The sequence below is a fragment of the Sus scrofa genome, chromosome 2 (genome assembly GCF_000003025.6).
Source record: "Sus scrofa isolate TJ Tabasco breed Duroc chromosome 2, Sscrofa11.1, whole genome shotgun sequence".
Classification (NCBI taxonomy): domain Eukaryota; kingdom Metazoa; phylum Chordata; class Mammalia; order Artiodactyla; family Suidae; genus Sus; species Sus scrofa.
In genome coordinates this window covers 54,629,033-54,701,121 of record NC_010444.4, presented here as the reverse complement: position 1 = coordinate 54,701,121, position 72,089 = coordinate 54,629,033, and the positions used below count along the sequence as shown (strand labels likewise).

Sequence of the window (72,089 nt, the reverse complement as noted above, 5' to 3'; positions counted from 1 at the left end):
ACTAGAAATGGAATTGAATATGAAATAAAAACACCCCCTACAAATAAAAGTCCAGGACCAGATGGCTTCATAGGAGAATTCCACAAAGCATAAAAAGAAGAACTTATATCCATCCCTCTTAAAATTTTACAAAATTTTGAAGAAACACTCTCAGACACTCTATGAAGCCACCATCATCCTAATACCAAAACCAATGTTATTACCAAAAAATAAAACTATAGGCCAATATATTTGATAAATATAGATGCAAAAATTCTCAAAAAAATTTAGCCAACCAAATCCAACAACATATAAAAAAGATCATAGACCATGAGCAAAAGTGATCCATTCCAGGTTCAAAAGATGGTTCAACACATGCAAATCAGCATTATACACCATATTAGCAAAAGAAAATCAAAAAGCCCATGATCATTTAAACAGATGTAGATAAAGCATTTGGCAAAGTCCAAAATCCATTCATGATAAAAACTCTTACCAAAGTGGTTATAGAGGGAACATACTTTAACATAATCAAAGCCATTTATGACAAACCCATAGCAAATATAGTACTCAATGGAGACAAGCTGAAAGCCTTCCCACTAAAATCTGGAACAAGACAATGATGCCCACTCTCACCACTTTCATTCAACATGGTAGTGGAAATCCAGGCCACAGCAATAAGAAAAACAAAAGAAACAAAAGGCATCCAAATAGAAAGAGAAGAGATAAAACTGTCACTGTATGCAGATGACATGATACTCTATTTAGAAAACCCTAAGGACTCCACACATACACTACTTTAACTGATCAAAGATCAGTTAAAAAAATTCAGCAAAAAATTCAGCAAAGTAGCAGGATACAAAATTAACATTCAGAAATTGATTGCATTTCAGTATGCTAACAATGGAATATTAGAAAAGGAATATAAAAATTCAGTACCTTTTAAAATTGCACACAAAATATTAAATACCTGGGAATAAACCTGACCAGGGATGCAAAAGACTTCTAATCTGAGAAATATAAAACATTAAACCAGGACATTAAGAGGATTCAAAGAAATGTAAAGATATTCCATGTTCCTGGGTTGGAAGAATTAACATCATATAGATGGCCATACTACATAAAACAATCTACAAAGTCACTGCAATCCCTATCAAATTACCAATGACATTTTTCAGAGAACTAGAACAAACAATCCAAAAATTTATATGGTACCATAAATAACCCAAAATTGCCAAAGCAATTCTTAGGAACAAAAACCAAGCAGCAGGCATAACTTTCACAGTCCTCATGCAATATTACAAATCTATAGTAATCAAGAGAGCATGGTACTGGTACCAAAACAGACATACAGACCAATAAAATGGAATAGAGCACCCAGAAATAAAACCATACACCTATAGTCAATTAATCTTTGACAAAGGAGGCAATAATATTAAATGGGAAAAAGCATTTTCAGCAAGTGGTGCTGGGAAAGCTGGACAGTTGCATCTAAGTCCATGAAAATGGAACAAACCCTCACAGCACTCACAAAAATAAACTCAAAATGGCTTAAAGACTTAGACATAAAAAAGGCACCTATCAAATTCCTAGAAGAGAACATAGGCAAAACATTTTCTGACATCAACCATACAAATGTTTTATTAGGTGAGACTCCCAAGGCAACAGAAATAAAAGCAAAAATAAACCAAAGGGATTTAATCAAACTGACAAGATTTTGCAGAGCAATGGAAACTATATATATATATATTTTAAAAAGACAACTTATGGAATGGGATAAAATAGGTTCTAACAATGCAACTGACAAGAGCTTAATTTCTAAAATGTACAAACAACATAAACAACTCAACAGAAAAAAAAAAAACAATCAAACTGAATTTTGGGAAAAAGACTTGAATAGACATTTCTCCAAAGAAGATGTACAGATGGCCAACACACTCATGAAAAAATTCTCAACATCACTAATAGTTAGAGAATTGCAACTCAAAACTTCTATGAGTTTCATACTTGTCAGAATGGCCATCATTAATAAGTCCACAAATAAGTGCTGGAGAGGGTGTGGAGAAAAGGGAACTCTCCTACTCTGTTGGTGGGAATGCAAATTGGGATACAACCTCTATGGAAAACAGTATGGAGGTACTTCAGAAAACTAAATATAGAACTAAAATATGACCTAGCAATCACACTCTTGGGCATAAATCCAGAAAAACTTTCCTTGGAAAAGATACATGGACCCCTATGTTCATAGCAACACTATTCAAATAGCCAAGACATACAAACAACCTAAATGTCCATTAACAGATGGTGCATTATGAAGATGTAGTATAGATACACAATGGAATATTACTCAGCCATATAAAAGAACAAAATAATACTATTTGCAGCAATATGGATGGAACTAGAGACTCTCATGCTAAGTGAATTAAGTTAGAAAGAGAGAGACAACTACCATATGATATCTCATAACTGGAATTTAATATATGGCACAAATGAACATTTTCAGAGAAAAATTCATGGACTTGGTTGCCAAGTGTAAATAGGAGCTGGCAGGATGGACTGGCAATTTGGGGTAAATAGATGCAAACTATTGCGTTTGAAGTAGATAAGAAGTGAGATCTTGCTATATAGCACAGGGAACTATATCTGGTCACTTGTGATGTAACATGATGGAGGATAATGTGAGAAAAATATTGTATATATAGATGTGTGTGCGTGTGTGTGTGTGTGTGTGAGTGAGTGACTGGGTCTCTTTGCTGTACAGTAGAAAATTGACAAACACTGTAAACCAACTATAATAGAAAAAAATAAAATTAATTTAAAAAAAGAAACAAAGAGGGTCCATGTATATGACTATAGCAGTCTCAGTGCTTGATTTCAGCAGACTTATACAAATGGATATGTGCTGATGGCTATGTGAATATAGTGCCTGAGGAATACTTGGGCCAACTATCCTCATAGTTGGAGTGGTCATGAGTGCAGTGCCAATGATACTGTACTTTGTGAGTCCTCACAACAGGTGACAGTTGATAACTGCATGCACTTCCCAGTGGACAACTCCTCCAGAGAGAGAGTCATTGGAAGCTGTCAATAGAAGCACTCCAGTCCCACCCACCACACACCACATATTAAAAATGGATCTAAGGGCCTCTTTTATAGCAAGTGGGGAGAAAACCTTGCCCCTGACAGGGCTGTGATAACCACAGAGCAAAGGGGAAGCCCTGCTCAACATCTACTGAAGGCTCTGATGACTACAATACCAAACATAATTGCTTTCAATATAATAATGTCCAGCACACACTGAAAAAAAACATGATAGTCATCCATACTAAAAATAGCCAAATTATTAGACTCATGTAGGCAAAACAGGGATGCTCCCACATATAAAAGCTCATGAAAACCACAGCCAATAACTGTTCCTTCTATATCCTTAGGGTCAGAGAAATACAAGTAAAATTAAGAAGCATTGGAAAACCATGCCCAATAGAAAAATAAAGAGGATTCTACTGGAAGAACAATGAAACAGACCTCTCCAGTATTAGACCCTATGTTCAAAAATTAGGTAATAATAATAATAACAAATGAATTAAGAAAGGGTATAAATAGAAATGCAGATTAATACACAAAGTAACCAGAAATTATAAAGAGAATTTAATTAAAATTAGCCAGTAGGCACATAAAAAATGTTCAACATCACTAATTATTAGAGAATTACAAATCAAAACCACCTAACAACAATCATAATGATTATAATTAACAAGTCAAAAAGCAAGAAATGCTAGAGAGGGTGTGGAGAAAAGAGAAAAGTCCTTCACTGCTAGTGGGATTGAAAATTGGTACAACAGTATGGAGGGACCTCAGTAAACTAAATATAGAACAACCATATGGTCCAAGCAATACCTCTTCTGGACGTGTACCCCTATGTTCAGTGCAGCCCACAATTAGCAATAGCTAGGTCATGGAAACCACCTAAATGTCCTATGACAGGTAAATGGATTAAGATGTGGTACATACATAAAATGGAATACTAATCAGTCACAAAAAAGACAAAATAATGACATTTGAAGCAACATGAATTCACCTAGAGATTCTCATACTAAGTGAAGTAAGTCAGAAAGGGAAAGACAAACAGTATGGGATATCACTTATATATGAAATTTAAAATATGGCACAAATGATTCTATCTATAAAACAGAATAGATCACGGCCATGGAGAGCAGACTTTTGGTTGTCAGGGGAGGTGTGGGAGGGAGTGGAATGGAGGGGAGTTTGGGGTTAGTAGATGCAAACTGTTACATTTGAAATGCATAAGAAATGGGGTCCTACTCCAATGTACAGGGAAAATGTCCAGTCTCTTGGGTTGAAATGTGATGGAAGATATTATAAAAATTTTAGAAAAATCATTTGCTGAGAAAAAGTTGAGCTAAAGGCAATAGCAACATGAATAATACAGAAAAATGAATATGTTATCTTGAAGACAGAATAACGGGGAATAGAACAGAAGACAGACAAATTAAAAAAGCGAAATGAATATATGAGAACTATGGGACAACATAATACATGCCAATCCATGCACAATAAAAATCCCAGCGAGAGAAAAGATAAAAGGGGATCAACATTTACTTCAAGAAGTTATGGGAGTTCCCGTCATGGCTCAAGTTTAACGAATCCGACTAGGAACCATGAGGTTGCAGGTTCAATACCTTACCTTGCTCAGTAGGTTAAGGATCTGGCATTGCTGTGAGCTGTGGTGTAGGCTGCAGACGTGGCTCGGATCCCATGTTCCTGTGGCTCTGGCATAGGCTGGTGACTACAGCTCTGATTCGACCCCTAGCCTGGGAACCTCTATATGGCATAGGAGTAGCCCAAGAAGTGGCAAAAAGCCAAAAAATTACTACTAGTCGAAGTTTCCACCTCACTTATTCATTCTTCTTCCTCTTATATTCTGTTCTTGCGTCTTTCTAGTGAAGTTTAAAATTTCAGTTATTTTATTTTTCATCTTTTCTTGTTTAAACTTTAAGTTTTCTATTTCTTTGTTCGGTCTTTCTTGGAATTTATCTGTATTTGCCTCCAGTTTTTTCCAACATCTTGGATCACCTTTACCATTATTACCCTCAAATTTTTACAAGGAAGTTGCTTAAATCAAATCAATATAGCTATCTTCTGTTTTGTTTTGTTTTGTTTTGTTTTCTTGTTCCTTATTCTGGCCCAGATTTCTCAGCTGTTTCATTTTGTCTAGCTTTCTGTGTGGTCTTATTTTTTCAGGCTAGAGGACTGTAGCCTCTCTTTATTCTGGTGTCTCCCTCCTTGTGGGTGAATTTGAATTAGGGGCTGGTGGTAGGCTTTCTGTTTGGAGTTACTGGTGCTTGACCACTGGTAGGTGGAGCTGAGTCTTGTACATTTGTGGGTGGGACTTTGCCTCCAGGTGTTTCAGAAGTTGCATATTCCTAGGAAGACTTTAGGCAGCCTGTGTGTTAATGATTGTGGCTGTTTTCCCATCCTTTTTGTTTGTTTGTTTGTTTGTTTTGCCTTGGGATTCTCAGCCCTGATGAGTTGGGCAAGATTTTCCAAAATGGCAGCTTCCAGTAGAGCTCACTGATTATTCCTGGGACCTCTGCATCCAAGTAGGAGATTTTAACACCCCACTGACTTCAATGGAAAATCTTTACCTGTAGAAAATCCAAAAGGTAATAGAGATCATAAATGACATGATGTAATATTTAGATTTAATTTATATTTTCACACTATTATATAAAAAACCCAGACTACTTCCTTTTCAATGCATATGGGAAATTCTCTGTGATAGCCCATGTACTAGGGCTATCACACCAAAAAAAAAAATACAAAAAAAATATTTAATAGAATGGAAATTATTTCAAGCATATTTTCTAATCACAATGTTATGAAACTAGATATCAAACATGGGGGGATAAATGGAAAGAGAACAAACTCTTGGAGACAAAACAACATGCTACTAAAAAAATAGTCCAAAAATAATTTCAAAGAAATCATAAAATACCTCAACACTAACAAAACTGAAGACAAATCTTACAAGAACTATGAGATACAACAAAAGGAGTTCTAAGATAGATGATTATAGTGATTCAGAACTTCCTTAAGAAACAGGAAAAATCCCAAATAAACAACATAATCTATCACCTAAAATATTATAAAAATATAAAGAAAACTCAAAGCTAGCAGAAGCAAGGAAATATTAAAAATTCCAAAGGAAATAAATAAAATAATATAAAAAGATTAGAGTAGACCAAAAAAACCTGTTTTTTTTGAAAATATAAATAATACTAATAAATTTTTTAGCCAGGTTCATGAAGAAGAAAAGTGAGACCACCTAAATTAAAAAAATAAGAATTATAGGAAGAAATAGCAATTGATACCAAATAAATACAAAAAAATCATAAAATAATACTATGAACATTTATATACCAGCACATTTTATGACCTAGAAGAAATGGACAAGTCTCTAGGAACCTGCAGAGTGCAATAATTTAGTTAAGAAAAAACATAATTTGAACAGACCAATTACTATAAGTGAAATTGAATCAATTACTCTAAGTGAAATTAAAAACATAAAAACAAACACAAACAGCTCCTGAAAAGTCCAGGAACAGAGGTATTCACATACAATTCTACCAAACATGCTAAAACAATCTTATACTGATTATTTTCAAACTCTTCCAAAAGACTGAAAAGGAGGGAACACTCTCAGAGTCTTGCTATGAAACCACAATTACCCTTTTACCAAAACTAGAAAAAAAAGACCCTACAAAAAAGAAAATTACAGGACAATATCCTTGAGGAATATAGATAAAAAAGTTTCATGAAAATATTAGCAAACCCAATCCCCAAACATGTAAAAGTGATTATACACCATGATAAATTTGAATTCATCCCAATTTCATAAGGACAGGTCATCATAATGCAAATCACTCAATTGATACACTCCATCAGCTTAAGCAAAGAAAAAAATAAACATGTCAAAAGATTTATAAAAACATTTGATAAAATTTAGTATTCATTTTTTATAAGACCTCTTCCCAAAGTGAGTATAGAAGGAACATATCTCAACACACAAAAAGATATTTGTGACAACATTACAGCCAATATAATACTCACCAGTGAAAAGCTGAAACCCATTCTGCTAAAATACAAAACAAAGCAAGGATAACCACTCTCACCACTTCTATTCAATGGGACTTGTACTCCTAGCCACATCATTTAAACAACAGGCGAAAACCAAAAATGTGTTCACTTTGGAAGAGAATAGGTAAAACTGTCATTATATGCAAACAATATCATACTCTGTAGAAAACCCTAACAACTATACGCACATCTACTAAAAGATAAATTAATTCAGCAAAATAACAAGATAAAAGATTAATAAACAGAAATCGGTTGCTTTCTGTTTATGTGACAATGAAATATCAGAAAAGGAAAGTAAAAAACTTTCTCTTTTAAAAGCTTATCAACACAGAATGGGAGAAAATCTTTGCAAATGAATCAATTGACAAGGGATTAATCTCCAAAATTTATAAACACCTTCTCTAGCTCAATACCAAAAAAACAAACAACCCCATCAAAAAATGGACAGAAAATCTAAACAGACAATTCTCCAAAGAAGACATACAGATGGCCAAAAAACACATGAAAAGATGTTCCATATCACTCATTATTAGAGAAATGTAAATCAAAACCACAATGAGGTACCACCTTACACCAGCCAGAATGGCCATCATCAAAAAGTCTACACACAATAAGTGCTGGAGAGGGTGTGGAGAAAAAGGAACACTATTACATTGTTGGTAGGATTGTAAATTGGTACAACCACTGTGGAAAACATAATGGAGTTTCCTCAGAAAACTAAACATAGAACTACCATTTTATCCAGCAATCCCAGAACTCCTGGGCATCTATCCAGAGAAAAGTATGACTCAAAAGACATATGTACTCTGATGTTCATTGCAGCACTATTTGCAATAGCCAAGACATAGAAACAACCTAAATTTCCATTGACAGAGGAGTGGATCAAGATGAAGTGGTACATATATGCAATGGAATATTACTCAGCCATTAAAAGAATGAAATACTGGCATTTCTAGCAACATCATGCTAAGTGAAGTCAGCCATACACTGAGACACCAACATCAAATGCTTTCACTGACATGTGGCATCTGAAAAAAGGACAGACTGAATTTCTTTGCAGAACAGATACTGACTCACTGACTTTGAAAAACTTATGGTCTCCAAAGGAGACATTTTGGCGAGTGGAGGATGTGCTGGTGTTGTGGGATGGAAATCCTATAAAATTGGATTGTGATGATCATTGTACAACTACATATGTAATATATTCATTGAGTAATAAAAAAAGCTTATCAAAAATAAAATCCATAGGAATAAGCCTGAGCAAAAGGACTTATAAAGTTTGATGAAGGAAATGAAGGTGGTTCAAATTAACAGAAATATATTACATGCTCTTGGATTGGAATAATTAATATTTTTAAAATAAGCATCCCCCCCAAGCTATCTACATATTAAATATTATACCTATCAAATTATGCATCACATTTTTCGCAGAACTTGACAAATACTCCTAAAATTTATGTGGAACAATAGGAGACCCAGAAATCCCAAAGCAATTTCTCTAAAACGAAACAAAACAAAACAAAACAAAAGCAGCCAAGGCATAACCTTTCTAAACTTCAAACAATACTACAAAGCTACAGTAATCAAAACAGTGCAGTATTACCAGAAAAGAGACATGTGCATCAATGCAAACTAATAGAGAGCCCATAATTAAGCCCAAAGACAAATGATCAATTGATCTTTGTCAAATAAGGCAAGAATATACAATAGAAAAATACATTCACTTATGCAAGTGATATTGGGAAACTGGACAGTTCCATGTAAATTAATTAAGTTAGAACTCTTCCTTACAATGCACAAAAATAAACTCAAAATGTCTTGAATACTTAAATATAAGACATGACATTATAAAACTCCTAGAAGAAAAATAGGAAAATATTCTAAGACATAAAATGTAGGAATATTTTCTTAGGTCTGTTTCCTAAGGGAAAGTAAATAAGAATGAACAAACAAAACCAAATAGAATTTACTCAAGGTCATAATCATTTGACCAGAAAAGAAAACCATAAACAACATGAAAAGACATCAGACAGAATGGGGGGAAACATTTTCCAATGCTGTGACTATCAAAGGCTCAATTTCCAAAATTTATGAGTTGCTTAAAAAAACTCAATATCAAAGCAAATAAAAAAATAAAAAATCCAGTCAAAAATTGGGAAGAATACCTAAATAGGATTTTCTCCAAAGACATTTAAATGGCCAATAGGCACATTAAAAAATGTTCAACAATGCTAATTTTTAGAGAAATACAAATCAAAATTACCATACCATATTACTTCACCATAGTCACAATGGTTATAATAAGATAGTCTACAAATAATAAATTCTGGAGATGGTGTAGATAAAAGGAAACTTTCCTACACTGCTGGTGGAGTTATAAATTTGTGCAACCACTATGGAAAAGAGCATGGAGGTTCCTCAAAAAAAAGAACTAACGTAAAACCCAGCAATACTACTCCTGCGCATATATTCAGAGAAAACTCTAAATTAAACAAGATATATGCATTTCAATATTCATATCAGCACTTCTTAAAAGCCAAGACATGGAAGCAAACTAAATACCCATCAACAAAGGAACGTGAAAAGAAGATGTGGTATGTATGTATGTATATAGGAATACTAATCATCCATAAAAAGAATGAAATACTTATATTGGTATACCACTCATCTGTAAAAATAATGAAATAATACCATTAATCACAACACAGATGGAACTAGAGATTTTCATACAAAGTGAAGTAAGTTAAAAGAAAAATACATGATATTATTTTATATAATATATTGTAAATATGTAATATATAAAATGTTACAAATGAACTTATATATAAAACAGAAATATATTTATGTAGAAGATAAAATTATGGTTTTCAAAGAGAAAAAGACTTGTGCAAGAGGGGAGTTCCCATCATGGCTCAGGAGAAACAATTCTGACTAGTATTCATGAGGGTGTGGTTTCAATCCCTGGCCTCACTCAGTGGGTCAGGGATCTGGCACTGCTGTGAGCTGTGCTGTTGGTCACAGATGTGGCTCAGATCCTTTGTTGCTGTGGCTGAGGCATAAGTTGGCAGCATAGCTCTGATTTAACCCCAGCCCAAGAATTTCTATATGCTGCAGGTGTGGCCTTAAAAAACAAAACAAACCAAAACAAAACTTAAAACATGGCAAGAGATAAAATAGGAGTTGGGGTTAGCCAAACTACTCTATATAAAACAGATTAACATCCAGGTTCTACTGTATAGCATAGCAAACTATATTCAGTATCCTGTGATAAACCATATTGGAAGATAATATGAAAAATTATAAACATGCACACATAAATACATCACATTGATCTACACCAGAAACTAACAACACAACATTTAAATATACTTTAAGCAAAAAGACTACTTTTATTAGATTATAGTTGATTTATAGCTTTGTGTCAATTTCTGCTGTACAGCATAGCAACCAATTTATATATATATATATATATGTATATATATATATATATATATATACATTATATTTCTCATACTCTGTTAGATCATACTCTCTTATATCCAAGAAGTTGGATATAGTTTTCTGTGCTGTACAATAAGACCTTATTTCTCATCCATTCTAAATGTGACACCTTCTATCTACCAAAACCCAAATCCCCATGTCCATCCCACTTCCTCCCCCCTCCCTCTTGGCAACAAGACTCTATGTCCACGAGTCTGTTTTTGTTTTGTAGATAGATTAATTTGTGCCATATTTTAGATCCACATAAAAGTGATGTATATGGTATTTGTCTTTCACTTCCTGACTTACTTAGTATGAGAATCTCTATTTGCATCTGTGTTGCTGTGAATGGCATTATTGAATTCTTTTTAATAGCTGAATAGTACTCCTTTGTATATGTAAACCACATATTCTTAATCCATTCACCTGCTGATGAACATTTAAGTTGTTTTCATGACTTAGATATTGTGACTAGTGCTGCAATGTACGTAGGGGTTCAGGTTCATGTAGTTTTTGAATAAAACTTTGACTGGATATGTGCTCAGGAGTGGGATTGCTGAATGATATCATAGTCCTATATTTAATTTTATGAGGTACTTCCATGCTGTTTTCCATAGGGATTATGCAAATTTACATTCTCCCCAGAAATGAGTTTTCCCTTTTCTCCACATTTTTCCAGCATTTATTTGTAGACACATTAATGGTGAACATTCTGACTTGGGTGTGTTGGTACCTCATTACAATTTTATTTTATTTATTTATTTATTTATTAATTTTTATTTTTTTCTATTTCTTGGGCTGCTCCTGTGGCATATGGAGATTCCCAGGCTAGGGGTTGAATCAGAGCTGTAGCCACCGGCCTACACCAGAGCCACAGCAACGCGGGATCCGAGCCACGTCTGCAACCTACACCACAGCTCACAGCAACGCTGGATCGTTAACCCACTGAGCAAGGGCAGGGACCGAACCCGCAACCTCATGGTTCCTAGTCGGATTCATTAACCACTGTGCCATGACGGGAACTCCCTCATTACAATTTTAATCTGCATTTCTCTAATAATTAGTGATGCAGAGAATTTTTTCATTTGCCTACATCCTATTTGTATGACTATGACTCTTTGGAGACATGACTATTTACGTTTTCTGGCCAGTTTTCAATTGCATTGTTTTTTGTTATTGCTATTGTCTTTTTTTTTAATGGTTTATTTTTCTATGCATACAATTTTGAGTTTAATGTTTTCTTTAATTAATGAATTTTATTACTTTTATCGGTGTGCAACAATCATCACAACCAAATTTCACAGCATGCCCATCACAAAACTTCAGTGCATCCCCCAACCCCACAACTGTCTCCTTTGGAAACCATAAGTTTTTCAGTCTGTGAGTCAGTTCTGCAAAGTTCATTGTGTCCTTTATTTTAAATAACACATGCAAGTGATAGTATTTGATGTTGGTGTCTCATTGTCTGACTCACTTCACTTAGCATCATAATTTCTAAGTCCATACATGTTGATAAAAATGCCAGTATTTTCGTTTCTTTTAATGGCTGAGTAATATTCCATTGTGTATATGCACCATGTCTTCTTTATCCATCCCTCTGTTGATGGACATTTAGGTTTTTTCCATATCTTTGCTATTGCAAATAGTGCTGCAATGGACATCAGAGTACATATGTCTTTTGAGTCATGCTTTTCTCTGGATAGATGCCCAGTAGAGAGATTCCTGGATCAAATGGTAGTTCTATTTTTAGTTTTCTGAGGAATCTTCATACTGTTTTCCACAGTTGTTCCATCAATTTACATTCCCATCAACAGTGTAATAGGGTTTCTTTTTCTCATACCCTCTTCAGAACTTATTGTAGAATTTTTGTAACATCAAATTATAGAATTTTTGATGATGGCCATTCTGGCTGGTGTAAGGTGGTACCTCATTATGGTTTTGGTTTGCATTTCTCTAATAATGAGTGGTGTGGAACATCTTTTCATGTGTTTTTTGGCCATCTGGATGTCTTCTTTGGAGAATTGTCTGTTTAGATTTTCAGCCCTTTTTTTGATGGGGTTGTTTGTTTTTTTGGTATTGAGCTGTAGGAGGTGTTTATAAATTTTGGAGATTAATCCCTTGTCAGTTGATTCATTTGTGAAAATATTCTCCCATTCTGGGGGTTGTCTTTTTGTTTTGTTTAGGGTTTCCTTTGCTGTACAAAAACTTTTAAGTTTAATTATGTCCCATTTGTTTATTTTTATTTTTACTGTCTTTACTCTAAGAGGTGGATCTGAGAAGATGTTGCTGTCGTTTATGTTGGAGAGTTATTGGCCTATGTTTTCCTCTAAGAGTTTTAAATTATATGGCCTTATATCTAGGTCTTTAATCCATTTTGAGCTTATTTTTGTGTATGGTGTTAGGAAGTGTTCTAATTTCATTCTTTTACATGTGGCTGTCATTTTTCCCAGCACCACTTATTGAACAAGCTCTCTTTTCTCCATTGTATATTCTTGCCTCCTTTGCCATAGATTAGTTGACTGTAGGTGTGTGGGTTTAATTCTGGGCTTTCTATCCTGTACCAATTATCTAAATTTCTGTTTTTGTGCCAGTACCATATGGTTGTGATGACTGTTGCTTTGTAGGATAGTCTGAAGTCTGGGAGCCTGATTCCTCCAGCTCCATTTTTCTTTTTCAGGATGTCTTTGGCTATTCTGGGTCTTTTGCGTTTCCAAACAAACTTTAAAATATTTTGTTTGTGTTCTGTGAAAAATATCCTTGGCAGTTTGATAGGGATTGCATTGAATCTATAGATTGCCTTGGGTAGTATAGTCATCTTAATAATATTAACTCTTCCAATCTAAGAACATGGTATATCTTTCCATCTATTTGTGTCATCTTTGATTTCTTTCATCAGCATCTTATAGTTTTCAGAGTACAGGTCTTTTGTCTCTTTAGGTAGGTTGATTCCTAGGTATATTATGATTTTGGAAGCAATGGTAAATGGGATTGCTTCCCTAATCTCTCTTTCTGATCTTTCATTGTTAGTATATAGAAATGAAGTCAATTTCTGTATAATAATTTTGTATCCTGTGACTTTGCCAAAATCATTGATGAGCTCTAACCTCCTATATCAAAACTTCAGGGAAACTGCAAGCCAAAAATCTGCAATTGATACACAGACAAATAAAGAATTTAACTCAAATACTACAATAAAGATAGTCATCAAACCACAGGAGGAGAGAACAAGAAAAGAAGGGAAGAATAAAGAGCAACAAAAACAAATCCAAAACAGTTAATAAAATGGCAATAAGAACATGCATATCAATAATTACCTTAAATGTTATGGACTAAAAGCCCCAACCAAAAGACATAGGCTGGCTCAATGGATACAAAAACAAGACCTATATATATATATATATATATATATATATGCTGTCTTCAAGAGACCCACTTCATTTATAGGGACACATACAAATTGAAAGTGGTAGGATGCAAGAAAATATTTCATGCAAAAGGGAATCAAAAGAAAGCTGGAGTAGCAATACTCATATCAGAGAAAATAGACCTTAAAATGAAGAATATTTTAAGAGACAAGGAAGGACACTACATAATGATCAAAGGATGAGTCCAAGAAGAAGATATAACAATTTGAATTATCTATGCACCCAAAATATGATCACCACAATATTTATGGCAGCTGCTAACAACCTTAAAAGGAGAAACTGACAATAACACAAAATAGTGGGGGAATTTAACACCCCAGTTATACAAATGGACAGATCATCCAGACAGAAAATCAATAAGGAAACACAGGCCCTAAATGAAGCATTAGATCAAATGGATTTAATAGATATTTATAGGACATTTTGTCCAAAAGCAACAGAATACACATTCTTCTCAAGTGCACCTGGAACATTCTCTAAGATGGACAACAAATCAAGCGTTGGTAACGTTAAGAAAAATTAAATCATATCAAGCATCTTTTCCAACCACAATGCCATATGACTAGAAGTCAACAAGAAAAAAATGCAAAAAACACAAACACGTGGAGACTAAATAACATACAACTAAACAAAAAATGGATCACTGAAGAAATCAAAGAGGAAATTTAAAAATTCCTAGAAGCAAATGACAACAAAGATATGACACTCCAAAACCTATGGGATGCAGCAAAAGCTGTTCTAAGAGGAAAATTTATAGCAATACAAACCTACTTCAGGAAACAAGAAAAAGCTCAAATCAACAAGCTAACTTTACATCTAAAGCAGCTAGAAAGAGAAGAACAGACAACACCTAAAGTTCATAGAAGAAATGAAATCATAAAGATCAGAGCAGAAATTGATGAAATAGAAATGAAGAAAACCATAGAAAGATCAATGAAAAGAAAATCTGGTTCTTTGAAAAGATCAACAAAATTTATAATCACTTACCCAGACATCTCAAGAAAAAAAGAGAGGACTCAAGTCAATAAAGTAAATGAAAAAGTAGAAGTAACAAGCACATCACAGAAATGCAAAGGATCATGAGATAGTACTGTATGTAACTATATACCAATAAAATGGAAGCCTTAGAAGAAATGGACAAATTCTTAGAAAAGTACCATCTTCCAAGACTAAAACAAGATGAAATAGGAAAAAAAAAATGAATGGACCACTCACAAGTACTGAAATTGAAATTGTTATTAAAAAACTTCCAACCAACAAAAGTCTAGGACCAGATGGCTTTACAGGAAAATTCTGTCAAATATTTAGAGAAGAGATAACACATATCCTTCTGAAACTATTCCAAAAAATTGCAGAGGAAGTGACACTCCAAAACTCACTCTATGAGGCCAACATCACCCTGATACCAAAACCAAACAAGAATACTACAAAAATACAAAACTACAGGCCAATTTCGCTGATGAATATGGATGCAGAAATCCTCAACAAAATACCAGCAAACTGAAGCCAAAAATACATTGAAAGGATTGTACATCATGATCAAGTGGGATTTATCGCAGGGATGCAAGTGTTCTTCAATATCCACATATCCATCACTGTGATACACCACATTAACATACTGAAGAATAAAAACCATATGATCCTCTCAATCGATGCAGAAAAAGCCTTTGACAAAATCCAACACCGATTTCTGATAAAAACCCTTCAAAAAGAAGGAACCTACCTCAACATAATAAAGGCCATATATAATAAACCTACAGCTAACATAATTCTCAATGGTGAAAAGCTGAAAGAATTCCCACTGAGATAGGAGGAAGACAAGGATGTCTGCTCTGGCCACTACTACCCAGCATAGTTTTGGAAGTCCTAGCTGCATCAATCAAGAAGTAAAAGAAATAAAAGGATTCCAAATTGGAAAGGAGGAAGTAAAACTATCACTATTTGCAAATGGCATGATACTATACCTAGAGAATCCTAAATATTCTACCAGAAAACTGTTAATTATTTTTCTGAGTTTAATTAGTTCCCATTGGTTCATTTTTATTTTTATTGTTCTTATTCTAGGACATAAACAAGAGGATGCTGTGATTAATGACATAGAATGTTCTGTGTTTTCCTGTAAGAGATTTATAGTATCTGGCCGTACATTTGGTCATTTAATCCACTTTGAGAGTTTTTTTTTTTTTTTTTTTTTGGTATGGTGTTAGAGAATGTTTTAATTTCATTCTTTTACATATAGCTGTCCAATTTTCCCAGCACTGCTTATTGAAAGGACGATCTTTCCTCCACTGTCCGTTCTTGGCTCTTTATCATAGATTAGTTGACAGTAGGTTCTCGGGTTAATTTCTGGGCTTTCTCTCCTGTTCCATTGAACTGTATTTCTGTTTTTGTGCCAGGAATATACTGTTTTGATGACTGTTCCTTTGTAGTATAGTCTGATGTCAGCGAGAATGATTCCTCCAATTCTATTTTTCTTTTACAATATTTTCCTTGATTTTTAGGGACTTTTGTGTTCCCATATACATATTCATATATTTTGTTGTAGTTCTGAGAATAATATCATTGCTAATTTGATAGAGATTTCACTAAATAGGTAGGTTGCCTTGGCTAGTATAGTCATTTTGACAATATAGATTCTTCCAATCCAAGAGCATGGTATATTTTTCAATCTTTTTTGTCATCTTTGACTTTTTCCATTAGTGTCTTAGAGCTTTCAGAGTACTAGTCTTTTGTCTCTCCAGGTAGATTTATTCTAGTTATATTATTCTTTTTGATGTGATAGTAAATGGTATTGTTTTTCTAATTTTTATTTGTGATCTTTCATTGTTAATATATAGACATGCTATCAATTTCTGTGTCCTGGTAGCATATTTAGGATTTTTTTATAGTATATAGTATAATGTCATTTGTGAGGATGATAGTTTTAGGGCTGTGTTTTCAATTTGGGTTCCTTTTATTTCTTCTCTAATTGCCATGCCTAGGTTTTACAAAAGTATGATAAGTAAAAGTGGTGACAGTGGACATCCTGTGTTGTTCCTGATCTTAGCAGACATGTTTTGCATTTTTCACCATTAAGAATAATGTTAGTTGTGTGTTTATGATATATACCTTTTATTATGTTGGGCTGGGTTCTCTCTATACCCACTTTATGGAGAGTTTTTATCAGAAATGGGTGCTAAATTTTATCAAAAATATTCAGATGGTAATATTCAGTTTGTGGATGAGGTGTATTATACTGATTCACTTGCAGATACGGAAGAATCCTTGCATCTATGGGATAAGCCTCACTTTATCATGGTGTATGATCTTTTTAATATATAGTTGGATTCAGTTTGATAACAGTTCTTGAAGATATTTGCATCTAGGTTCATCAGTGATATTGGCCTGTAATAGTGTGTGTGTGTGTGTGTGTGTGTGTGTGTGTGTGTGTGTGTGTGGTATCTCGTTCAGTTTTGGTATCAGAGAAATGGTGGCCTCATAAAATGAGCTGTGAATTGTTCATTCTGAAATTCTTTGGCTAGTTTTCAGAAGAAGAGTTAACTCTTTTCTGAATGTTTAATAGAATTTCCCTGTGTAGCCATCAGGTACTGGACTTTTGTTTTAAGTAAGTTTTTTTTTTATCATATTTTCAATTTCAGCACTTGTGATTGGTCTATTCATATTTTCTAATTTTTTCTTGGTTCAGTCTTGGTAGTTTGTAAGAATCTGCCATTTCTTTTAGGTTGGCCATTTTATTGGCAAATAGTTGTACATAGTAATGTCTTAGGATCCTTTGTATTTCTGTGATGTCAATTGTAACTTCTTTTTCATTTCTAATTGTATTGATTTGAACCCCCAAAATTTATCCATTTTTTGGTCTTTTCAATGAACCAACTTTTGACATTTACCTTCTCTACTGTTTTATATCTATTTTATTTATTTCTTCTTTGATATTTCTGATTTTTTTCTTCTACAAGTTTTAGGCTTTGTCTGTTCTTTCACTAGATGTTTTATTTGGATGGTTGGGTTATTTAATTGAGCTTTTTCTTATTTCCTGAGATAAGTTTAAATTGTTATAAACTTACCTCCTTGAATGTTTTTGATGTCTTCTACAGGTTTATTTTTTAATTTTTATTTTATTTTATTTTATTTTATTTTATTTTATTTTATTGTCTTTTTAGGGCTATACTTGCAGCATATGGAAGTTCCCAGACTAGGGGTCAAATTAGAGATGCAGCTGCTCTCCTGTGCCACAGCCACATAAATGTGGGATACAAAACACATCTTTGACCTACACCACAGCTCATGACAATGGCAGGGATTGAACCCACATCCTCATGGATACTAGTCAGGTTTGTTAACACTGAGCCACATGAGCGCTCCCCATAGGTTTTGGATCAATGTAAATACATTGTCATTTGTTTCTAGGTATATTTTGATTTACTCTTTGATTTCTTCAGTGTTATATTTGTTGTTTAGGAGCATGTCATTCAGCTTCCAGGAGTTTGTGTTTTTTGCTAATTTTTTTCTTGTAGTTGATTTCTGGTCTCATAATATTTTGGCTAGAGAAAATGTTGGAAACTATTTCCTTTTTTCTCATTTTTAAAAATTACAGTTGATTTATAATGTTCCTTCAATTTCTGTTATACAGCAAAGTGATCTAGCCACACACACATATACGTTCTATTTTTTTAATACTATCTTCCATCATGTTCTAACCAAAGAGGTTGGGAGTATTTCACCTATTTAAAATTTATTTAGACTTGATCTGTGGCTCAAGTTGTGATCTATCATGTAGAATATTCCATCTTCACTTGAGAAGAATGTATATTCTGCTGCTGTGGGATGGGATGCTCTATAAATATCAGTTACATCTATCTGGTCTTGTGTATCATTTAAGGCCTGTGTATGCATGTTGATTTTCTGTTTGGATGATTTGGAAGTGGGGCACTAAAGCTCCCCACTATTATTTTTTTTTGTCTTTTTTTCTTTTCTAGGGCTGCTCCCATGGCATATCGATGTTCCCAGGGTAGGGGTCCAATCAGAGCTGTAGCTGCTGGCCTATGCCAGAGCCACAGAAACGCAGAATCTGAGCTGCATCTGCAACCTGCACCATAGCTCAAGGCAATGCCAGATCCTTAACCCACTGAGCAAGGCCAGGGATTGAACCTGCAACCTCACAGTTCCTAGTCAGATTTTTTAACCACTGAGCCACAACGGGAACTCCAGTCCCCCACTATTATTGTGTTGCTGTCATAATCCTCCATTAATGGCTCTTAGCAGTTGCCTCATTATATATTGTGTTGCTCCTATGTTGGATGCATATATGTTTAAAATTTTGATATCTTCTTCTTGGATTGATCTTTTGATCATTATGTAGTGTGTTTCTTTGTCTCTTGTGACCTTTGTTATCTTAAAGTATATTTTGTCTGATATGAGTATTGCAACTCCAGTTTTTCTTCTTTTCTTTTGCATGGAATAACTTCTTCCATCCCCTCACTTTAAGTCTGTGTGTTTACTTAGGTCTGAATTGGGTCTTTTGAAAGCAGCATATATATGGAAATTTTTTTTGTATCTATTCATCAATCTGTATATTTTGGTTCAGAATTTAATCTGTTTACATTCAATGTCATTATGGATACATACATATTTATTGTCATTTTCTTAATTGTTTTGGATTGTTTCTTTGGGTCTTTCTTCTTTCCTTCCTCTTTTGTTTTATTCTCTTGTGATTTGCTGACTATCTTTAGTGTTATATTTGGATTGCATCTTCTTTATCTCTGTGTCTATTATAAGGGATACCATAGCTATTTCCTATCCACTAGTGGGGGAAGCCCAGTCCTAGAACTATAGCTGGACCACTGATGGGCATAACCAGGCTGATGCTGGCCTACTGGTGGGTGGGTAGGGGCCTCCTAAGGTAGACTGTGAAGCTTAGGTTGTCCTAGGTCTGTTTTCTATCCACTGGTGGGTGAGTCTGGTTCTTAGATTGAAGGAGGCTTAGTGGTATGTAGGTCTGGGATCCAGAGTATTCTGGGGATGGTGCCTGCCTACTGGTGGGTGCAAAGGTGTCAAAAAATCTCTGGCTGCAAGGCCCAGGTTAGCCCAGTTCTAGTGACCATGTACTGGTGTGAGGTGATGTTTCTGGACCAGGTCATGGGCCATCTGTTGGACAGATCTGTGTCTAGATGTAACTCTTGGTTCAGAGGGTCTTAAGGCAGCATGTCTTCTGTTAGTTGGAGCTCAGTTAATTGCCTGACAGGAGGTATACCAGTACTGGTGCTTTCAGGATGGTGGGCGAGGGTAGCACTAAAAATTTAAACAAAGGGTTCCAAAATTTTCTTTGCCAGCATCAGTGTCCATTGGGTAGAATAAGTGCCCCAAAATAGCTGATGCTAGTGTCTATCCTCAAGGCGGGTTCCAGTTGCCTTCTGCCACTATGGGAGATTATTAAGGATCAGCATTTAAGCTAGATCCAGGCTTCTTTCAAATCACTGCTTCTGCTCTAGGTCCTAGAACATGTCAGATTTTTCATACCCCCTTTAAATGTAGAGTCTCTTTTCCATAGGTTTCTAGGTCTTCTTAAAATTAGCACTGCTGGCCTTCAAAGTTAAATATTCTGAGGGCTCGTCTTCCTGGGGCAGGACCACCACCAGTCTGTGGTGCCCAATAAGAGGCTCAGACCCTTACTTTGCTACTTTAGTAGAACCTTTGCAATTGTAATTATTCTCCAGTTTGTGGGTCATCCAGTCAGCAATAAGTGTTTTGGCTACACCATTACTCTGCTCTTCCTCCCCATCTTCTTGTGGTCCCTTCTTTATATCTTTAGTTGTGGGAAGTCATTTATCATTTGTTCTGGTCTTTTACATAAATAATTGTCCTATAAATAGCTGTAACTTTGTTATGCCCCTGAGAGAAAGTGAGCTCTGGGTCTTCATAGTCCACCTTTTTTTGTAACTCTGGTTCCTTCTTTCTTATTTTGCTCTCTTCCTTTGTGACTTGAACTGTATCCTTATCATGATGTTTGTATTCTTCTTTATTTTTCTGTGTTTGTATATATTACAGATTTCTGGTTTATAGTTACCATGTGGCATATATAACTATAGATATATAGCTATAACTAACTAATTCTCTATCTATCTATAGATATCTATGTATGTATATATATATATATACACACACACTCTGTTGAGTCTATATCTTTATATATATATATATATATATGTATATATATATATATATATACACATACACTCTACTTAGTATTTCCTTTAGTCTCTAATTAGATTTTTCTTTTCCTAGTTTTTATATTTCTACTTGCAGCCTTTTCTTTTCTGCTTAGAGAAGACCTGTAACATTTCTTGTAATGCCAGTTTAATGGTACTTGTCTGTAAAATTCTATCTTTCAAGTCTGAATAACATATTTGTTAGGTGTAACATCCTTAGTTATAGTTTTTATTTTTTATCACTCAAATACATTGTGATGAGCCATTCTGACCACTGAAGCTTCTATTGTAAAGTCAGTGGAGTGTCTTATGGGAGTTACCCTTTATGTAACTAATTGTTTTTTCCTTATTGCTGGTAATATTCTCTATTTTTATTGCCATTTTAATTATAATGCATCTTGGTGAGGGTCTCTTAGAGTTGATCTTTCTGGAGACACTCTTTGCTTTTTGGGCCTGTATATCTGTATCTTTTACAAGACTGAAAGTTTTCACCTTTTTTCTCTATCCTTTCTCTCTCTCTCTCTCCTCCTTCTGGAGTCTTGTAATGTGAATGTTAGTATACCAGATGTTGTCCTAGTAATTTTGGATTTTGTTTGTTCTTATTTTTCTAGTTACTTTAGATATAAGTTTAAGTTGTTTATTTGGGATTCTTTTGTTTTCTGAGGTGAGTTACATTTCTACAAAATTCTCAAAACTGCTTTAGCTATGTCCCATAGGGTTCGGATCATAATTATTCATTGTCATTTTTCTCTAGGGATTTTCTGAGTTCCTCTTTGATTTCTTCAGTGATCCATTGTTGTTTAGTAGCATACCATTTGCCTTCTATGTGTTGGTGTTTTTTGAGGTTTTTTTTCTTGTGATTGCTTTCCAGTCTCATGGTGTGGTGTTTAGAAAAAATGCTTGGTATTATTTCAATTGCTTAAATGTACTGAAGCTTGATTTGTTACCCAAGATGTGATCTATCCTGGATAATATTCTATGTGCACTTGAGAAGAATGTGTATTCTGCTGTTTTCAGATGCAATCATTATGTACGTATAAATAAGTCTATTTGGTCAAATGCGTCATTTAAAGCCTGAGTTTCTTGACTAATTTTTCTGCTTGGATGAACTGTCTATTGATGTAAATGAGGTGTTTCTGTTCCCCATTTTATTGTCTTACTGTTGATTTAACCTTTTATGTCTATTAGCAGTTGGCTTATACATTGTGATGTCATAGTTGAGTGCATATATAATTATTATATCTTCTTCTTGGTTGATCCTTTGATCATTAGGTAATGTCCTTCTTTGTCTCTTGTAACATTCTTTATTTTAAAATGTACATGTAAGGATAACTATCCCCTTGCTGTACAGTGGGAAAATAAAAAATAAAAAATAAATTGTTATATAAACTTTAAAAAATAAACATGATAATGGTACTGGTAATGGGAGAAAAAGTAATGTATACATGTATGTGTAACTGGGTCACCATGCTGTACAGTAGAAAAAAAAGTTGTATTGGGGAAATAACAAAAAAATAAATTCATTAAATTTAAAAATAAAATAAAATAAAATGTATTTTGCTGATATGAATTTGCTAATACAGTTTTCTTTTGATTTCTGTTTTCATGGAATATCTTTTTCATTCCCTCACTTTTGGCCTGTATGGTTACCTAGATCTGAAATGGGTCTTTTGTAAATAGCATATATATATGCTAAGTTTTTGCTTAGTACTAAGTATTTGATTAGTACATTTAATCTATTTATATTCGAGGTAATTATTGATATGTATGTACTTACTGTAATTTTCTTAGTTGTTTTGGATTTGCTATTGTTGGACTTTTTCTTTCCTTCCTCTTTTGTAATTTTCCCTTTGATTTTATGACTAGTTTTGTGTTGTATTAAAATTGCTTTTTCTTTTTTTCTGAACGTGCTTATTGTAGTTTTTTGTTTTGTGGTTCCCACAACGTTTTGATATAGCAGTCTCTTTACATTCTTTTTTTTTTTCTTTTTAGTTGCTAGTTTCTTAATTTCAAACGCATTTTCAATATTCTGGGTTCATTCTCTTCTCAGGATTACTGGCTTTGTTATCATATTTGTCTGTGGATGATATACTACTTTATTTTATGTTTGTCTTACTAGAGAGCTTTCCTCCATTCATAATTTTCTTCTTTTCTATTTGCATTTTTTTAATTGACCTAGAGAATTTTTTTTAGCATTTGTAGTAGACCTAGTTTGATGGTGCTGAATTATTTTAGCTTTTGCTTGTCTGTAAATCTTTTGATATTTCCATCAAATATGAATGAGAGTTCTGCTGAGTAGAGTGTTCTTGGTTGAATTTTTTATCTTTCATCACTTTAAACATATTATAGCAATCCCTCATGGCTTGTTGAGTTTTTGCTGAAAAATTAGCTGATAAATTTATGGGGATTCTCTTGTATGTTTTTTGTTGCTTTTAATATTTTTATTGGTATTTAATTTTTGTCAGTTTGATTAATATATGCCTCAATGTGTTTCTCCTTGTGGTTATCTTGTGTGTACAACTCTCTATGCTTCCTTGACTTGAGAGAATGTTTCCTTTCCCATAGTAGGGATATTTTAAGCTATAACATCTTCAAATATTTTCTCAGCACCTTTATCTCTTTCTCTTCTCTTTCTTGGACCCCTATAATGCAAATATTTAACAATTAATGTTGTCTTAGATCTTTCATTGACTGTCCTCTTTTTTCATTTTTATTCTTTTATGTTTAAATGATATCCATTGCTCTGTTCTCTACTTATCCATTCTTCTACTTCAGTTACTATTCTGCTATTGATTCCTTTTAGTGCATTTTTTTTTCATTTCAGATATTGTGTTGTTCATCTTTTTTGTTTATTCTTTAAATCTCCCAGATCTTTGTTAAGCATTTCCTGTAGCTTCTTGATCTGTGCATTTATTTTTCCAATATCTTGGATCATCTTTACTGATATTATGATATATTCTTTTTCAGAGGGATTACCTATTTCCTCTTCACTTAGTTGTTTTTGTGTGTTTTTTATCTTGTTCCCTTGTCTGAAAAAGTTTCTCTGTCATGTCATTTTGTGTTTTTTTCTGTTTTTTTCTCCTTTCCACAGGTTGCAGATTTCAGTTCTTCTTGCTTGTAGTATCTGCCCTCTAGTGGGTAAAATTATTCCAGGGTTTTGTGCAGGCTTCCTAGTTGGAGGGAATATCTTCTACTGGTGGTCGAGCTGTGTCTTTTCCCTCTGGTGGTCATGTCCTTCATATCTTTACTATAGCTTGTGTTTAGAGGTGGCTGTCAGCTCAGTATAACTTTAGGCAGCCTATCTTGTTTTAATATTTTTTGGCACAAGTGCAGTTTTTAGTTTGAATGCCTACCATCTTTTTCAACAGTATGTGCAGGCCATTATCCCCTTGATAGAAGATGTGACTGATGTTATGGTGACTAGAGCCTGAACTGGATATTTTTCTGGGCCTTCTATTTCTCTGAGTTTATCAAAGCCCTCTTAGGGGCAGGATATGTTCCCTAGTTGATACATAGAAGCCTCCAGACATGTTTCTCAGATATTTCTGATCTGCAATGTATTGTAGGAGAGATTGCAGCACTTAACCCTGGGAGAGGAGCCTCTGAATATTCCTCCACTGTAGCTGTTCATCTGTGAATGTGCTTTGCTGAATCACTGTTCACCCATTGTGCAGGCTCACAAATTACACTGTTGTTGCCACTGTTCTCAGCACCACCTTAACCATGAGTATGTTGGATATTGGCCTTGGTGTTTCTCAGAATTTTTTTCACCTGGCTACCAGCACTGATTAACTGAGATCAGGCCCCAGGGAAGCAGCATTTGTGTTCATGGGCCTATTGTGGCAGATGTGGAATCAGTACTAGCTCTTTCCTTGTCCAACCCCTGATGTATATGCATGTACAATGCCCACAGCTACTAAAACTAGTCCATTTTCAGCTGTGGGGAACACTCATTGTCCATTCTGATATTCCACCCATATTGAATTTATAAGGCCCGCAGTGGAGATATAAATGGGTGCTTTGTGCAGCTGAGAGGAGAGGTTTCAGAACTTATTTGTTAATCAAAGAACCTCAGGACTCAGCTGTGATTTCATTTCCCCCTCTGTGTATGTACAGGTGATTGCTCCTGAGGTAATAGGTGCAAAGATGGGTGGGACAGCGAGTGACTGCTTTGGAGGCCATAGACCCATAGCGGGCAAGGCAAGGATGATTGTGCCTGGGGGAATGGGGCATGGCCAAAATTGGCCATTAAAGTGTCTTTTCAGGTGGGAGGGATTGAGGCTGTGATAAGGGGGCTCAGCGTAGCTCAAGCAGGAACATCTTGAGCTTGTAGAGTCAGGGGCCTCTGTGGCAAAGGAGGCTGTAATGGTGGTCCCACATACCACACATTAGCTAAAAATTGTGCTTAGCCTCTGTGTAGCCTGGGGCTCCTCTCTAAATATACTTTGTTGCAACACTTTGCCTTTCCCCTCCTTCAGGCTGTGTGGCAAAGCCAACAAGCAGTTCTACCCCAGGTCTGTTCTACAAACTCCATTATCCAGCACCAGGTGTTCCAGATACATCTTGGGTTTGGGAGCACAGGACGGTTGCTCAGACACTCTATGCACATTTTATTTTGTCCTTCCTGACACAGGCCAGCTTCTGTTCCTTCCTCTGAGCAACCACAGCTCCTTTTCTGTCCCAGCTGGTCTCCCTACTGGTGAGAGGACTCCCCCAAGTACAGCTGCCTCTTCTCTCCTTCAGATCCCTCCCTTGTGCACAGGTCCCAAACTGGTTCTGCATCACTGCTTTTTTGCCTTTTTTTATTTTTTTATTTTTGGTCTTAAATCCTACTCAGTGTTATGCAGATCCTTTTTGTACTTTCAGCTGTATTACTGGAAGACGTGAACTCCATGTGCTCCTACTCTGCCATCTTGTTTTGGGAGTGATTGGTTTTTAATATCAGTTCTGTTGGTGGAGCATGAGTCCCTGAATCTCATTTTCCATCATTTGGCTTATGTTCCTTTGGGATCATATTCTTAAGTCCAACACTTTAACTACTTGGCCATTGCTGGTTCAGGTTATGGATGCTATTCTAAGTAGAACAGAGTAAGGGATGATTTAACCTGACAGCACCTGAGGAAATGCTCACAAGGGATGAGGGAGAATTCAACACAGATAACATGGGAAGAAACTTCCAGGTAAAGAGAAAAAAATCCAAGAAAATGTGCTCCTAGGCATGGATATACTGAGATGGAACGACTCAGAGTACACAAAAAAGAGAGTGTTTATTTATTTTATTAGATTATAGTTGATTTACAATGTTATATCAATTTCTTCCATGTAGCATAGTGACCCAGTCATACATATATGTGTGTGTGTGTGTGTGTGTGTGTGTGTGTGTATATATATATGTATATATATGTTTCCTTTTTCCCATTACATTTTTCCTCATAATCTACTCCAAGTAATTGACCATAGTTCCCTGTGCTGTACAATAAGTCCCCACGGCCCATCTAATATCAAATGTAATAGTTTGCATCTACCAACCCCAAATTTCTTGTCCATCCCACTACCCTTCACCCCCATGCTCAACAAGCCTTACCCAGGTGATCCACTTCTCTTTTGTAGATAGGATCATTCTTGCCATATTTTAGAATCCATATATAGGTGATATTGAAAGGTATTTGCCATTCTCTTTCTGATTTACCTCATTATGAAAATCTATAATTTTATTTATGTTTCTGCGATGGCATTATTTTGTTCTTTTTTATGGCTGTGTCGTATTCCATTGCTTATATGTAACACATCTGAATCAATCCCTCTATTGATGAGTAGTTAGGTTGTTTCCATGCCTCGCTATTGTGAACAGTTCTCAATGAACACAGGGATGCGTATGATTTTTTGAATGAAAGTTTTGTTCCTATATATGTCCAGGAGTGGGATTGCTGGATAATATGTTATTTCTATATTTTGTTCTCTCAGAAAACACCATATTGTATTCCATAGTGTTTGTAACAGTTTACATTACCACCAAAGTGTAGGAGGGTTCCCTTTTCTCCTTACCCTCTCCAGCATTTGTTATTTATTGGCTTGTTAATGATGGCCATTCTAACTGTTGTCAGGTGCTACCTCATTGTAATTTTAATTTGAGTTTCTCTAATAATTAGTGATGTTGAGCATTTTTTTCATGTGCCTATTGGCCAATAATATGTCTTCTTTGGAGAAATGTTTATTTAGGTCTTCTGCCCCTTTTTCAATTGGGTTGTTTTGTTGCTGTTGAGTTGTATGAGATGTTTGTATATTTTGGAGATAAGGCCCTTGTCTGTTGCATCATTTGCAAAGATTTTCTCCCATTCTATGGACTGTCTTTTTTTAAATGCTTTTCCTTGTTGCATGAAATATTTTGAGTTTAATTATGTTCCAATCATGTGTATCTGTTTTTATTTTCCTTATTCTAGGAAGCAGATCAAATTAAGTTGTTGCTGCGATTCACGTCAAAGTGTATACTGCCTGTTTTCCTCTAAGAGTATCTGGTCTTTAATACATTTTGGGTTTATTTTTGTGTATGGTGTTAGAGAATGTTGTAATTTCATTCTTTTACCTGTAGCTGTCCAGTTTTCCCAGCACCATATACTGAAGAGACTCTCTTTCTTCCACTGTATATTCTTGCTTCCTTTGTCATAGATTAGTTGGCCATAGGTGCTTGGGTTTATTTCTGGGCTTTCTATCCTGTTTCACTGAACCATATTCCTGTTTTTTTGCTAGGAAAATACTTTTTGATGACAGTAGCTTTGTAATATAGTCTGAAGTCTGGGAGCCTGATTCCTCTAGTTTTATTTTTCTTTTTAATAATTTTGGATATTCTAGGATTTGGGGTTTTCACACATTTTATTTTTATCTTTGTTCTTTATTATTATTATTATAGTTGATTTTAAAAGTTCAGGTTCCATTGTACTACAAAGGGACTTGATAACACATATTTCCCTGTGTTGTACAGTAGGATTCCAACTCAAAGCTTTTGCACAGCCAAGGAAACCATTAAAAAAAGAAAAGACAACCCATAGAATGGGATAAAATATTTGCCAACAATGGAACAGACAAGGGTCTAATATCGAAAATATACAAAGAACTCATGCAACCCAACAACAAAAATGCAAACAACCCAACTGAAAAATGGGCAGAAGACCTAAATAAACATTTCTCCAAAGAAGACATATTATTGGCCAATAGGCACATGGAAAAAATGCTCAACATCACTAATTATTAGAGAAATTCAAATTCAAATTACAATGAGGTAGCACCTGACAACAGTTAGAATGGCTATCATTAACAAGCCAATAAATAACAAATGCTGGAGAGAGTGTGGAGGAAAAATACCCTCTTCCACAGCTGGTGGGAATTAAGTTTGGTACAACCACTATGGAAAATAGTATTGAGGTACCTCAGTAAACTAAATATAGAGTTACCATATGATCCAGCATTTGCACTTCTGGGGCATATATCCAGGCAAAACTTACATTAAAAAGATACATGGACCCCTATGTTCATACCAGCACTATTCACAATAGCCAAGACATGGAAACCATCTAAATTTCCATTGACAGAAGAATGCATTAAGAAGATGTGATATATATAGTAGCGTGTGTGTGTGTGTGTGTGTGTGTGTGTGTGTGTGTATAACTCAGCCATAAAAAGATGAACTAATGCCATTTGCAGCAACATGGATGGATCTAGAGACTCTCATACTAAGTAACCCAGAACGAGAAAGACAAATACCATATGATATCACTTATCTGTTGAATTTAAAATATGGAACAGATGATCCTATCTAAATACAACAAAGAAACAAACATAAAACAGAAACAGATCATGGCTAAGAAGAGCCGACTTGGGTTTCCCAAGGGAAAAAGGGGAGGGAGTGGGATGGACTGGCATTTTGGGGGTTTTTTTGGATGCAAACTCTTATATATGGAATGGATGGGCAATGGGATCTTACTATATAGCACAGGGAAATATGTGTGATTGGGTCACTTTTTTGTCCATATACATTTTAAAATAGTCTGTTTTAGTTCTGTGAATAATGCCCTTGGAAATTAGATAGAGATTGCATTGAATCTGTAGGTTGCCTTGGACACTATTGTCATTTCAACAATATTGATTCTTTCAGTCCAAGAGTGTGCTATATATTTCCATCTGTTTGTGTCATCTTTGATTTCTTTCATCAGTGTCTTATAGTTTTAAGACTACAGATCTTTTGTCTCTTCAGCTAGATTCCTAGGCATTTTATTTTATTTTTTATTTTAATTATTACTTTATTTTATTTTATAGATGCAATGGTAAATGGGATGGTTTCCCTAATTTCTCTCTCTGGTTTCTCATTGTTACTACATATAAATGCAATTGATTACTGTGTATTAATTTTGTATCCTGTTATCCTACCAAACTCCTTGATACGCTCTACCAGTTTTCAGTAACAGCTTTAGAATTTTCAAGGTATAGGATTTGTCATCTGCAAAGTGATACTTTAACTTCTTTTCCTATTTAGATGCATTGTACTTCTTTTTCTTCTCTGATTGCTGTGGCTAGAACTTCCAAAACTGTGTGGAATAATAGTAGTGAAAATGGACAACCTTGTCTTGTTCCTGATCTTAGCAGAACTGCTTTGAATGTTTCACAATTGAGAATGATGTTAGCTGTGGGTTTGTCATATATGTCATTTCTTATGTTGAGGTAGGTCTACTCTGTGTGCACTCTCTGGAGGGTTTTTATCAGAAATGGGTGTTGAATTTTGCTGAGAGCTTTTTCTGCAACTATTGAGATGACCATATATTTATTTTTATTGAAGTATAGTTGGTTTACAATGTTTCTTTATCTTCTATTGTACAACAAAATGACCCAATCACACACAGTTCCCTGTGATGTACATAGGTTTTTTTTATATTTCATTTTTTATATGGTGTATCACTCTGATAGATTAGCAGATATTGAAGAATCCTTGCATTCCTGGGATAATTCCCATTTTATGGGGTAAAAACCTTTTAATATATATTTGGATTTGGCTTACTAATATTTTCTGAGGATTTTTGTATCTATATTTGTCAGTAATTTTTTTTTAATGATATCTTTATCTGGCTCTGGTATGAGCATGATGGGGTTCTCATAAAATGAGCTTGGGAGTGTTCTTACTTCCACATACACCTGTGATTTAAAAAAAAATAATTCTATATGTTTAATTTTCATACCTGTACAGAATTCATATATCCTAAATTTTACTTCACTTTAATTATACACATATGATTCATGTATATTTTTTGAAATATTAAAATATATAACTAAACCACATTGATAAGTGATATAAAGTCTATTAGAGGAGTATAAATGAAGCATTATGATATCTCAGATGTGTGGGAAGGTTTTAATGATTGGAGGTAGAGAAAAGTTTGTGCAGTTTTCATTTGACTTGAACATTGAGGAACTATTAACATTTATACAGAAACCAAAGGAGTAAATTCACAGCAAGAAAATAATATTAAGAAAGGTATGAAGGACACATGTAGAGTCCTACTTGAGGGTAGCTCAATATTTGGGGGGTAATAATGTTCAATAGCAGGTAAGCTCCAGTAAAGATCTAATTCTGATTCCTGGTGTTAGGGCTTACTTGTGACACATGATCAGATAGATAACTGACTCAGTCCTTTTATGTACTGAAAAATGTTCAGCATTGTGGTCAGGACCCAGATGGCACAGATAAATGTTAATTAAATTCCCTTTCCATGGCCATTTCCATTCCCAAATTATATATTCTAAGTTTGATGCAACAAATCTACAAGGGAATTCTCCAAGCTTTTGAAATTAGGGACAAAGAGTAGGAGGATAATATTGTCATAGAGAAAGCTTAAACCATATTTGGACAGTAGAAATATGGATGTCTTGAGATTCACAGAAGCATATAAAACAAATAATATTGCTTCTCTTATTTGATTCTGAGAACCTGACACACAGAGATTTTAGTGACTTAATTAAGATTACACAGAAGCAAAGATAATGCTCAATTTTGCAACTTTTAAGCTAAATCTATTTTTCTATTATAATATCCTGTCTGTGGGCAGTGGACTCCTCTATGCTGTCCATTTCACATGAAAATAGGAACATGAACATAATCAGAAAGCTGCATTGCAGCTAGCATTTCAAATGTATGTTCCTTTGAGTTTGAGGGCCATACTAATGAACTTAGATACACAATTACGGGACACTTATAAAGTGAATAAACATTTCGTATGAACCTCCAAGGGGCTTTTAAATCTTCCATATGGCATGGATAAAGGATATGAGATGCAGATACAATATCCATCTTTGAGTGTTAATATATTTGTTATAGTATAGAATACCTGAAGCAAACATTGGATGACACACAGAGTCACACACAAACAGCCCTCAACTACAGAACATGTGAAGGGAGGAATATAGTGTTATTTTTTTCCAATTTAATAAAGGCAATTTGGGGGAGGAAGGATAAAGAAGCTTTATTCAGCTTGAGCAGTGCACAAAATGGGTTCCCAGTGTTGTGAGCCGTGATCATGGGTTTTGTTTGATTTTTGTGTTTGTTAACTCTTTTAGCTTCTCTGAAACATGTTAGTCATCTCTTGAATGGTTTTATATTTTTAGGAAAATAAATGAGTTGTATGACTTTTAGACTTAGTCCTTTGGAGTCTCATAAAACCGGACACAGATGACTAATACAGCTCAAGTCAAAAGGCTATTTGCCTTATTATTTGATTTAATCAACTAGTTTATCTTTGTTAATTGTTGCTTATAAACTCAGAGTCAGTAAAGTATACACGTTATATAATATATCTGCAATTACCCATAAGCCTATAAATATTTCAGAATAATTTTTTGGATTTTTTCCTAAGTAAGCTTACAAATCTGAGATTATTTTTGAGAACATATTTTTTTATTAATTAATTTATTTTTTTCCACTGTACAACAAGGGGATCAAGTTATCCTTACATGTATACATTTTTCCCCCACCCTTTGTTCTGTTGCAATATGAGTATCTAAACATAGTTCTCAATGCTACTCAGTAGGATCTCCTTGTAAATCTATTCTTAGTTGTGTCTGATAAGCCCAAGCTCCCAATCCCTTCCACTCCCTCCCTCTCCCATCCCAGCAGCCACAAGTCTATTTTCCAAGTCCATGATTTTCTTTTCTGTGGAGATGTTCATTTGTGCTGGATATTAGATTCCAGTTATAAGTGATATCATATGGTATTTGTCTTTGTCTTTCCTACTCATTTCACTCAGTATGAGATTCTCTAGTTCCATCTGTGTTGCTGCAAATGGCATGATGTCATTCTTTTTTATGGCTGAGTAGTATTCCATTGTGTATATATACCACATCTTCCTAATCATTTTTAAAATCAGTTCTGGGTCAAGTTCTGACTCTGAGGTTGATGTTACACAACATATTTTCTGAAAGCTAGATTTGTTTTTAAAAAGATAAAATATTTTAAATATCAAATAAGAAGACATAATTTTATACTGGATAATATATTTTTAAACAACAAATTTACAATATTCTTATTAAAAGGTATATTTCTTTTTAACAGCTGCAGCAACTAAATAGAAAACATGTTCAATTCCCATGTGTACCATGAGTGGAAAGTTACAATTTAACTGGCAAAGAAAATCAAAAGAGAAAATAAAAACAGAAGACAAAATGTTGGATTCTGAGAGTGTCTTTAAAAAAGTAGAATTCCAGGGAAGTTTTGATTCCAAGTGTGGGCAATATGGATAAATAAGAATATTGAAAATCCCTCTTTGTTTTCCCAGCCATGTTAGTTTTTATGTTTGTTCAACAGTACAAAAGCCTGAAGAACATATATTTATCTTAATCCCCTAATGTGTAGACTCTGATGATGTAATTTTCCATTTTTTTTCTCCTGAATTGAAACTTAATTGCTCTGGCTTTGTAATGATAAAAGCAGCTTCACTTGGCTGGTGTGACACATACTTACTCTCTGAAGGGGCAGAGAAGGCTTAATAGAAGGTATGGGCTGTGTTGTCCACTTCCTGGGATATGGCTTTTTAATCTGTCTCCTCAGAACTTTATAATGGTGCAAACATAATAAGGAAAAAATAGTATGATTTTTGTTGCTCTCTCTAATTTAATTATGACTTTAGATTTTCTGAAATCACAGATTTTTTTTCCCTTAGGTACACTACATTATACTTTGCTTCACATATCCATGGGTTTCAGAAACTATCTGATTTTTCCTCTGCAAATTTCTATAACCTGGTGTGCAGCTACTGACCCAAATTTGTTTTTATGGAGTCTGAGCTTTCCATAATCTAGAACTTAAATCTAACCATAAATTAAATAATTACAGGAAAAATAGATCAAGCATAACTCAAGCAATTCAATTTGGGAAATTAAAAATTGAAATATTCAGACCAGGCAGTTGTTAAGCAAACCTGATGATTCATATTTGGGCACAATTTTACTAGTTTTCTAAGAAAACTGATGTACAAGACTGAAGACATCACTAGGTTGCATTATAGCTTTGTGTGTGTTTAGCACAACTGCCCCATCCAGTTTAACTCAAATTACTCATTTATTTACTGTGCATGGAATATTTTACATTCTAGACACTGTTTTGGGAGAATATATGGCATCAGAAAAAGAAAAATATTAATTGCTAATTCATTTCAACTAAATAATTTCCATTAAGGACATCTGCAAATTTTGTTTTTGTGATTTCCTGTAAAAATCATATATTTGCATTTTGTACTTTAAATTTCTTAGACTTTCCTTGAGGGTTGTGAAGGTAACCAACCAGCACACTCCTGGAGTAAAAAACAATAACTTTTTCTTTCTTCCTCAGGTGAGAACTGTAACCAAGACCATGTACTCATGGTATCAAAATTCACAGAATCAAACATCAAATGCTGATTTTATCCTTGTGGGGCTCTTTGGTGAAACCAGACACTCCATCCTCCTCTACACTGTGGTCTTCATCTTCTTCTTGATGGCCCTAGCTGGGAACACCCTCCTCCTCATCCTGATCCATGTGGAGCCCCGCCTGCACACCCCCATGTACTTCTTCATTAGCCAGCTCTCCCTCATGGACCTTATGTACATATCAGTGACTGTGCCCAAGATGCTCATGAGCCAGGTGACAGGAGATCATAAAATTTCTCCCTCAGGTTGTGGGATCCAGATGTTCTTCTATCTGACTCTCGCTGGAGCTGAGTCTTTCCTTCTGTCTGCCATGGCCTATGACCGATATGTTGCTATTTGCAGACCCCTCCATTACCCACTGCTGATGAACCAGAGGGTCTGTGAATGCCTTGTGTCTGGATGCTGGTTTCTAGGAATGGTTGATGGTTTGTTACTCACCCCCATCACTATGAGCTTCCCCTTTTGTCATTCCAGAAAAATCCTGAGCTTTTTCTGTGAGGTTCCTGCCTTGCTGAAGCTCTCTTGTTCTGACATCTCCCTCTACAAGATCCTCATGTACCTGTGCTGTGTTCTTATGCTTCTCATCCCCACCATGGTAATCTCAAGTTCGTATGCCCTCATCCTGCACCTCATCCATAGAATTAATTCAACCAAGGGCCACAGGAAGGCCTTTGCCACCTGCTCCTCCCACATGATTGTAGTGCTTCTCTTCTTTGGTGCTGGCATCTACACCTATATGCTTCCTGGTTCTTACCATACAGTTGAGCAGGACATGATAGTCTCAGCCTTTTACACCATCATCACCCCTGTACTGAACCCTGTCATTTACAGCCTCCACAATAAAGATGTCACAGGGGCTCTGAAAAGCAGGATATGATCAGTGCTGAGGATTAGAAGCACCGTCTTTTTCTCCTATTATATTATTTATCTCCTCCCTATTTTTCCTCTTCTTTGTCCACTGGTTCTAAGGTCCCTAAAACTGAGTCCAGTCATAATTTTCTTTTGTCTTATGCATGTGGAATTTCTTCTCCATCTTGTTTACACATCATAATTTATTTCCTTATATTTAATGATCTTATAATGCTTTTATCTGTGAGGTGATAGTTGACATAAAGGAAAGTACAGACAGTGCCATTTATTTTATTTCTAATCCCAGGTTTATTGATCATGTTAGTATGAGATATGAGTGTGGGAGTCAATCTTAAATGTGACTTATTGAGAGGAATTTATATTTCAGCATAATAGTGGAAGAACTATTGGTGACTTTCTTGCTTTTCAATAATTTTTAACTCATAGTTCATATGTGGCAACTACCAAGTTTCAATGAGTGTTATTAAATCACAGTGAGAACAAATGAATGCATTTTTCCCCAGTGCTGAAAGTGACATTCATAGTGTGAATACTAATGTTTTCAATAACTGTTTGGCTATCAAAACTACTTGGACCAAATACCAATTAAAATTTAAAGTCCAGAGAAAAAATAGATCCATCTAAGTTCAAAGGTCATACATGTACAAATAAAAGTGACTTCATGCTTAGTTTCTTTATGCCTTAATTTGTTGTAGAAAATGGTCTATCATATTTGGATTAATTTAGGAGTCTTTGAGAAGGGTGGAAATTTAGGAAAGCCTAATATCATAAGATTTTTCCTTTTGAAATTGGGGATTCAACAAAAAGTTTATGGATTATCACCAGCTTTTAGTTTTTTTCACTGTATAGCATGCTACAAAGATAATGTCTGTGAATCTAGTAGTAGCCTTAAGGCGTTACTATATTCATGAACAAAATAATTATAGAATTTATGGAAGGTAAGAAATTAGAAAAAGTACATTTGCTCTGATTAATGTGCAAAAAGGAGATTTTAATTCTAAATTGTTGAGTCTCTACACTTGCAACAGAATACTGATCTTACCATCAAAGGGCAAATACTACGTGTCTCAATTCCTGCTGCATGTAAATAAAATGAAAACTTCTTTACCAGGCACATCAACTGAAGATTTTCCCTCTTATTTATGATTCAGTGCACAAAGGGAATGTGTCTGAATTTGGAACTAACTCCAATAGTAAAGAAAAAAAAGCACTACCTGAAAATGAGACATTTTTAGAGGTTGATATAATTTTAGATGTCAAAATTTCTGTGATTAAGTAAATGAAAGAAGCGAAACTGACCAAATAGTTTGTATACAAAAGTCTAATTAAGTAATGTTATTTATCCTTATTATTAACTCTTTGATATCATTAGCTAAGTCTTACATATTATTTTTCCATTGGTTTTATTTGATCTTAATGAGTGAGTTACCAGTTTGTCATTCAGGAGCACAAAGTGCAAAGAAAAACTAAAATCTTGATTTTTTTTTTTTTTTTTTTGCTTTTTAGGGCCGCACCTGCAGCATTGCCACGGTCACAGCAATGCTAGATTTGAGCCTCATCTGGGACATACACCACCATTCATGGCAGTGCCGGATCTTTAGCCATTGTGATTAGATGGGGTAAAGTGAAAATTATTAGTCGAGTTTAGTTTAGGATTTGCCTCTTTAGTTTTCAAGAGTTGTGTGACATTTCTGAGTTTGCTAAAGCCCTCAGAATTGCCTAACACCTCTTCTAAATTAAAAAAGTGAAACTTACTATTTAAGATCCACCAGGAATACATAGAAAGCCCATGGCCCCTGTTCCAACTGTGAGTTCTCTTCCCACTTCTGTATTTTCTACACTCCTTGTTTGTAGTAAATGAGTGATTGTGTAGGGTTAATGAGTGATTGTGCAGGGTTAGGGAGAAATCTAGCTAAATTCTAGTTTTGTTACTCCATAGCTCCAATGATCAAATTATCCCCACCCCCACTTTGGTTTCTCTACCAGTTAAGCAGAACTAGCAACATGAACATCATCATGAGGCTTTGAGTATTAAATGAATTTAATTCACTTGTCCAGTTCTGGCCTTGGTCCTGGAAGGGTATAGATAACTGTTGCCCCCTCACAAATGTGAGTGGATAATGGTGGCTTTGCCCATGACTCTGTCCCTGTGTGTCTTCTCTGCTTCTTTATGAATGTGAGGAGGTCTGGGTAGACTCTGTCACATGAGAGGAGCTCATCAGCTCTCTGTTGAATTAAAGAACAGTATTTTCAGACAGGACAGTTTCATGTAAGTATGTGATCAAACTGTGTAAAACATCTTTTTTCTCACAAATATATTATTTATCCAACATCTCTATTATTAACATTTTGTTATTTCCCCAATACATTTTTTTTCTACTGTACAGCATGGTGACCCAGTTACACATACATGTATACATTATTTTTTCTCCCCTTATCATGCTCCATCATAAGTGACTAGACATAGTTCTCAGTGCTACACAGAAGGATCTCATCGCTAATCTATTCCAAAAGCAATAGTGTGCATCTATTAACCCCAAGCACCCCATCCATCCCACTCCTCCCCTCCCCCTTGGCAAACACAAGTCTATTCAATTTAATATAAATATCATCTGCTTATCAAACTCTTTGAAAATGCAAATATTCCTAGATTTTTTTATCATCAATCATTTATTCAATCATTATAGATTTCCTTCTCTTCCACAGATGCTATGCAGTTCATGAGGGACACAACAGTGGCCAGAATAGAATCCTTTACCTCAAGGAGTTTGTTTACTAGTGGAGGAGAGAGCTGTGCAGACATGAGATCACAGTCATAATACTATGAAATAACTCCACTCATAGAGCCTGGTAGCATCTAGAAGGAAACACCAGAGCAGTGATCTTAAAGGAAGATTATAAACATGTAAAGAGATTCAAAAACATTTCAAATAGAGGCTCATTATGTGAACAAATGTGAGTATAAAAGCAGCAGTAGAGATTTCAGGAAGCTATAAATACCAAATTGAATATGCATGTAGTCTAGAATGAACAGGGAAGCTGTAAGTACATATTTTTTATATGTTGCAATATTTTATTTGAATACTATATATTATATACATATATATAATTTCATATTCAATTTTCAATTACTCTAAACCTAGAGTAAACAATATACAATAAACTTGTTCATTAATAATTCATTTTATTAAATTAAATTTATATTAAGTAGATTAATAAATGAACACTAATTTTATAATATTTACTCAAGAATTAGAGTGATTAGAGATATCAGGAGGGACAAGATAGAGGCGATCTCATAGAAAGTGGCTGTATGTTCTCAACGGTCATGTGTGGGGATACCCTACTTTCATAAACAACCATTTGAAAGATTTTTGAAAGATCTTCCTAAAAATATCTTCCAATTTTTCTTCCTTTTAATGTTTCAACCTGACATCTGTTTGAGAAATATTATATTTTTATAAAAAACTAAAGAAAACCATCCTAATCTCTGGAAATCTGTATTCTTCCAATCTATTGCATAATTCTTATAATAAAAATTTAGTGTGAAAAATAAAATTGAAAAGGTGAAGACTGGTTTCTAGGGCAAGGTGGAAGGAAGTGGGATGGATGGGGAGTTAGGGGCTGGTGGATGCAAACCATTACTTTTGGAATGGATGGGCAGTGGAGTTGTATACTCTACAGCACAGGGAACTGTGTGTAATTGGGTCACTTTGCTGTACAAAAGAAATTGAAGAAACATTGCAAATAAAGCATGCATTAATAAAAAAAAAAGTGCAGGTTATGGAATGTTTGGAAAGGGACCATCTATTCCCCATCTCCCAGTAGAAGAAATTTTCTGGTGCCTGGAAGCCCTCACTCTCTTTATTCAACACCTTTTTCTGCTGCAAGATAGCCACAGTCCTGAATTTTATAAAAATGATTTTCTTGTTTTCATTTATAGATTTATTACCTGTTTTTATATACCTAAAATGACAATTTATTTTCTTTGTATATGAATGGATCATGTTGTTTATACTTTTGTGATTTTAGAATTGCTTACTCTTACATTTTAAAAACGTATCCAAGTTGTTGCATCATGAATTAATTCATTTTCTTTGCCTCAGAGGATTTAGTTTTCTGACTATACTATAATTTATTTATGCAATCTGTTGATCATTACACATGTGTTCAGTTTATAGCCATTACAAAGAAGACTGCCAGGCACATTTCTGTATATATACCCTAGTAGTATGACTTCTTATTATCTAATAGTCAATAAACACTTCACGGAATCAATAAGTATCATATAATTTTCTGGCATCTCATTTGTTTTCATTGCTAATAATGGTTATTTGTATCTTTTATCTCTTGATCATTTTCAGCAGAAGTTTATCAATATTATTCATCTTTTCAAAAAACTGTCATCTAGCTTTGATGATGCTCCTTACTGTATATTTTGTTTCTATACTCTCCTTGGTTTTCATTTGATGTTATTTTATATATTTTAAAAAGATGATTAAGTCACTGATTTTAAATTTAAAAAAAGTTTAATATACATATATATGCCTCTAAATTTCCTCTTACCTGATGTCTTTGAAGTATCTCTTGATATGTGAATGTTTTTGTTTGACTCAAATATTATTTAGAATAATATTTTATAATCTACAAACGTATTAGACATTCCTATTTTTGTTGTTATTTTGTTGGTTTTAAGGTCACACCTGTGGCATTTTGAAGTTCCTGGGATAGGGAATTGAAGCTGGAGCTGCAGGCCTACACCTCAACCACAGCAACACCATATCCAAGTCACATTTGTGAACTACTCTGCAGCTTGTGGCAATTCCAGATCCTTTATCAACTCCAAAATGCCAGAGATTGAACTTGCATCCTCAAGGACACTATGTAGGCTCTTAAGACTTTGAACCACAGCAGAATTCCCATTCTTATCTTTTAATTAAATTCTGAATTTGAAAAATGTGCAAAGATTTAAAAACATTCTAAAGTGTTTTGCACCTTAATTTATGGCCCATATGTGATCCATTTTGTGAACATTCTATATGTTCCTCTGTTGTTTAATGTAGTGTTTTTCCTATATTTATTAGAAATTGTGCTCTTCATAGTTTGTTAATCTTCATATATTTCTTCTGGCATTTGTATAGAAGGAAATACATTATGATTTCTTTCTGCTACTTTTTTCTCTTCTTAGTTTATATTTGATGTGGTTTGATATGCTTTTAGTATATTGCATTAGATTTAGTCTTTCAATATTTTATGTTTAATGATGGTCTTTGTATTTATTAATGCATTTTTCCAATTTTTTCTGATCAATCAACCTTCTTCAGGTTAAAATATTTTATATTATTTTTTTTAATTCAGAATCTCTCTATACTACATAAAGTACAGTTAGGATTCTATGATACATAAACCCCATTTTTTCACTACAAACTCATGTGCTATTCCTGTCAGATATTTTTATGTCTTTCCTTCTTAACAGGCACATGATCTGTATAGGCATTTTTATAAAAATATGTAGTTAACCAACAGGTACATGAAATGATATTCAACATCACCAATCATCAAGAAAATGTAAATCAAATTTATAGTTGGTTTCTACCTCACAACAATCAGAATGGTTTTGAAAAGACAACAAACAACAACTATTGGTGAAGAGTTGGAGAAAAGGCAATGCTCATGCACTAAGGTGGGATGTTAATTGGTACAGACAATGTAGAAAATAGTTCTTCCCTCTCCCTCTTGGTAACCACTAATTTGTTCTCTATATCTGTGAGTCAGTTTCCATTGTGTGATATACATTCATTTGTATTATTTTTTAGAGTCCACATAGCATTGATAACATAGAGGTTTTTTGGTCTTTCTCTGTTTAAATTATTTCACTAAACATAATATTTTCTAGGTCCATCCACATTATAACAAATGCCAGAATTTCGTTTTTATATGGTTGTGTAATTGTCCATTACAGATAGATAGATAGATAGATAGATAGATAGATAGATAGGTAGATAGATATAGATGTAGTGATACATATACAGATAGATAGATAATAGATAGATAGATAGATTGCATACTATCTAAGGCAGTCTACAGATTCAATTCAATCCCTATCAAAGTCTCAATGATGTTCTTCACAGAACTAGAACAAAAAATAAAATAAAATTTGTGTGGAAACACAAAGACCCCAAATAACTAAAATGGTCTTGAGAAAGAACAAAGCTGGAGGACTAAATCTCCATGATTTCAGACTGTGCTACAAAGCTACATTAATCAAAACAGTGTGGTAATGGCACAGAAGCAGACTCACAGATCAATAGAATAGAATAGAGAGCCTAAAAATTAATTCATACACTAATAGTTAATCCACAACAAAAGATGCAAGACTATACATAGAGAAAAAACTATATCTTCAATAAGAGGTTCTGGAAAACTGGACAGATAAATAAATGTGTAGGAATAAAACTGGAATGTTCTATAACACCATATACAACAATAAACTCAAAATGGATTAAAAACCTAAGTGTAAGACCAAATACCATAAAATTCTCAAAAGAAACATAGGCAGAAGACACTTTGACATAACTCATAGCAATATTTTTTTAATCTGTCTCCTCAAACAAAAGAAGTAAATTATGCAAATGAGACAATTAAATGTATAAGATTTTGCACAACAAAGGAAAGAAACAATTGACAAAATGATAAGACAACCTACTGAATGGGAAAAAATATTTGCCAATCATATGATTTCATATTCAACACATATGAACAGCTCAATTAAAAAAAAAGCCCAATGAAACATTGGTCAGAAGAATTGAATAGACATTTTTCCAGAGGACATGCAGTCATTAAATATCTGGGAAGGGATTTTTAAGCAGAGGGAAAAAAAGAATAAAGTCCCTAAAACAGAAAATCACTTTCCATATTTGATCAGCTGCAAGAAACTCTGTGTTCCCAGATGTGGTGAGAAAGTTGGATACACATAGAAAATGAGGTTAGGCAGGCATAAACACAGGAGACAAGTCTTCCAGGATCCTAAGGGACTTTGGAAGGACCTGGAATGATCACAATATCAAGATGAGGCACAATATCAAAATAAAAACTTAAGAGAAAAATAGGACCAATCACAAAATTACTATTGTTAATATATTAACCCTTTTATATTTTTAAAGAAAAAATTCAATATGAAAAAGGGCAAAGGATATAAACACATTTTACATAAACATATATAGTAGTATGAACATTTTAGTAATAAAGAAAGTCAGTTTAAGCAATGCTGTGCCTGCCAAACTGACTAGGAAAGAAAAACAGAATAATGCTACTTCAGTTGACATTTGATACTGTAGCATATTTGAAGATGCTTTTAGAAAAGCAACTCAGTGTTGTGTATGAAAAAACTTGAAATGTTTTATATTATCTGGTAAATAATCTTTGGGAAAATTACATTCAGAGAATACTTTCTATATGAGCATTTTTATTACAATACAGCTTATAATTTGGAAATGTGAATGCAATGCAATTATTCAATATTATGAGTATTATAATTAATGAATAATTTGAGAGAATATTAAATATTAAAGCTTGACTGGACACTCATTATTTAGTGTCTAGTCACAGCTAACACAGTTTGAAATGAAGGGATTTAATGCAGGAGATTGATTGCAGGGATGCTGGTGGGCTGAAGTGAAAGCTAAGGAAGAAGGAAAGAGAATACTGTCCTCTAAGGAACAGGAGTCCTAACCAAACACTGGAGCCCCATGTACTTCTCACTACTGAGCTGATGGAGATATTGCATTCTGGGGCTCCTGCTGGGGATCATTCCCTGCTGCAACAGAGAGCTACAGCTGCCAGAGAACTTCACTAGAAGCAAGAAAAAAAGATGCAGTTTCTGTCTTTTCCCCATTATACAGTGCCTTCCAGGGCTGGCACTCTCTGAGTCTTATGGGAAATTAGATGACAAAAAGGTTAGGGCAAACCATCTGTGGACTGAAACTCTGGAGGACACAGTAGGTCCCAGACCGCAGGTGTGGGCCTTAGAAATAGAAATCACTGTCTAGAAAAGAATGCCATGGAAACTGATCAACACAGTTTGAGAACACATATGTAGGAAAAAATTTCAGAGGAATTTGCCTGCAAGTTCCATGAGGATGGAGTCTATTTTGTTCCCTTGTTTGTCATAGTTGTTTGGTATGTGGTATACACTTTGAAAATATGTGTAGTCTATGGTAAATATTACTGCTAGTATGTGCTTTTTTTCTGGTAGCGTAGATTATGGCCCATTGAAATGTTTTCTTTTTAATGTTTTCTTTCTTTATATTTTTCTATAAATAAAATGATGACATTCAAATTTAAAAAATACACTAGTATGCAATGCAACATTAAAGCAACACAGATTGCAACTGAGTTACAAAAGAAAGGGCACAATCAGTAAAATGTTAGAGTACTCCAGCTGATAAAAACATCAGTTTTGTCTCAACCACAATACTTATTATTGGCTTTCTCTTTGACACATCAATTAGACTATGAGTTTCAGAGTCTTTATCTGTGAAAGATGAGACAAACATCAATACTTCACAAAATATTCTTAAAGATTAAATGAGGCTATATATATATATATATATATATATATATATATATACTGAGGCTCCAGTGTTTGGTTAGGACTCCTGTTCCTTTGAGGACAGTATTCTCTTTCCTTCTTCCTTAGCTTTCACTTCAGCCCACCGGCATCCCTGCAATCAATCTCCTGCATTAAATCCCTTATATATATATATAAGCACATAAAATATTTTTTCATGTGAAAAGGATAAGGCCATATGTAAGCTAATATCTATTTCATAGATAAGAATGTATTAAGATTTGAGATGATTGTTAATATTGGTTAATATTTCTAATTTAATAATAAAAGGAGATAAAAATCCAAAAGTTGCAACAGAGATATCTATTCCTTATTTTTAGATCTCTTAATTCCATTATTCTTCAAAGTCCTAGAGAGGATTTATGAACAGATGACTATCAACCACTCCCCTAATAGGTGTAATAAAACCAGGGATGATGTCACTCTCCCATCTTTCTTTATACAGGCAACTCTGACTATTTTCCAATAGTTTATCTAGATGAGGCTTTCAGCATCATCTGATATTGAGGTCGGTCAGATAGCAAGGCAGAACTACCGGATCAAAGTGTAATTATTATTATTTTTTGGCTTGTTCTTCTGTCATATTCTATTAATTCTTAATCATATATCTTTATTTTTCCCCTATCATCCATTTCTATGGAGAGAAGCATATGTTTTTTTCTATTGAATCTTTTATATATCATTTATTTACTACAACATATTAGGATATTCATTTTAATTTTCAATTTACATAGACAAAATAATCTTTATTCTGCCAGCATATTGTAGGATGAGTTTGTTTGATTGAGACTGAAATTAAAAGGAAGGAAAGGGACTAAACTTACTTTGTGTGGTGATTATTTCTGGAAGTTAGAACACTGAAATAAATATATCAATCATATTTTTGTTTCCTAGATGAAGTCAACAGTAGGTGTCTAGTACCAAAATTTTAGACTATGGAGGGAAGACTGGGTCCTAAACTTAGGCTGTATTACAAGCTCTGTGTCCCAACACCTGAGCTAGGATGTGAATCTAGGCAGAATTATTTAATCTGTAAAAGGAGAAAGTAAAATATGTAAGTACCTTATATGCTTTTGAGGAGCTAAAATATGTATAGCAATAAAACAATTGCCAGGAGGCTGCCAGCATCATATATGATTTTATATTATTCTGTCACTATTGTTAATAATTCCTCAAGTTAAATATGCACTAATTTTGAACTCTGGCAATTAGATAGAGAAGAGCAAGAGTAGAGGCAAGCCAAGTGTCTTGTGTGGTATAGGTAGAATTCTCTTGTCTGTCTGGTGTTCTCTTGTCTGTCTAGTGTGGCTTGGCAACAGAGACTCCCATTTATCAAAGTGCAACAGAGATTTGCCCAGTGTCTCTCACTCATAATCCTGTTCTCCCTTCATTTGTTCAGCAAACAGCTCTGAGGGTTTCACATTCCTGGTTATTGCTCTGGTCCTTGCTCCACTTTGACCATAAAAAGAGTTTCCTCCACAGGTACATTTTGTATTTATTGGACATTTTTTTAAATGTTGCACAGAGCTCAGTTTTCATCTGCAAATGTAGAATTCAACAGAAATATTATATTTTTAATGCAATGTGTCACAGCTTTGTTAGATATTTATATTAAGGCATCAACTTCATTTTCAGTGTTGTCTACTGACTTATCACCCCAGAATTTGACACTCTTAATAAATTGAATATTTCAATTAGTCTCTAGGATCATTATAAGAGTAGAAAACATATTTGAAACTTGGAAATTCTTCTTGAACTATTCCTGCATCATAAACACTTCTAAGCTCTTCCCCAGAAGGGAAGCCAATATTCTCTTCCTATTGGTAAGTTCTTATAAAGTTTAACATTGAACATGTCATAAGTTGAAAAATTACAATGATTTAATATTCCTAAGATAAATTGTAGAATAAGTTATTACTGATTCACTTAAGAAAGGACAGTTGTATTTTGCCTTCTATTTTTCTTTCTTATTTGTTTTTATTTTTATTTTTTTATTTTTTTATTTTTTTGTCTTTTTACCATTTCTTGGGCTGCTCCCACAGCATATGGAGAGTCCCAGGCTAGGGGTCCAATCGGAGCTGTAGCTGCCAGCCTACACCAGAGCCACAGCAACACGGGATCCGAGCCGTGTCTACAACCTACCACAGCTCACGGCAATGCTGGATCCTTAACCCACTGAGCAAGGCCAGGGATTGAACCCACAACCTCATCGTTCCTAGTTGGATTCTTTAACCACTGAGCCACAATGGGAACTCCTCTTTCTTATTTGTTTTGCATCTCTTTTAAAATTCTAATTTTAATCACGTCTATACAATATTTCAGTCTATACAATAGACTGACTATGACTTCCTTCAGTGCAACCAACTTTAATTTTTCTTTGATTTGTCTTTAGTGGCCAACAAAGATATAGTCTGTGAGCATCCAGAGAGAAGACAAAACATTAAGTTGGAGGCAGGATCACCTCATTGTTGTTAAATTTTCCTCTCTGCACCTCTGTTTCCATGAGAAACTGATTACTATAAACAATCAACTGCAAAATTATGACAACCTTGTCTTGAAAATGACCTTTAATTAATTAATTTTTTGGATGTTTAATTTCTTTTTATTTCATTTTTAAAGTTTGAAGTATAGTTGATTTACAATATTACAATAATTTCACACTTAAGTGATTCAGTTATAAAAGTAGATACAATCCATTCTTATTCAGAATTGGCGGTGACATCTTAAATGCTAATTCTTTTCCTTGATATTTAGAATGAATTGAGGATCTATAAGGAGATAAATATGCTGATGCATGTACTAGACTAGATGTGATTCTCCATAAAGCTCTGCTTAGCTAGGGTTAAAATAAGAAATATATATTCTATATATATTTATAGTTATATGTCCATGTTTTATAAATATATGTTTATATAGTCTGTCCATTTTTATAGAAATTCTTAGACTATATGCATTGTAGTCTTAGATATGGAAATTATGAAATCCAAATTTATATAAGTATGAATATATACATATTAAATCTGAAAGCAACACATCTCATATGATAAAACAACTACAGTAACAGTGATCACTTACATAGAATTCTGCTTAATAATTACTGCAGTTATTAGAACTTTAAGCTAACAATATATGTGCTTATGCATGTGTAACTGGTAATGTTCTAAGAACGTTCATATTTTGTCTCATATAATACTAACAATATCAGAGGTCAAACATTATTATACTTTTTTAAAAGTAAGAGTGGAGAGAAGAATGGTGGATAAAGGATAATTTGGACCCATAACTACAGTGAATTTGTAGAGTGAACTCCTCAATCACTGCACTTGGGATATCCAAAGGGTTAGTAATTGTTGAGCATTCAACCTGCTCCTGTGGCTTGTTGGTTCCCTGCACACAGCCACAGAGCCTCACACACAGCCTGAACCTACAGGCAAAGTGTGTTCATACCTTTGGTATGGATTTTCCCCAAATTATGTTTTTTACTTTTGAATTCATTCCTATCTGGAATACATTTCCAACAATTCTTAAAATCCTATTGGGGTCTTAAAACAGGGAGGTTGATTAAATTCTGAATTCTATAACAAAAATTATAGAAATAAGGACATTGATTTACCTTTCAATAATTTAGTTTTGTGTTTGTGATTCTGAAAATTTCTATACTTGATAAAAAAAAACATCATCAGGAAATATAATGACTTTGTACTTTGGCAAAATTAACTATTAGAAAACAACTCTTTGGATGCACTATTATGAATTACCTGTGTTCTAGTAAATTTTTTGAATTACAGACATCTTTTAATCCTCACATTTAAAGTCCCAGAGCATTCCCTTTTATTAGCATAATAGGAATATTGTGCATGTACACACACACACACACACACACACACACACACATGCGTGCGTGCATGTGTGTGAGCTCCAGATGATCATATTCCATGAGTGATTTGTTAATCCAAAAGCTCTCCTTGCTTATCTAGGCGAAACATCATGGGCAACTCTACCTGGTTGGCCAACCGCACTGGGCAAATAGATTTCATCCTACTGGGACTCTGCAGTCAATCGAAGCACCCAATGCTCCTTTGTGCAGTCATTTTTGTGATTTTCCTGATGGCCGTTTCTGGGAATAGCATTCTGATCCTTCTGATTCATTCTACTGCCCATCTCCACACCCCCATGTACTTTTTTATCAGCCAGTTGTCTCTCATGGATATGATGTACATTTCTGTCACTGTACCCAAGATGCTCATGGACCAGGTCATGGGCATGAATAAGATCTCAGCCCCTGAATGTGGAATGCAGATGTTTCTCTATTTGACACTTGGAGGTTCGGAATTTTTCCTTCTGGCTGCTATGGCCTATGACCGCTACGTGGCCATCTGCCATCCACTCCATTATTCTATTCTCATGAATCATAAAGTATTGGTCCTCTTGGTGTCTTGTTGCTGGTTTCTGGGATCAATGGATGGCTTTATGCTCACACCCATCACCATGACTTTCCCCTTTTGCAGATCCTGGGAGATCCATCATTTCTTCTGTGAGGTCCCTGCTGTAATGAAGCTTTCCTGTTCAGACACATCCCTCTTTGAGACACTCATGTACATATGCTGTGTCCTCATGCTCCTCATCCCTTTCACAATAATTTCAAGCTCCTATTATTTCATCCTCCTCACCATCCACAGAATGAACTCAGCAGAGGGCCGGAAGAAGGCCTTCACCACATGTTCTTCCCACATGACCATAGTTATTCTCTTCTATGGGGCTCCTGTCTATACCTACATGCTCCCTAGCTCCTACCACACCCCTGGGAAGGACATGGTTGTATCTGTCTTTTATACCATACTCACTCCTTTGATAAACCCTTTGATATATAGCCTTAGGAATAAGGATGTCACAGGGGCACTAAGCAAAATGTTTAATGTGGAATCTCCCAGAAAACTGTAAATTAAATCTTTTTGTACTAGTTCTTTATTTTCCTTCATTCTACATATCAAAAATTTATAGTCTTATGCCAGTGTTATTCTTTGGATTCTCATTACAATGGTATATTTCCCCACATTTATCCCTTCTGGTAGGTGCTTCCTTTTACTGGAAAGTTCTTCAGTTTTATATTCCTGCCTTCAAATTATTTTTTTCCTACCATTTACTTTTTTATTTATTTATTTTTATTTATTTTTTATTTATTTTTTCCACTGTATAGCATAGGGGCCTAGTTACACATACATGTGTACATAATTTTTCCTCCAATTGTTGTGTTGCAATGTAAGTATCTACACATAGTTTTCAGTGCTGCACAGCAGGATCTCATTGTAAATCCTTCCAAAAGCAATAGTTTGCATCCATTAACCCCAAGCTCCCAATCCACCCCACTCCCTCCCCTTCCCCCTGGGCAACCACAAGTCTATTCTCCAAGTCCATGATCTTTTCTGTGGAAAGGTTCATTTTTGCTGCACACTAGATATAAGTAATATCATATGGTATTTGTCTTTCTCTTTCTGACTTATTTCACTCAGTATGAGGGCCTCTAGTTCCATCCATGTTGCTGCAAATGGCCTCCTGCACTGCTGGTGGGAATGTAAGCTGGTATAGCTACTGTGGAGAACAGTATGAAGGTACCTTAGAAAACTATACATAGAACTACCACATGACCCAGCAGTCCCACTCTTGGGCATATATCCATACAAAACTTTCCTTAAAAAAGACACATGCACCCACATGTTCATTGCAGCTCTATTCACAACAGCCAAGGCCTGGAAACAACATAAATGTCCATTGTCAGATGATTGAATTAGGAAGATGTGTTATATATATACAATGGAATGCTACTCAGCCATGAAAAAGTACCAAAATTATTTATTAATTTTCATTGTACCCATGTTATACTTTTCTGAAGTTGATAACTTCACCGTGATTATGTGAGAAGATATTTATATTGGGAAATATGTAATAAAATATTTATAGGAAAAAGACCATACAGTGTGCAACTGAAGAAAGTGTAAGAGGCGATGAAGCAAAAGGGTAAATGTTTTCAAGTAAACCTAGGTAATTGTATTATTATTTATACTACTTGTTAATAATACTTGAAATTATTTCAAAATAAAACGTAAATTATCAGATTTTTCTCCTTTTTTTCTTTAAGATGTTATGCTTGGTGGCAGTGTGATGTATTTTAGAAATGCCTATGTTACATTGCTGATCTTTACTGAAACAATCCAGTCTTCTGCCTACTTTTATATAGGGCTACTTTGTTTTTCATATACCAATGCTGCAAGCATGAACTGGGTGATATCTCTCTAAAATCATTAATACCTTATGGTAGATTGGGAATACAAAACCACATAAAGCATTGTGTGAAAATTATTAACCCCATGTGGAAGGAGGGTTTAGCAAAAATTCACTGCTGACCTTTGAAGTACTTAACTTATTATATAAGCAAGTAGAGGAAGAACATCAAATATTTAATCATTCATTTTTTTCAATGAACATTGCTTATGCTAGTAATTTAAGAATAGCTAAAGTTAGTTTTAAATCTCAAATGAAACATGGCTCTTATACCTATGTGACAAGACCTGCTTGTCAACCTAGGTCCCAAAGTCAGCGGTGCTGCAGATTTAAGAGAGAAGAGACAAAGAAATAGAGTGGGGACCAGGAGACTACCACCCTCAAGAGGCAATAGCAATCCTCTGAGCCAAGTCATGATTTTTATTTGCTATTTTCTACTTCCTCATATGTACAGAATCACATATGTCATTTACAATGTTACCAATCAAGGCTACAGATATGTAAGGCACAAACCCTTTGTATTCACAGATGATATAAATGATTAACCCTCCAGAGGAAGATTATATTGTTTATGCTTAAGGCTATTATGCCCTTTCTTCCAACTCCCTTAGGGTTCTGGTCATGAGAACAAGAATGTCAATGGCTTTCCATTGACAACGTCTGGAGTATTTGGCAACTTGCTTTCAAGTAGCCACTCATATGATGTACATTTACCATCTTACTGCCTTTCCCCCAGGGGTCTGGAAGTCTTATATATTTTGCAAGCCTAGATTAGCATCATTCTTCAAGTGCCATCTAGTTTCTTTGATTCGCTATTGCCTGTATACATGCATATCTGGCAAGCCTCCAACACCTAAGAAATTTGAGAGCTGTAGGTATGCTCTGTGAAAAGAATTGTAATAAAATTTTCAAATTGTTTTGATGTTCATGGAGAAAGCATACAGGTCACAAGGACACATGAGTTCCACCTCTGACATGTTAGTTCAGCCAAACAAAGTGGATCTGAGAAAAAGCCTGGGAACTCAGTGTTGAAAGATAACTAGGATGTTAAGCTCATATTAGTGCAAGAGGTTGGGGCAGGGGGACCTGCACAGGGAACTGATGCATGGGAAAAGAAGAACATGAGTAAGGTCAGGTAGTTGGCTAAGAAGACAAGGTCAATATTTGAATGACATTTCCATTCCTGTTTCATTTTATAGTCTCATTTCTTGTCCTTTGTGACCTAGATTTGAAAAAATCAGTAGTAAAATGATTTTATTTGCATTTTAAAATTGCTAAAACTGTGGTAATTAATTAGAAAAGTGCAAGACTAGATATAGAGGTGAATGAGGATCATGAGCTGAATGGTGCCAATCTACTACAAACAGGAGGAATGGTGCTGGGTATTTGTGGTATGTCAGGCCTTCTTGAATCTGTTCCATAAAATCACAAACTAATTGGCTTGTATATCAATTTTCAGTAGACACTGTCAATTTGTGTATCATCAGATGGTTTGAAAAATACAGATTCCCATTTCCTTTTCCCTTTTCCTTAATTGCATACTGACCTGTAAAATAAAGTTCTTGAAGGATTTGGGGAAACAAAGTCAGAACATAAGTTTAATATTTTTGTTGTAGTCAAAGGAAATGAATAGAATATGTACATACTTTAACATTTAAGGGACTCTAGAAATGTATGTATCACCATTCAATTTTCTGGACCATAATAGTCCACACATTTAATGGTTCCATTGAAAACACCCTAGTCATTGAAACAAGCAAAAAAAAAAAAAAAAAAAAACAAAGAACAAAACAGAAAAAAATGTGATAAGAAAACATATTCTTTAAAAAAGACTTGTTTTGGAGTTCCTGTCGTGGCGCAGTGGTTAACGAATCCGACTAGGAACCATGAGGTTGCGGGCTCGGTCGCTGCCCTTGCTCAGTGGGTTAAGGATCTGGTGTTGCCGTGAGCTGTGGTGTAGGTTGCAGACGCAGCTGGGATACCGCGCGTTGCTGTGGCTCCGGTGTAGGCCAGTGGCTACAACTCCGATTCGACCCCTAGCCTGGGAACCTCCATATGCAGCGGGAGCGGCCCAAAGAAATAGCAAAAAGACAAAAAAAAAAAAAAGACTTGTTTTACTCCATCTCAAGCAAAAATAAATATTTATACTAAAATATTTTTAGAATAATAAAATATTAAAAAAATAAAATCTTCAAAATATATATTTCGATCTTCTGCCCATTTCTTTCTTTTTTTGTCTTTTTTAGGGCCACACCTGGGACATATGAAAATTTCATGGCTAAGGGTTGAATCAGAGCTGTATCCTCTGGCCTATGCTACAGCCATAGCAATGTGGGATCCAAGCCAGATCTGCAACCTACAACACAGTTCATGGCAACACCAAATCCTTAAATGATGGTGCAAGGCCAGGGATCAAACCCACATCCTCATGGATACTGGTTGGTTTCATTACCACTGTATTACCATGGGAACTTCCTTTTGCCCATTTTTTATTGTGTAAATTGTTTATGCTTTTTATTTTTTCTATTATAGTTGATTTACAAAGTTCTGTCAATTTCTGCTGTATAGTGAAGTGACCCAGACATTCATATACACATTCTTTTTCTCACAGTATCTTCTACCATATTTCATCACAAGTCACTAGATATAATTCCTGTGCTATACAGCAGGTCTCATTGCTTATCTACCTCATATGCAATAGTTTGCTTCTACTAACCCCAAACTCCCAGTACATCCCACTCCATTCCCCTCCATCTTGGCAATGCAAGTCTGTTCTACAAGTCCATCAGTTTGTTTCTTTTCCATAGGTAGCTTTATTTGTGTCATATAGTAGATTCCAGATATGTGATATCATATTGTATTTGCCTTTCTCTTTCTGACTTATTTCACTTAGTATGACAGTCTCTAGTTCCATCCATGCTGCTGCAAATGGCATTATTTTGTTCTTTTTATGGCTTAGTTGTATTCCACTGTGTATTCCACATCTTCTTAATCCATTCGTCTTACAAAGGACATTTAGGTTGTTTCCATGTCTTGGCTATTGTCAATAGTGCTTCATTGAATATATGGGTGCATACATCTTTTTCAAAGAAATTTTTTTCCAGATATATGACAAACAGTGGAATTGCTGGATCATATATTTAGTTTCCTGAGGTACCTCCATAGAGTTTTCCATAGAGGTTGTTTTGATTTACAGTCCCAAAAACAGTGGAGGAGGGACTATTTTTCACAGCACCCTATCCAGCACTTGTTATATATTGATTTGTTAAAGATGGCCATTCAAACTGGTGTGAGGTGGTACTACCTCATTATAGTTTTGATTGGCATTTCTCTAAAAATTATTGATGTTGAGCATTTTTTCATGTGCCTTTTGGCCATCTGTATATCTCTTTGGAGAAATGTCTGTTCAGGTGTTCTGCCAATTTTTTCATTGGATTGCTGGTTTTTTGGCTATTGAATTGTATAAGTTGTTTCTGTATTTTAGAGATTAAGATCCTTGTCAGTTGCATCTTTTGAAACTATTTTCTGCCATTCCGCAGGTTGTCTTATTTACAGTTTCCTTTGCTATGCAAAAGCTTGTAAGTTTGATTAGGTCCCATTGGTTTAATTTTTGTTTTTATTTCTGTGACATTGGGAGACTGTCCTAAGAAAACATTTGTAATGTTGATGCCAGAGAATGTTTTGTCTATGTTCTCTGCTATGAGTTTGATGGTGTCTTGTCTTACATTTAAGTTTTTAAGCCATTTTGAGTTTATTTTTTAAGTGGCATGAGGATGTGTTCTAGTTTCATTGATTTACATGTGGCTGTCAGTTTTTCCATCCCCACTTGCTGAAGAGGCCCTTTTTTTCATGCTTATTCTTGCATCCTTTGTTGAAGATTAATTGACCATAGATGTTTGGATTTATTTCTGGGTTCTCTATTCTATTACTTTGGTCTGTACATCTGTTTTTGTGCCAGTGCCATACTCTCTTGATTACTGTAACTAATCTGGGAGAGTTATGCCTCAGGTTTTGTTTTTGTTCCTCAGGATTGCTTTGGAAATGCTGGATCTTTTATGGTTTCATATAAATGTTTGATTGTTTTATCTAGTTCTGTGAAAAATATCATGGGTAATTTGATAGAGATTGCATTGAATCTGTATATTCTTTGGGTAGTATGGCCATTTTTACAATATAAATTCTTTCAATGCAGGATCATGGAATATATTTCCATTTCTGTGAATCCTCTTTAATTTCCTTGATTAATGTTTTACAGTTTTCAGCATATAAGTCTTTCACCTCTTTGTTCAGGTTTATTCCTATGTATTTAATTTTTTTGGGGGGTGCAATTTTAAAAGGTATTTTATTTTTATATTTCATTGTTATTATGCAGAAATGCAGCTAATTCCTGAAGGTTCATCTTGCATCCTGCTGCTTTGCTGAATTCATTCATCAGTTCAAGTAGTATTTATGTGGAGTTCTTAGGGTGTTTTATAGTATCATGCCATCTGCATACAGTGACAATATTACCTCTTCTCTTCCAGTTTGGATAGTTTTTATTTCTTTTGTTTGTCTTATTGCTGCAGCTAGGACTTCCAATACTATGTTGAATAACAGTGGTGAGATTGGGCATCCTTGTCTTGTTCCAGATTTTAGTCAGAAATCTTTCAGTTTCTCTCTGTTGAGTATTACATTGTCTGTGGGTTTGCCATAAATGGATTTGATTATGTTAAAGTATATTCCCTCTATACCCACTTTGGTAAGCGTTTTCATCATGAATGCATGTTGGATTTTGTCAAATTTTTTTTCTGCATCTATTGAGATGATTGTGTGGTTTTTGACTTTTCCTTTGTTGATGTGGTGTATGACAATGATTGATTTGCATATGTTGAACATGGGATGAATCCAATGTGGTCGTGGATATGATCTTTTTTAAAATGTTGGATTGAGTTGCTAAATATTTTTTTGAGAATTTTTGGGTCTATATTCATCAAAAATATTGCCCTATAATTTTTATTTTTGGTAACATCTTTGTCTGGTTTTGGTATTAGGGTGATGGTGGCTTCATAGAATGTCTTCAGAGTGTTCCTTCTTTAACATTTTGTAAATGTTTAAAAAGAATGGGTTTAAGTTTTCATTGTATGTTTGGTAGAATTCACCTGTGAGGCTATCTGGTCCTGGACTTTTTTTTTTGTAGAGAGTGTTTTTACGACAACTTCAATTTCATTTATAATGATAGGTCTGTTCGATTGATCTATTTCTTCTTGATTCAGTTTTGGCGGGCTGTAAGTTTCTAGGAAGGTGTCTATTTCTTCTAGGTTGTCAAATTTGTTGGCATATAGTTTTTCATAATATTATCTGATTTTTTTGTATTTCTGCATTATCTGTTGAGATTTCTCATTTTTCATTTCTTATTTTGTTTATTTGGCTTTTTTCTCCTCTTCTTTGTGAGTCTGGCCAGAGGTTTTACAATTTTGTTTCTCTTTCAAAATACTAGCTCTTGGATTTATTGATTTTGTCTATTGTTTTTTGAATATCTATTTTATTGATTTCCTCACTGATCTTTATGATTTCCTTCCTTCTATTTATTGAACTTCTAAGTTTTATTTTATTTTTCTTTTTTAATTCTTTTTTATTACTCAAATGAATTTATCACATCTGTAGTTGTATAATGATCATAACAATCTGATTTCACAGGCTTTCCATCCCACAGCCCAAGCACATCCCCCCAACTGTCTCCTCCAGAGACCATAAGTTTTTCAATGTCTGTGAGGCAGCATCTGTTCTGCAAAGACGTTCAGTCTGTCCTTTGTTCAGATTCCACATGTCAGTGAAAGCATTTGATGTGGGTCTCATTGTATGGCTGACTTCACTTAGCATGATAATATCTAGGTCCATCCATGTTGCTAAGAATACTGGTATTTCATTCCATTTAATGGCTGAGTAATACTCCATTGTGTATATGTACCCCATCTTCTTGATCCACTCCTCTGTCGATGGACATTTAGGTTGTTTCCATGTCTTGGCTATTGTAAATAGTGCTGCAATGAACATTGGAGTACATGTGTCTTTGCGAGTTGTGGTTTTCTCTGGATAGATGCCCAGGAGTGGGATTGCTGGGTCAAATGGTAGTTCTATGTTTAGTTTTCTGAGGAATCTCCATACTGCTTTCCACAGTGGTTGCACCAATTTACAATCCCACCAACAATGTAATAGGATCCCTTTTTCTCCGCACCATCTCCAGCACTAATTGTTTGTAGACTTTTTGATGATGGCCCTTCCGGCTGGTATAAGGTGGTACCTCAGAGTGGTTTTGATTTGCATTTCTCTAATAATGACTGATGTTGAACATCTTTTCATGTGTTTCTTGGCCATCTGTATGTCTTCTTTGGATAACTGTCTGTTTAAAATTTTGGCCCCTTTTTTGATGGGGTTGTTTGTTTTTTTGGTATGGAGCTGCAGAAGGTGTTTAGAAATTTGGGGGATTAATACCTTGTCAGTTGATTCACTTGCAAAGATTTTCTCCCATTCTGTGGTTGTCTTTTCTGTGTTTTTGTTTAGGGTTTCCTTTGCTGTCCAGAAACTTTGAAGTTTGATGAGGTCCCATTTGTTTATTTTTGTTTTTTCTGTCATTACTCTGATAGGTGGATCTGAGAAGATGTTGCTGTCGTTTATGTCAGAGAGTGTTTGGCCTATGTTTTCCTCTAGGAGTTTGATAGTGTCTGGTCTTATATCTAGGTCTTTAATCCATTTGGAGTTTATTTTTGTTTATGGTGTCAGGGAGTGTTCTAATTTCCTTCTTTTCCATGTGGCTGTCCAGTTTTCCCAGCACCACTTATTGAACAAGCTGTCCTTTCTCCATTGTATATTCTTGCCTCCTTTGTCATAGATGAGTTGGCTGTAGGTGCGTGGGTTGAATTCTGGGCTTTCTATCCTGTTCCACTGATCTCTATTTCTGTCTTTGTGCCAGTACCATGCAGTTTTGATGACTGTTGCTTTGTAGTAGAGTCTGACATCCGGGAGCCTGATTCCTCCAGCTCCATTTTTCTTTTTCAGGATGTCTTTGCCTATTCTGGGTCTGTTGTGATTCCAAATAAACTTTAAACTATTTTGTTCAAGTTCTGTGAAAAATGTCCTTGGTAGTTTGATAGGGATTGCATTAAATCTCTAGATTGCCTTAGGTAGTATAGTCATTTTGATAATATTAACTCTTCCAATCCACAAGCATGGTATATCTTTCCATCTATTTGTTTCATCTTTGATTTCTTTCATCAGTGGCTTGTAGTTTTCAGAGTACATGTCTTTTGTTTCTTGTGGTAGGTTTACTCCTAGGTATTTTATTCTTTTGGATGTGATGGTAAACAGGATTGCTTCCCTAATTTCTTTTTCTGCTCTTTCATTGTTAGTATATAGAAATGCTGTTGATTTCTGTGTATTGGTTTTGTATCCTGTGACTTTGCCAAATTTGTGGATGAGCTCTAACAGTTTTCTGGTAGAGTCTTTAGGATTCTCTAGGTATAGTATCATGTCATCTGCAAATAGTGATAGTTTTACTTCTTCCTTTCCAATATGGATTCCTTTTATTTCTTTTAATTTTCTGATTGCTATGGCTAGGACTTCCAAAACTATGTTGAAGAGTGATGGTGAGAGCAGACATCCTTGTCTTGTTCCTGATCTCAGTGGGAATTCTTTCAGCTTTTCACCATTGATAATGATGTTCACTGTGGGTTTGTCATATATGGCCTTTATGATGTTGAGGTAGGTTCCCGTTATGCCCACTTTCTGAAGGGTTTTTGTCAGAAATGGGTGTTAGATTTTGTCAAAGGCTTTTTCTGCATCTATTGAGAGGATCATATTTTTTTTATTTTTCAGTTTGTTAATGTGGTGTATCACACTGGTGGATTTGTGGATATTGAAGAATATCTTTTTTTCATGCTCATTTTTTGTTTGTTTGTGGTTTTTTTTTTTTTTTTTTTTTTTTTTTTTTTTTTTGCTTTTTACTGCCACACCTATGGCATAAGGAAGTTTCCAGGCTATGGGTTGAATTGGAGATATAGCTGCCTGCCTATGCCACAGCCACTGCAACGTGGGATCCCAGCTGTGTCTGCAACCTACTCCACAGCTCATGGCAACACTGGATCCCTAACACACTGAATGAGGCCACGGATTGAACCCATGACCTCATTGGTCCTGGTAGGGTTCATTAACCACCTAGCCAAGAAGGAAACTCCTACTCACTATTTAAATTTTTTTTTCTGATTTGAGTATTGCAAATCCCACTTTCCTGTTTTTTTAATTTTCACAAAATATCTTTTTCCATCCTCACTTTCTATTTACAAGTGTCCTTTGTCTTAAGATGAGTCTCTTGTAGACAACATATTGTAGGCTTTTGCTTTTTTATCCAATCTGCCACAGTATGTATTTTTATTGGGGCATTTGACCACTGACATTTAAGGTGATTATTGATATATTGGTATTTATTGCCATTTTAAACCTTTTTTTTTCCAGTTCATTCTATGTTTCTCCTTTGTCCCTTCCTTTTTTTGTTAGACAATTTCCTTTTATTTATGCTTGTGTCCTCTTCTTTTTAGTTTTTTTGAAGTTAATCCCTTCCTATATCTGTTTGTTTTAACCTAATAGTCATATAGGCTCAAACACATTCTAAAAAAGAGTCCATATATTTTCTTACTTTCTTTCCCCTCATTTTAAGATTTTGAAGTTCTTTTTTAACAGGTTCATGTTTGTTCTTTTGCTGTTCCTTGTGTTTATCCCCACTTTTACAATAAATATAGGTATTTTTTTCCTTTTGGATCTGTATACTGGCTTATTTAAGTGATTGCTTTCCAGTTGTGTTTTCTGTGATCCTATTTATTCTTACTTCTTTTTTATTTAGAGAAGTCCTTTCAGTATTTCTCTTAGAATGGGTGTAGTGTTGCTTTACACATTTAGTTTTTGTTTGTTGTAGAAATCTTTATTTATCCTTCTATTTTAAATGATATTCTTGATAGGTAGAGTGTTCTAGGCTATATTTTTTCCCCCTGTTATAACTTGGAATATATCTCACCACTCTCTTCTGTCCTTTAGTGTCTGTAGAGAAATCAGCTGATAAGCTTATTGGGGTTCCCTTGTAATTAATGCTTTGTTTTACTCTTGCTGCTTTTAGAACCCTCTCTTTATCTTTAACTTTCGACATTTTTATTATACTATGTCTTGGTGTGTGCCTGTTTGGGTTCAACTTGTTTGGGGCCCTCTGTGCTTCCTGTACCTTAATATCTGTTTCTTTAGATTTGGAACGAAATTATGATTTCTTCAAATATATTTTCAATCCACTTTTCTTCTTCTTCTCCTCCTGGAATCCCCATTAAGCATAGATTGTCCCTCTTTATATTATCCCTTAGATTTTTATATTGCTTTTATTTTTTTATTTGGTATTCTTTCTTCTATCCTGATTAGGTGATTTCCATTATTCTATCTTCCAATTCATTGATTTGTTCCTCTGCATTATTAAGTCTGCTCTTTAGTGCTTTTAAATCAGTGTGCATCTCTACAAATGAATTTCTAATTTTTCTTGGCTCCTCCTTTTATTTTCTATCCACTCTTACTTCCTTCATATTCACCATTAATTCCTTCAATATTTTCACTATCTCCTTTTTTAACTCATTGTCTATTAGATGACAGAGATCTATTACATTGTTTGCTGCTTCAGGTGAATTTTCCCATTCTTTTACCTGGGAATGGTTCTTGAACCTCTACAATTTATATTTTTCTTATTCTGTGAGTTTAAGGAAACCAGCTACTGTATTCTTGGAGGCCTATTTCTATGCAAGAGTATCCCTTTATATTTTGTGGAGGTTTATTCTTTATTTATGGAGTGGGAATTTTGGTATTTGCCATCTCTTTCCTCAGTTTAATCAGGCTGTTTTCTCCTTGATAGAGTGCTTCTTGTGTTTCCAGGGAAAAGGAAGTAATGGGAAGTTATTAGTCAGTGCTTAATTGCTGGGCTCTTGATAGTAACTAGGACCCTTTGGAAGGTGGTACAGGCTGATCTTATTTGCAGGGCCCTGGGATGTGGTGAAAGCCTCAGGCAGATTTCAGCTCTGCCTGGAGCAGTTCACAGTGGCAGATGTATGGTGTCTGAGTTCTCAGTGTAGTGAGAGCAACAACAGGTGGTGTTCAGTAACAACACCCTCCTCTGCAGTGCCCTCTGAGGTGATTGGGGCCACAAGTGATGCCTGTTCATTGAGCACTAGTGGTGGTGGGCCACCCACCCCACCTTTGGATTAAGAGATAACTGCAGTGGTTTGCCCCTGCCATCTATAGACCTTGCAAAAAGCACCCCATCTCGCTTAGCCCACACAGTATGTGCTGCACAGGCTGCTTCTGGTTGCAGGGTCCTGGGAAGTGACAGTGATCAGGCATGCATAGGCAGTACCCAGAGCATTTGGCAGTGGAAGCAGCAGGGTGGGTGTGTTTGCAGGGGAGTGAGAGCAATAAAGGGTGGTTCCCCATTGCAGTGCCCTCTTCTTTGCTGAACTCTGTGGTGACTGGGGGCCATAGGTGGAGCATGTCCAGAGACCTCTACCGGTGGTTGGCCAAGTCCACCTAAGTTCCAGAGATGACTAATGTTTCTGAGATGGTTGCTGTTATCTGTCTCCACTTCCTGAGATCATGCAAGAGGTGCTGCATCAGGCTTATACACCTACTGCCCTTAGCCCACAGAAGAGACACCCAGTCTCCCATAGCCTGAGCAAATGGTGCCTGTGCCAGAGGCACCTGTCCTCTGAGTTTCTGCATGCATGTGCAGAGAAAGATTCCTATGGCAGTCTGTCTCTGTCCTCTCACCCTCCCCAACAATGGCACCTTGGTTATCCTGGGCACCCAGAACTCCTTCCAGATTTCCTCAGCTGTGACATTCCCTTCCCAGCCCATGATGCACCACTCCCTAGCCCCTCAGTCTGTCACCACACAGCCAACCCTAGTCCTCTCCCTGGAACTGACCTCCATATCCTGATTCTAAGCCCCCTGCCCCTACCCAAGTTTTTTAGTCTATGGTGCTTAGGGTGGTGGTGCAGATGATCTGTGCAGCTCTCATTCTGCTTTGCCCTCCTCAAACCAGCTGCTGTGCTTTTCTCAGAGACTTAGAGGTCCCTCCATCTTGGCTGATCCCCCTGTCAGTTAGGTGTCTTCCCAGGTCGTGGGTTCCTTTCCACTTTAACAGCTCCCTCTCAGTATTGCTAGTCCATCCCAATTCCTTTTCTCGCTCTCTTTTTTCCTTTTGTTCTACCTTGTCTTGTGGATGGTTTTTTGCCCTTTTTGGAGGTTTAAGGTCTTCTGCCAGCATTCAATAGTTGTTCTGTGTGAATTTCTCTACATGCAATTTTTTTTTAGGGCCCATCCCTCGGCATATGGAGATTCCCAGGCTAGGGATTCAACTTGGGCTATGGCTGCTGGCCTACACCACAGCCACAGCAATGCAGGATCTGAGCCACATCTGTGACCTACACCACAGCTCACAGCAATGCCAGAGCCTTAACCCACTGAGTGAGGTCAGGGATCAAACCCACAAACTCATGGCTCCTAGTTGGATTCATTTCTGCTCTGCCACAATGGGAACTCCTAGATTTATTTTTAATATGTTTGTGGGAAAAGGTGAGCATGACAACTTACTCCTCTATCATCTCTATCCTCTCTCCCCAGCATTCTTTTTAATGGCTAAAATCTGAACACAATATATATACTCTTCAACAGATTGCATAAATTAATTATAGCATAGTCAGAAAACTATATACTATATAGCACGGAAAATGAATAAATCCATGATGCAGCAACTTGGATACATTTTTAAAATGTAAAGTAAGCATTTCTAAAAGAAAGTTACAAAAATATAAATGATATTATCCATCCGTAATTAAACCAAATCATTTGGCATTGTTAGGTATGTGCAAACCAGTAATAAACCTATAAATAAAAACAAAAAAAATATTTTTATAAAATTCAGGACAATGCCTACCTGAAAGGCAGGAAGTGATGCTGAATAAACAGGTTTATGGCTTCAAAGCACCAGAAGAGTTCTACTTCTACATGTGGGAGATGCATTTGCTCTGATTAGTGTACAAGGAGATTTGAATTCTAAATTGTTGAGTTATTACCACCTGCAACAGATCTCTGATCTTACCATCAAGGGTAAACATCAGGTATTCCCATAACTGTTGCATGTCAATAGACCAAAAAGAGCTTTCTTTACATGGTACATTTTTGTTTCTTTTTAAATGACCTTTCAGTGAACAAATGGAATGTGTCTAAATTTGACAATAATTCCAACAATCAGGAAAAAAGGAAATACTTGAAAATAAGTGACATTTTCTAGAGGTAGATGAATTTTAGTTTTAGCAATTGCTGTGATTAGAGTACATAAATGAAAGAAGCTAAAATTTGAATTATTCTTAAATATTTTATATCATCTTATATGTCCATTAATTTTTCTTCCCTTGCTTAACATTTCGATCTATTTAACCATTTCCTGCACAATGAAGCTTCTTAAGCAGAACCAACATGAGCATCAGAGCAGAGAGTGTCCATCCTGTCTGTGGATATCAGCTCAGGGTGAAAAGCTGGTGCAGATGGAGGGCAAGAGTGGTACAGACCTTGTACAATATGGGAATTAGAAAATGTACATAACTGGTGTTCAAAGAAAAATACTTAGGGTGGAGATCTCCTAAAGGGAAAAGGGAGATCAAGGTACAGAACTGGTGTAGGCTAGCAGTTCAGAAGTGTGCTCTTTGGTTCCCTTCACAAACCCATAATAAAGCCTAAGATGTTTAATGTAGTAAATGCAGAAAAAATATTTTTATAAGAAAATTTTAAAAAAGCTACAGATGTCCTGAATAGCAATTATTTATTTGGAAATGAATTAAATTATATTTTTCATTTTTCTGATGCCATCTATTCTCCCAAAAGTGTCTAAAATAATGGATATTCCATGCACAGTGGAAGAATACTTAATGGGAGTTAATGGACTCGATGGAGCAGTTGGGTTAGCCACACACAAAGCTGTAAGCCAAACCTAGTGATCTCTCCAAGACTGTATCTCAGTTTTATTAGAAAACTAGTAAAATTCTTCCAATCTATAAATCATTAGTTCTGCTCAACAAGTACCTTGCCTGAATATTTCAATTTTTAAACTCTTAATTGGATTTCTTGAGTTATACTTGACATACTTTCCCCACCATTATTTAAGTTAAGGTTAGATGTAAGTTCTAGATTATGGAAAGGTCAGACTCCATTAAAGTTTTGATGAGTTTCATAGTAGCTGCACACCAAGTTAGAGAAATTTTCAGAGGAAAAATCATAAAGTTTCTGAAACACATGTATATTTGAAGGAAAGGATAATGTAGTGTACCTAGGGGGAAATGTAATCTATGACTTTAGGAAATCTAAATGATAGCAAAAAAATCAGATTTTTTTTTCTTTTTAGGGCTGGGCCTGTGGCATATGGAATTTCCCAGGCTAGGGGTCAAATTGGAGCTGCAACTGCTGGCCTACATCACAGCCACACCAACATGGGATCTGAGACACATCTGTGACCTACAGGTTAAGGCAATGCCAGATCCTTTAACCCACTGAGCAAGGCCATACCTAAGTCCTATCATGTATTTCTTCTCTCTCAATATTCCAATGACATTTCAGAGCAAGGATATACGAGAACTAAAAAAGCAAAAGATCTGGGGCCTCTGGTTTTTGTGAGATATGGAAATTTTGGGAATCATAGCATATTTAATGGGGAGGGGAATCCAGGCTACAATTAGGATACAAGATAAGGTAGGCATTTCTGGTAAGCTGTTCAGAGATGTTAAAAGATCCAAAAATATTGCTGCATTTATATCAATGAGGGTTAAAGCTCATTGTTTTCCTCTAGGAATTTTGTAGTTTCTGGTCTTACATTTAGGTCTTTAATCCATGTTGATTTTAATTTTGTATATGGTGTTAGAGAACACTTCTAATTTCATTCTTTTACAGGTAGCTGTCCAGTTTTCTCAGCACCATTTATTGAAGAGAATTTATTTTCTCCATTGAATACTTTTGTATCCTTTGCCATAGATTAGTTGACCATAAATGTGTGGGATTATTTCTGGGAATATCATGTCTTGTTCCATTGATCTATATTTCTGTTTATGTGCCAGTGCCATACTGTTTTGATTACTGAAGCTTTGTGGTATAGTCTGAAGTCAGGCAGCATGGTTCCTCTATGACAAATCTTAAGATTGTTTTGGCTATTTTGGGGTCATTTTTATTTCCAAATTTAAAAAATGTTCTAGTTCTGTGAAAACTGCCATTGTTGATTTGATAAGTATTGCATTTAATCTGTAGATTGCTTTGGATAATAGAGGTCATTTCAATAACATTGATTTTACTAATCCAAGAACACAGTATATCTTCCCATCTGTTTGCATCATCTTCATTTTCTTTCATAGGTGTCTTAGAGTTTTTAGAGTATAGGTCTTTAACCTCTTTAGGTAAATTTATTCCAAATATTTACACAGCAAAGGAAACCATAAACAAAATGTGAATATAACCTACAAATTGGGAGCCAATATTTGTAAAAGCTGCCACTGACAAGCGATTAATTAATGAAATATACAAACAAATCATGCAGCTCAAGTCAAAACAAACAACACATTCAAAAATAATCAGAAGATTTAAATAGACATTTCTCCAAAGAAGATATGCAGATGGCCATCACATACATGAATGAATTATCTCAGTATCCATAATTATTAGAGAAATGCAATTCAAAACTAAAATAAAGTGGCACATCACATCAATCAGAATGGACATGATTAAAATGGCTACAACTAATAAATGCTGGAAAGTGTGTGGAGGAAAAGGAAACTTCATACAATGTTGAAGTCTATGTAAATGGATACAACCAACATGGAGAACAGAATAGAGGTTCTTTAAAAAACAAGAGTTACCAAGTTACCATATGATCTTGCAAAACCATTGTGGGAATATATCCAGAGAAAATTCTAATCCCCCCAAAAAAATCACCTCTATGTTCATAGAAGCATTATTTACAATAGTCAAAACATAGATGAAACATAAGTGTTTGTCTTGAATGGATAAAGAAGATATTGTATATATAAATAACATAATATTACCCAGCCACACCCACACAAAAAATGAAATAGGAAGTTCCCTTTGTGGTTCAGTGGAAACAAACCCAATTACTGACTAGTATCCATGAGGATGCAGGTTTGAGCCCTAGCCTCACTTAATGTGTTAAGGATCCAGTGTTGTCATGAGCTGTGATGCAAGTCTGTAGCTCTGACTGGACCACTAGCCTGGGAAATTCCACATGCCATGGATGCATCCCTAAAAAGCAATAATAATAATAATAATAATAATGATGATGATGATGATGAAATAATATCATTTTGTGGAAACATGAATGGACCTAGAGAGTGTGGGGTTTTTTTTGTTTGTTTTTGTTTGTTCTTGTCTTTTTCTTTTGAAATTTTATATTTTTTTACAGAATAAGATACATATATTTAAACACAATTACATTCACACAGATTATTATATCATGGCTCTTAAGAATGAGATTAAGTGACTCCATCTGGAGAAGTGGAATGGAAAATATGCTGAGACAAATAGGAAATTTATTCTATAATTTATCCCATTTTGTATGGCTTTCATCTTTACTATTTAGTATTATCTATTACATTTTAATTTTTCTTTAAAAATTAGCACTGTATTAAAATTGTGTCTATTATGCAACTAAAATTTATAAAGAAGAAAGCCTTATATACCATTAAATATTTTATATAGCATAATAAAAAGAATAACTGAACTGGTAAGAATAACAAAATAATATACCCTCTGAAAATAAGTAAAATATAAAATGCATAAATTGGTTAAAAAACAGTGTAACTATATAAATATGTCCTCACAATTTGTTACATCTCATTAGTTCTTCAATAAAGGCATTACACCATTCTAGGTGATGTGATAAGACATTATACACCTTACATTGTACCATGGAGAGAAATGGTTATTAATAATACAATTGTAGAACTGTATTATTTAATTATACAGTTGTATTTTTTAATTATAATTATCATAAGTTCTTTGATGGAGAGGAAATCAGAATCAGATGTAAGAAGAATTCAGCATTCCAAGAAGGATGTCAAATGACCCCCTTCATGGTGGATTATGCACTTATTTACTATGAGATATATTTCTTCTCCAGAGATTCCTTGTTTGTGTGTCAATTGTAGATTTTTGGTTTGCAGTTATTCTGAAGTTTTGATATAAGAGTCTATATGTATATGAGATTGTTTTAAGTTGTTGTTCTCTTAATTGCAAGTTCATCTCCAGTGTCCTGCATTTGTACACACTTCTTCTCATGATTTCTGATTTTGGTGGTATAAATGTGCATGGATGATTTCGTATCTTTACTGTATATTTATCTTTACCGGTGAGCCTTGTCATTTGTGGAAATTTTGTTTCCTGTTGCAACCTTTTCTTTTCTGCCTAAAGAAGTTCCTTTAGTATTTGTTGTAAGGCTGGTTTAGTGTTGCTGAATTCTCTCAGCTTTTGCTTATCTGAGAAGGTTTTGATTTCTCCTTCAAATCTGAATGAGAGCCTTGCTGGGTAGAGTAATCTTGGTTGGAGGTTTTTTCCTTTCATCACGTCAAGTATATGGTGCCAGTCCCTTCTGGCCTGCAGAGTTTCTGCTGAAAAATCTGCTGATAACCTTATTGGGGTTCCTTCATGTGTTACTTGTTTCTTTTCCCTAGCTGCTTTCAAGATTTTCTTTTTGTCTTTAATTTTGGTCAGTTTGATTATTATGTGTCTCAGGGTGTTCCTCCTTGGGTTTATTTTATATGGTATTCGTTGTGCTTCCTGGATTTGAGTGAGTGGTTCCTTTCCTATGTTAGGGATGTTTTTGGCTATTATCTCTTGGAATATTTTTTCTCTCCCCTTCTCTCTCTCTTCTCCTTCTGGCACCCCTTTAATATGAATGTTGGTGCATTTAACGTTGTCCCAGAGTTCTCTGAGACTCTCTTCATTTGTTTTCAATCTTTTTTCTCTTTTCTGTTCTGCACCCATAATCTCCACTAATCTGGCCTCCACCTAGTTTATTCATTCTTCTGCCTCCTGTATTCTGCTGTTAGCTGCTTCCAGTGAATTTTTTATTGCAGTTATTGTATTTGGCATCTCTTCTTGTTTAAGTTTTATATCTTGTATCTCTTTGCTCAGTGTTTCCTGTAAGTTATCCGTCTTTGCCTCCAGTTTATTTCCAATGTCTTGCATAATCTTTAGCATCAACAGCCTAAAGTCTTTTTCCTGGAGGCTGAGAATCTCTTCCTCACTTAGGTGATTTTCTGGGCTTTTTCCTTTCTCCCTCATCTGAGTTAGAGTTCTCTGTCTTTTCATTTTTATAGGTTTTATTATTAGATACCAGATATGAGTGATATCATACAGTATTTGTCTTTCTCTTTCTGACTTATTTCACTCAGTATGAGAGTCTCTAGTTCCACCCATGTTGCTGCAAATGGAATTATTTTGTTCTTTCTTATGTCTGAGTTGTATTCCTTTGTGTATATATACAACATCTGCCTAATCCAATCATCTGTTGATGGACATTTGGGTTGTTTCCATGTCTTGGCTATTGTAAATAATGCTGCAGTAAACATGCAGGTGCATGTGTCGTTTTTAAGGAAAATTTTGCCTGGATATTTGCCCAAGAGTGGGATTGCTGGGTCATATGGTAGTTCTATGTATAGTTTTCTAAGGCACCTCTGTACTGTTCTCCATAATGGTTGTACCAGCTTACATTCCCACCAACAGTTCAGGAAGGTTCCCTTTTCTCCACAAGCCCTCTAGCACTTGTTAATTGTGAACATATTAATGACTGCCATTCTGACTGGTGTGAGGTGGTATCTCATGGTAGTTTTGAATTACGTTTCTACAATAATCAGGGATGTTGAGCATTTTTTCATGTGCTTGTTGGCCATCTGTGTATCTTTCTTGGACAAATGTCTATTCAGGTCTTTTGCCCATTTTTTCCATTGGGTTGTTGGATTTTTGGTGTTGAGTTGTATAAGCTGTGAATTATTCTTTAAAAAGACACTCTTATGGTCTCTGGAGGAGACAGTTTGGGGGGTGGGAGGATGTGCCTGGGCTGTGGGATGGAAATCCTATTAAATCAGATTGTTATGATCATTATACAACTACAGATGTGATAAATTCATTTGAGTAATAAAAAAATGAAAAAAATAAAAAAATAAAAAAATAAACACACACACACATCTACTTTAAGTGTTATTGAAGTCATCGAAATGGTGAAGATTACAAAATAAATAGTAAACCAACACCTGTGTATAATTTTTCAAAGTAAAAATGATTATATACATTTTCCATTTTGTTTCAGCTTCTCCGAACACTTTTTTAAAAGCAGAAGTTGAAACCTTTTCAGTTACCTGGAACATAAAATACGTATTATACTTTGAAAAACTCTTTAAGGAGTTCCCATCGTGGCACAGTGGTTGACGAATCTGACTAGGAACCATGAGGTTGTGGGTTACATCCCTGGCCTTGCTCAGTGGGTTGAGTATCTGGCATTGCCGTGAGCTGTGGTGCAGGTCGCAGATGTGGCTTGGATCCTGCATTGCTGTGGCTCTGGTGTAGGCCAGCGGCTACAGCTCCAATTAGACCCCTAGTCTGGGAACCTCCATATGCCAGGAGAGTGGCCCAAGAAATGGAAAAAGGCAAAAAAATAAAAAAAAAGAAAAACTCTTTAAAAAATGGTGGAGGAGTTCCCTGATAGCTCAGTGAGTTAAGGATCTGTCATTGTCACTACTGTGTCTTAGTGTGCTGCTGTGGTGTAAGTTTCATCCCTGGGCATGGAACTTTCACATGCCATGGGTGTGGCTAAAAGAAGAAAAAAAAAGAAAGAAAGAAACACTCTTAAAAGCAGTATCATCTAAGTAGTGGTTAACTCACAAATGGGAATGCAACAACCTCAAGGCCATTCATGCATGTCAGAGTCATAAAATTCAAGGCAGAACCTCAGCCACAGGTCTGACAGTTAAATGACAATAAGGAGTAGGGATGCAGCACTGGGCAGCCTGGTGCTTTCTTGTGGTGGAACAAAGTCAAAACCATATTGGCTCTCCTTGCAGAATCCAAGGTCCACTTTAAAACCAGCTCTCTTAAACACCTGAATCTTTTCTGACGCCCTCCTCATAATTTGAAAACAGACAATACAAAGGCTTCATACAGACATTTACTGAAACTGTATTTTACACCTATGCTCTAACAACTAGTTTAGCAGAAAGAACTACAAAATGCAAATTTCCAAAATGTTTCCTTATTAGTGGGACTATAAGATAATGCTAGGAGCCAATTTGTTTCATAAAAATAAAATAATTCATATGTCATATAATGCAGTTTAAATTAGAAATCAGTTGTCAACACTATTTTTAAAGGCCTTGAAAAGAAAGTAAAGCCATATTTCACCTGGAATATAAATAAATCATTCATATAAAAGTTCTTTTATCTATATAAATTGACTATCAGTTCTCCACCAGAGTAGCCAGGTACGAGGGCACGGCCAGTGGGTGGTGTGCCATGCACTGTTCGGCAGCCATGGAAATATAAAATAGAGGTCTGTGGAGATTAAGGGACTTGCCTAAGTACTCATACCTAGAAATTAAATCTTTTTGAGACTTAAATGTTGAGGAGATTCCAGAAAATATGGTAGAATAGAAGAACTTGAGCCCACCTCTTTTCACACACACACACACAAAATTTATGATTAATTACTAAAGAATCATCAATAAAACACACTGGATGCTATCAAAAACATATATCCTACAACCAAATACAAAGAATAAGCCACAATATGATGACAGCAGGGGCATTTTTGCGATGTATATGTCATACATCCTAGATGGGCAACACCCAAATGTGAAAATAACTATATCAGAGAGGTTCTCTCACAAGAGTGACAGTTCTGAAGCCCACATCAGTCTCCCCAGCCTGGGAATCTGACCTTGGGAATAATAGCCCCCAGACCATTTGGCATTGAAGGCCAGTGGGCCTTGAGTGAAGGAGCACCACCAGACTGGTGGCCACACACAAGTGTTCATGTACACTGGGTCTGAGGGCAAAGAAGGGACTCAATAAGAATTTGGGCAAGAACTATGAGTGGATTTTGACAGTCTCCTGGGAGGAAGGGGTCAGCTTCATTCCACTGTTGGGGAAGAACAATGGATGTGGAGGTCCCATGGAGTAATCATCATCATGAAAACCCTTGGAAACTGCCATTTTGGAAAATTCTACTCCACCAAACAGTGCAAACAGTGTTCTGGCACAATCACCGAGAAGCCACAGGCTGAACAACAAACAATGTGGGGACACAGATCCACCCTCAGCAAATAGGTTGCATAAACTCATCCCTGGCACACAGACACCTCTAATCATGCTCAATGACATGGACCAGAGGGATAAGACTCAGTCCACATACCAGTAAGCAGGCACCAGTCCCCTCCATCAAGAAACCTGCCATTGGCCCCATTATCAACTTCACCTGTGAGTGGGCAGAAACCAGAAGCAAAAGAGACTACAACTATTAAGCCTGCAGAAAGTAAACCACAAATGCAGAAATCCAGACAAAATGAAATAGCTGAGAAATACGCTCCAGATGAAGAAATGAGACAAAACCCCAGGAGAACAACTAAGTAAATGGAGATAAGCAACATACATGGAAATGACTTTAGAGTAATGACAGTAAGGATGATCCAAAGTATAGGGGGGAGAAAATGCTGAATGCAAAGTTGGAGAAATTACAAGAAATGATTAAAAAAAAGTAGAAGGCTTACAGAACAAGCTAGCAGAAGTAAAAACACAATAACCAAAATGACAAATTCCTTGATAGGACTGAACAGCAGAATATAGGAGGAAGAATGAATTAGCAGCATGGCAGACAGACTAGTGGAAATCACTGATATGGAACATAATATAGAAAAAAAAAATTAGAATGAAGGCAGCCTAAGAGAACACTGGGATAACATTAAATTCATCAGCATTCCCATTATAAAGGTGTCAGAAGGATAAGAGTGAGAGATAAATAAATTAATTAGAGAGAAAGAAAACAATAGAAAAGATCAATGATACTAAATTTTTTTTCTTTGAAAAGATCAGCACAATGGATAAGAACTTAGCCAGACTCATCAAGAAAAAAGAAAAATGGTTCAAATCCATAAAATTAGAAATGAAAAAGAAGATTTCACAAAAATGAAAAGTATCATAAGAGACTACTACAAGAAACTATGTGCCAATAAAATGGACATCCAAGAAGAATGAACAAATTCTCAGAAAGACACAGTTTTCCAAGATGAAACCAGAAAGAAAATGAAAATACAAATGAGCCAATCAGGAGTATTAAAATTGAAAATGTGATTTAAAAACTTTCTAAAAACAAAAGTCCAGGACTCTTTTGCTTCACAGAGGAATTCTATCAAACAATCAGAGAAGTGTTTACACCCATAATTGTGAAACTCTTCCCCAAAAATTGCAGAGTAAAGAACACTTCCAAGCTAATTCTACCAACACCCTCATACCAAAACCAGAAAAAGATATCACAAAAATGAAAACTATATGCCAATAGCACTGTTGAATATAGATGCAATTATCCTCAACAAAATACTTGGAAATTGCATCCAACAATACATTAGAAGGTTCATATATCATGATCAAGTGAGATTTATCCCAGGGTTGCAAATATTCTTCAGTATCTGCAAATCAATCAGGGTGATACAACCATCAAGAAACTGAAGAATAAAAACCATATGATCATCACAGGTAGATGCAGAAAAAGCATTTAACAAAATTCAACACCTATTTATGATTAAAAAAATACATAAAGTGGGCATAGAAGGAACATACCTTAACATAATAAAGGCCATATACAACAAACCCACAGCTTACATCACACTCAATGTTGAAAACCTTAAAGGATTTCCACTAAGATTAAGAAAAATACAGGGTTATCTACTCTTACCCCAGTTAATCGAAATAGTGGAAGTTCTAGCCATGGCAATAATGAAGAAAAATAAATAATAGGAATCCAAATTG

General features: G+C 35.2%; 2 protein-coding genes across 2 annotated transcripts; both read left to right on the top strand.

Annotated features, from left to right (window-relative positions):
• LOC110259596 (olfactory receptor 2T3-like) lies at positions 34,134-35,066 on the top strand. The gene has a single exon (XM_021085073.1). It carries the CDS (start codon positions 34,134-34,136, stop codon positions 35,064-35,066), a length of 933 nt encoding a protein of 310 aa, XP_020940732.1.
• Positions 47,673-48,629, top strand: LOC110259595 (olfactory receptor 2T29-like). The gene has a single exon (XM_021085072.1). The coding sequence runs from the start codon at positions 47,676-47,678 to the stop codon at positions 48,627-48,629; it is 954 nt and encodes a 317-aa protein (XP_020940731.1). The 5' UTR covers positions 47,673-47,675.

What these genes read in the sequence shown, in the direction of transcription:
- LOC110259596 (XM_021085073.1), top strand. Translation starts at nt 34,134, where the DNA reads ATGTACTCATGGTATCAAAATTCACAGAATCAAACATCAAATGCTGAT.
- LOC110259595 (XM_021085072.1), top strand. Translation starts at nt 47,676, where the DNA reads ATGGGCAACTCTACCTGGTTGGCCAACCGCACTGGGCAAATAGATTTC.